At 37.6% G+C, this 72,089-nt stretch overlaps 1 protein-coding gene and 1 long non-coding RNA gene across 2 annotated transcripts; both read left to right on the plus strand.

Moving 5' to 3' along the window:
• Nucleotides 1–10,358: 10,358 nt before the first annotated feature.
• Nucleotides 10,359–43,550, plus strand: LOC117781959. The gene is made up of 3 exons (XR_004617216.1): nucleotides 10,359–10,411; nucleotides 28,958–28,995; nucleotides 43,215–43,550. It is a non-coding gene; the product is annotated as an uncharacterized LOC117781959 (long non-coding RNA).
• A 513-nt stretch (nucleotides 43,551–44,063) lies between these two features.
• Nucleotides 44,064–47,254, plus strand: LOC117779799. Its single transcript, XM_034616116.1, has 4 exons — nucleotides 44,064–45,479; nucleotides 45,527–45,528; nucleotides 45,584–46,175; nucleotides 46,224–47,254. Exons 1-4 carry the CDS (start codon nucleotides 44,064–44,066, stop codon nucleotides 46,968–46,970), a joined length of 2,757 nt encoding a protein of 918 aa, XP_034472007.1. The 3' UTR covers nucleotides 46,971–47,254.
• The last annotated feature ends 24,835 nt before the right edge of the window (nucleotides 47,255–72,089 follow it).

Raw genomic sequence — 72,089 nt, forward strand, 5'->3', positions numbered from 1 at the left:
TTTCCCTTTCAACATAGTGACTTCAAGAGCGCCGACTTTTGCGAGAGACAGCGCGTGACAGCAAGTGAGAGAGAGAGAGAGAGAGAGAGCGCGCGCAATTAGCACAGTTTTTAAAGTGTAATACTGTTAAGTGACTCTGCTTATACTGGTATATTTGCCCACAGCAATAATGGGAACAGTTACTCTTATACTCGTACTTTCAGACAGTTGCAATTTTAGTCCTGGTGTGTGTGTGCGTGTGTGTGTGTGTTGGGAAGCGGAACCAAAATATGTAAACAAAAAGCCATTGATAGTGCTTATCAAGCAGCAGCTGTAAAAAATATACAACGAAACGCACGAAACACACACACACACACACACACACACACACACAGAAAGAGACATTGAGTAGAGGTGAGAAGTTAGTGATAACTGGGTGTTATCTGCTGGTTCGTATAAGATGAAGACGACCGAAGACACTTGAGTAATGAATCGACATTTCAGAGAGTTAAGCATAATGTAAAGCGATTTGTATCATTTAAGGAGGATAACGAAAAATAAAATATTAAATCTTATTCGGTTACGTTAACTTAGTAAAATAGGGAAAACAAGTTTCAGATGTTAAATTTAATAATAAAGAAACTCCAACTTTGTTTAGATTACTTACTATAGTTGTTAAAATATTAAACAAATTTATTGGTACTTAAACATTATTTATGTGCAATTAATAATAATTTTTTATTTTTTTTTATTGGGAAATGTATTAAAAATATTGCAAGTATTTTGTGTTTATATGTATATGGCTTTTAGATTGTAAGTTGTATTTTAAATAAGTATTGCAATTTTAATATTTAATAAACGAATAAAATTTATGTGCTCATTTAGCTAGCAATTATTTAATGCTGCATTGTATTTTATAAGATTGCTTAATTTTAATTTTATAACTCGCATTTATTATGCATTTTTACGGTCACATATAAATCACATACCGCAAAGCACTAAAAAATAAATACAATAAGGAAAATCAGGAATGAAAATGAAAACAAACGCGAGGCGACAAACTCTTTTTGGCTATGGACCCAAACTCACTTAACATAAGCTTGCGCTCTCAGAGAGACGCTCTCATTTTGAACTCTCTTGCTGCTCGTGATGTGTGAGCGCGCTGAGCGTATAACAGTTTTGCCGTGCCGACAAACACGACGCGTCGCGACGGCAATGACGACAGCGTCGCTGGCAAGCCCGGCAGGCGATTGCCTGCTGAAACTCGTCGGAGCGTTGCGGCCAAGCAGTCTCATTGCGTACGCCGTTCTCGACAGACACAGCGGGTCACCTATTGACGCAGTCGGACGTCGGGAGTTGGCGTCGTGCGTTGGCGCTGTTCATGGTACAACAACTTCTCAAGATCCAAAGCGAAAGTCATCGAATCTGATGCAGTTGCATTTGCAGTGCAGAAAAGTTAAAAGCAACGCGAAACCGAAACCGAAACCAATAGCGAAAGACCGGGCACTAGGTCAAAAGGAAGCAAAGAAAACGAAATAAAAAACACCGTGCCGGAAAAGAGTGTAAAATAAGTGTTAGAAAAGTCACGAAATTACGACATAATGGTAGCCGGATGCACAACGTCGGGTGCGGCATTTAACACGTGAAATCCATCGCAGCAAATTGTGCTAACGAGGAGTAACGACAGCAACATCGCCCCCTCTCTCTCTCTCACTCTCTCTAGGTCTCTCCCACTGACGCGCCCACTTCAACAAGATGGAGCATGTGTAAATGCTAACAAGCGAGTCGACAAGAAATTTTGATTGATTTTGATTGACACGGCACTCAGCAAATGCCACCCAGAATCAGTCAAGTGAAAATACCGGAACAGTTCCCGGAAAACCACCCAGAAATATAAAAAAATAACGTTATTTAAGCAATAAACAAAAACAGATCGAAAACAAACTGATAAACTTTCAATTACAAATTTAAAAAAATAAAGAGAAATTTTCCAATTATTATGTATAATAAAATTGAGAACGCATAGTAGCAATAAAGCAAAAAAAGATAAATTGTAATAATAACAAATATATATATATAAATAAGGATATCGCATCTGGGCTAATCAAACTACATTTACAACAAAACGGAAAAACGAGAAAAACATCCAAAAATCGCTGAGCTTAGCAACATTTCTTGAATTTTTCCTTATTTGCTTTTTCAATGCCAGCCGTCACTCTGCATGTGTTGTGTGTGTGTGTGTGCGTGTATTTACGCGTGTGTGCTTTGTGCCATATAAAAAAGGATAAAATATAACCGCATTGATTTTTTTTTCATCACACGCTGTGGAAATACTCAAATGTGGCATCAACAAAGTGGATCAACAATGACAACAACAACAACAACATAGCGCGAAAACCACATCAAATAAAAGTTGAACACAACGAAACTTTTTAAACATTTGGACATTGAACATTAGACTTTCTCCCTCGCACAGTCACGTTCTATCTCATTCACGCTCTGGGTATGTTATTTCTAATTTCTATTAGTCCTTGTTTTTGTGACTGTTTGTACATAAAACTAAACAATATTGCCGACAGAGTAGCTTGGACGGCTCTGAACTTTTTATGTGCAACCTTTTTCCGCTACAAATGTTTGATGTTTTGACCCCCGACAATATTTGACTGTATTTTCGACATTTAGCTCAATTTAATTACAGCGAGTACTTATTATTGGGGCTTATTGAAAATGTATTTCAATTGATTTTTGGTTACATTTCTGAGCCATATTTAACTTATTAAACTAAAATGGATCTAGAACAATAAATAACCATAAATATGAATTAAAAATGTATCGAAAGATTAATATAGTTACTTACTATTCAGTTAAATCTTAAAAGTCTGAAGCAATACTGCAAATTAAAAAAAAATTTTAGAGTTTTTGCCAACGATTTTCACATTATTATACCCGTTACTTGAAAAATAAGTAAAAGAGTTCGTTGAAATATATGTAACAGGGAGAAGGAGGCATCTCCGACCCTAAGAAGTATATATATTCTTGATCAGCATAAGCAGCCGAGTCGATATAAGTACTTTTATATATATTGAAAAATGTAACGGGTATCCTATGGTTGGCATCTCTACCATACCCTTTCCGACTAGTATTTTATTTCTCATTGATTAAATAAACCTACTTTAAATGTAACAAGTAAAGATAGTCGAAGACTTTAATTGTAAATCGTTTATAAACTAATTTCAATTAGATATAATAAACTTATAATCAGATTATTACGTTGGAATCATTCTCCCAGGAATATAACACTTAAGCAAACACTTAAGCTCGAGTTAACTTTTTTATGATTTTTTAGTTTTTTTTTTTACATATTAAAAAAACAATTCAACATATCTGTTATTTGTGCTGAGGGAAATTGTCTAGCATTGGTCAGAGTATAATATTCGAGGTAGTTAAGGGGGGGAAGAATTTTAATTTGAAACTTTTTAAATTTGGATTGTGTATGTTTGAACAGAATTAACTTATTCACATTTAATTAGCTGGCTCATTTTTATAACCTATGCTTATATTGGCATTTGCTAAGCATTTTTCCCTAATTTATGTAAAGTTCGTCAGACAAATATTTTCTCCTAGCTTAGCTAGCTCAGAGTTTAACCGATAACCAGCTTCTGAAAATTAGTGTCAACCTCCTTGCAATTAAAAGCAAACAAACCCTATTTATACAAAATTTAATTAACAACAATCCAAACACTCGAACACACTCACACACTTGCCACACACACAACAAACACAACGAACAGGAAGAAGAAATGAAAAAGGTAAAAACTTGTCGAGTTTTAAATGTTTTTGTTGCGGCTGCTTTTCAATTTAAAAGTGGAGCACCCAAAGATCAACCACAACAAAAGCGGCAAAGGATGTGGCAAAGGTGGTAACTGAAGTGGAGTACTTTCAGTTTTCCGGTAAATGGTAAACAGTTAACGGTAACCGGCGCACCTGTAAATATATGGTAGGCCACAGAAAAACAGAGAACTTATACCTATAATAAGAAAAGCGACGACTGCAAAAGTTTCCCGGGGTAATGGCTTTTCAGCATTGCGCTGGCGTGTAAATGAGAAAATTCATTATTTAACATTAATTAAGGCTTATTATGCACATTATCAACACAACCACACACATCCATACACACAGAGAGCACATACAGACATATGCCAAACCGCATTAAATGTCAGTTAGAGACTTAAGTAGAGAGAGAGGGTAATGAGAGACAGTGAGGAGAAACGAGGAACACCCACAGAGGCAGTGGGTGGACAACTATCACCCACACTTTGAGAGCGGAAACTCACACCTAAATGTGGAAAGAGGAAAAAAAAGGAAAACGGAACAGATGAAAACATGTTCATAATTCAGGGGCCAATGGCAAACAGGAAGTGTACGAATAATAGCAACAACAGGACGAGAGAAAGACAGACAGATAGAGAGAGGAAGATGGAGAAGGCTGTTTAAATTATTCAGTAAATTGTTAAGTAAATAACATGAGAGGCACACGTTAAAAAGGCACAACAACAGCAACAATAACAATGCTCACAAAACACAACCGAAAATGGCGTCTCGTCCTTCTTGTCCTTTTTCTTCTTCAGATGTCTATGGGGTTACAGTAGAAATTTGGCTTTCATTTGAAAACGCAACGGTGATGATGGGCGGACACCGGTGATAATCATCATGATGATTATGATGATGATGATTCTGTTGATGTTGATGATCATGCTGACGATGGTGATGACACGCCATTCACGGCTCAGCAGCAATGCCAGTCAAATGTATCTCATACAATAAAATATACGCAGAATATGTAAACACTAAGTGCGAGTGTACGTGTGTGTCTTTGAGTGTGTGTGCAGAGACCCCCAAGGTGTGTGAAGACTGTGAGTGGTAACTAAGTAAAGCTGACGTGAGTGGTTCAAGAGCAACGGAAACTCCGTAATGTGTTTGTTGGAACATGTTGAAATACCGCATGAAAACTATGCCGGAAACGGAAACTCAAAGCTGAGAGATGAGAGCTCAAATTCAGATTTACTTTTGGCACACACTTTGCTGTACGGTTAGCCAGCTAAACAATAACAAACATTTTGTTTCGAAATTCAAAACTGCAGTTAGCAGTTGCTTAAAAATAAATATAATAATATGCTCGTTTTTTTATTTCTTTTAAGGTTTAACTTGGGGATCTCTTACTTTTAGTAAAACAATAATAAATGCTACTCAAAGCTCTTAGAAATTATGCTAAATGTTAAATTTTGAATTGGTTTTCCCAGTGAAGTAAAAATATATCGAAATATCGACAGCTTGATTTTCGCAAAATCGATTATTAAATACCTCAACTCGATGATTATTTTTACTATCTATCGAGTAGATTAAATCGATTTCCACGAAAAATAGACAGCTCACTGGTGCTTGTTCATCGTAATTAATTTGCAAAATTAAGTTTAGTCGTTCAATTTATGATAAGCGTCCGTAAATAATAAACTACAAAATTGTCAAAGTTTGAATAAGGCATAAAAACGATGCAAGGAAAATAAGATGTCTAGAAAGATACGTGTGTATTTTGTGATTACAATTACGTTTTGAAAAAACTCGATATTTGCAACTCGATCTACTATTTTCCGATATATCGACAGCTCGTTGCTTATTTTTGGCAATTTTCTATTTCGATATTAAACTCGATCTAAAGTTTGGATTTACATCACTAGTTTTGACATATTTAAGTCTGATCTAGAAAAATGCATTAAAAAAGTTCACGAAAACTCAAAAAGCATTTCAAATTATACAGAATAAAAATGCCTGTAAGCTAAATGTAAAAGAAGTTGATTAAATTTTTTGTACCATTAAAAGAGATTTCATGTTGAAAATCAGATTCTAATAGAAATTGTTTCACTTTTAAATAGGTTAAGTTGACTGCAAGTCTATAAATGCCAAATAATGGTCAGAAAATCAAAGTTGTTATAAATCAAGATAAAAGTCAGACTAAAGTGATTTATCAATGTGTTGTTTAAAGGATTCAATATCTGGTGAATCAGTGTTTAGTTTGCATCTAAAAGTAGATAATATGTGTGCTGTATACACATATATACAATATACACGTATGTATATGACCATGGCCAATCACGCTCTTCACTCGCAGCACTCTCAGAAATGACATGCAGAGTAAACAGCGATTGCCTGGACCACTTGCTGAGTCCGGGTCCGCACCCTTTGGATACGGTCTAATTTTATGGCCGAGACAGCTCCGTACACTTTCTAGTGCTACCAAGTGTTGTGGACCGTAATTTATGCGGCCTTTGAGTAGAAATGTTTGCATAAACTACATATTCTATGCAAAAATATGCTATGGACACCGGCAGCAGGAACCGCAGCACGTTGTGTGCCCCAAAGAGGGCGGGCGGGGCAGGGGCGTGGCTGGCACATGTGTGCGTGCTCGTGGCAGTGGCAGTGCCCAAAGCAGACACAACTTGCCCGAGCACATTAACCAAAATTGATTTTCGATTTTTTTTCCTGCTCCCAGCACAGCTTCAAGGGATGTAGGGGATAAAGGGGAGGAAGTGCGTCGGAGTGGGTGGCAAGTAGCTGCTACTGTTGCTGCTTCTAGTGGCGACTTGGCGCCGCACGTTTTCTGGGTTAATATTTTAAAATACCATGAAAACAGCAGCAACAACATTCGAAAATAAAGCAATTTATTTTCCGCATTTTCGACTTGCTTTTTGTCAGTTTTGTTGCTGCCCAAAAGTTTGATTAGTTTGCTTTGCATGTGTTGTGGAGGGGGGAGGGCGATAATGTTATTAATGTTTTTTTTAAGCTTTTAGGAAGCTTATCGAAGCCGGCGGCCATTGTGTCAACGATTATTCTATTTCCAGTCAAAGTTTTTGGTTTGTTTTTCCCCCTTGCGAACTTTGCGATTTGCAGTTGAGGCAGAGCATATGTGTGCGTGTGTGTGTGTGTGTAGATGTATCTGTGTGTGAGTGCATTTTATGTGTTACACTTGGCAAAATACGGACCCAGAGCCGGTAATGGAAGTAGCCTTAAATATGCTGCTTTTTGGCCGCTTTTGGCCTTTTGCATTTGAAATTTTTCGGGCAGGTTCTGACCGCTCTTAATAAGCGAAAAGTAGGACGAAAGTGCACGGCTTAACCTTGGCAAGTTGGCTTGGTTGGCAAATTGAAAAGTGCTAAAGTGAGCCGATAATTACACGCATTTTGGCCTTTTAAACGGTGTGGTCAGCATGTTGTTAAATATGTCTGTCGCTTCAGCTTTAAACATGCGTTAATTCAATCAATTAATACTTCGATAATTGATTTAAACGTGTAATTAATGGTGACAAAAGTAGGCAAAAAACAATTTCACAAAAATGTCATTAATATTTAATGTAAATAATTTCCGCTCGTGTATAACTAAGTTGTCTCTGTAATAAATTCATAACTTTAACATATATTTGTTAAAAGTTAAATTCTTTATTACTTTAATTTTAAGTCTTCATTTAATATATAAATTATTTCTTGTTATTTAATTCTTCACATTATTATTTATTTTTCACATTTTTAATAATTTGTGCTTGGCATTATCGTTTAGTCGAGGTCTCAACTATGGCTTTTCACGCTGGCTTATTATATTTTCTGTTTATTTTGAAATATTCTATAATTATTAATGCATTCGTTGTGTTAATCACATTATTAAGACGCTGATGTACTCAATACTTTGCTCATTTGTCATTAGATACAAATAAGTAACAGAAAAAAGAACATGCTCCCAATGGGCCCAATCACTGGGCAGAGAAAGCGACCACATCCTTCTGGCCAGCCTCAAGCTGGCCATGACGAAAATAAATGGCCGTGCAAAATGCCAAACAAATCAGTCGCAATTACGCGCCGCGCTGCCATCGCGAAAGAGAAAGAGAATGAGAGAGTGAATACGAGAGCAAAGGTGGCCAAGGGCAAAGATCGAGGGTCCATCGAACAAATGTACAACATTAAATAATTCCATTTGGATCCTTTTCTGGCGTAATGCGGCATCAGCTCAATCAGAAAGTTAAGCAAACAAATTGCAAAATTAAAACAAGCAGCAAAAAGCTGACTTCACTTTTTTTTTTTTAACATTTTTGCATTATTTTGCCTGTTGTTCTACAGCTGAAACAACAACAAAAACAATAACCGAAGTGAAAGCGAAAGTAAAAAGAATAGCTTAAGGAACTGGAATATAGAACACAACACACATATACATATACAAGGGCTTACGCCATTTTGAGGCCGACGAAAGCAATTTCCGTTCGTTAAACCTACATTTCGAAATTGAATTTCTTACACTTGAAAAGTTCGCGATGCTTCAATATTGCCAGGCGTTTTTCATTTGCCTCTGTCGAAAGAAGGCCCAGCGCAATTAAGCTGCTGCTGCTGATGTGGTGCTACTGGGAGGGGCGGTGGGGGTGGTGCAAACACCAGTTCCCCCAAAGCAACCACACAGACCTCCCAGGCAGAGTGAGTTGTAAGGGCAAACACGCGGCGCCTTTAAAACTTTCCAAAGCAGTCCGCAAAAAAAATCATTAAAAAATATGTACAAGCTGCAAAATATACATGAAAATATTATGTAAACAAATGCAGAGCGCCGGGGAGTTTCCACCCAACCCACCTCCCCTAGCCACTCATTACGACCTTCGACTACTCTGCGTTGAAAAATAGGGAAAGAGAGTAAAAGTTCGACGTTGTTTATCAACGTGGTCGCTGCGCTGCGGTTGCCTCTTCGCATTTTTCTTTCCTTTTTTCAGGCATTTTTTTTTTAAGGGGAAAGCGACGGAAGGGGGACTTGACGAAAAATTGCTGAGTATTAAATATCTATTGAGTAGAATATTGTGGCATAAATTGAGGGGGGCTGACTGCTCGGGGAAAATGTTGCTTGTTTTTCATTATGTTTGCGCGTTTCACATTTTTTGAATTGCTGCCCAAGCGACAAATTCTGGGGGCTTAATTGAGGTATTATTTGTGTCATCGATTGGATGGCTGGTCGTCGGGGCTGTCAAGTTTTGACTCGATGTCCGCATGAGCATTTTTTCCGTAGATTCTTTTACATCTGCAATCTGAATTTCCATTTCCCAACCCCAAACACACATACGCACTCACACAATCTTATCCAATTTATATAATCTGCTTAATTTGTATGAAACAAAAAGACAAAAGAAATGTGGGTTGCCAGTTACTTCGGTTTTTTATTAAGCAGGGGGGTCGGGCGGGAAGGGAAAGGACAGTAAGAGATAAGCTCAACAACAATGCAATGTGAGACAAAAATTAGAATAAAAGGATACCAAAGCTGTCCCTAAGCCGAGACCCTCAATAAAATCTATTTTTTTTTTTTTTATGTATAATGTATATGGATATTTTATTTACATGCTCTTGGCGAGGACACGAAAATTAAAAGACCTCAGGACACTGTGTTCTTAGGGCAATAAAATTGATATAATGTGAATGCAATTTGCCGGAACTCAATGAAAATTTGCCCAGATATTTTCTGTGTGTGCTCAAATTTAAAACATGGCAAAGTCTGTCGGTATGTCTGCCCGTCTGCCTGTCAACCACATGGCTTAGTCAAGGATTTGCCAGGATAGGCAAGTGGCGGAGATTAACTTGCGATGTTTCGCCTTCAAAAAGGACCTCTAATATTTCAAGAGGCAGACAAGTCTCCCACACGAGAACAGGAGCTGGCATATCCTGTCCGACTCGTCCTGCATCAGTTTAGCTGCCACGCGTCTGGCATACTGCGACGCCATTAAATAGAATATTTAATTTTATTGTTGGCGCTGCCGCCGTGTCCTTGCCGGCGCAAATACGTCACGGAAAGGGTCAGTTAAGTTTGAGTTTGAGTTTGAGAAGTTGAGAGCCGTCTCAGAGCAATGCGAATACTTAGAGGCTTAGCTTCAAATTTAAATTCCGAAAGCATCCACAGGACATATTTGCATATTGTTCATTTTACTTTCCAAAAAATGTTGGGAAAAACGCCTGTTTTCATCCCCATATCCTGTAGAAATTTTAAATGTCAGGGTAGAGAATTAATGATGTATTTAAATTTTGGATGAACATCAGAAGAAAAGATGATTTTATAGTTTGTCTCTTTCATACTATACATAACATTTTCATTATATAATTTGAGACTTTCATTGCGATCAAGTGATTAACTAAGAAGTTATACATAAAATGATTTACCTTGAGAATCGCGGCCATTTTACAGCGTATTTTCCAAGTCGAATACTCTCTTCTGCCATCTTCCATTTGTTTCTTTTTTTTAAGAAAACGAAGAAAAACCAAAATGTTATAAACAATTCTAATGAAACCCTTTTAACTGTTTTGCATATTTTCAGGGCATGTTACATAGGACGACGGCACACAGTCTGATTATTAAACCGATAAAGGTATGTACAAAAGTTAACAAATGTCTAAAACAACAAACAAGAAATACCCATTAATAAGTAAGAAAAATAATGTATTTATTTAAATAAATTATAAATAAGCTCAATTATCGATAACATTTTTAAAACCCATCGACACGGTTTTGATTTTGATTGCTGTTAAACCTGAAATCTGTTGGCCAACATAGAGGCACATGGCTATAACCATTTGCGGCCTAGCATGTGAGTACGAGTACAAAAAGGTAGAGAGAGCATTTGTTTTCATTATGTTTATTTGTGTTTTATGCAAATAATATTAAATATGCAAATCAAGGAGTAGAGCGGCAGCTTTAATATAACTTTTAATTTTTTTGCTCTTGTTTGCTTTACCTTTTACCTTTTGTGGAAGTTGTTGTTGTTGGTGTGGACTTATATTTTTGGGTTTGACATAAATGGTTGTCCGTTTGTTTTTAACTGAATGTCAGTGTTTTGCAAACCCGGTCCCCTTCCTTTGTATTTATCCATTCAATTTATTTATTTATGAATATTGTGCATGCGAGTCTGAATACTATAGTTCTGACAAGGAGAGGAGGGAGAGCAAATGCAATATGACCACTTGTCAAAATATTCGTAGCCATATTTCATTGAGAGATTTAAAAATAATATTTATGTACAAACGGAATTTCGATTTTGGTTTATTAACTGAAAGCGTTGACCATGTAAAAAGGTGCACTGACAAATGGCCAGCTGGGCAATAAAAACCAATTTGATTTATGTTCAGCCTTAACATTTCTGCCATGTTAACGCCGCCATTGTGGCCAATATAAAAATGCTATCCAGACTTTTTGTCAACGCGCTTGAAAAGTGTCGGGCCCAAAAAAGAAATGAAGGAAATGAAGAGTTGAAAGAGACAGTGAATCAGATCCCAGGTGCTTATATTTTTGGCCACATTTTGCTGTCGGGAACACTCTCGGGCAATAAAAAGCAACTTAAAATGATTTGCGGCCAAATTGTTTCACTCTGATTCACTTTAGACGTGTCTCTTCTCTGTCCGAGATTCAACCACATGTGCCAGCCATGTTAACACTAAGGTCGAAACGAGGGCAAAAACACCTACCACAGTGAGTGCTGTCCGTAAATGTACAATTAAATTGACAAAGTTTATGAAAAATTGTTGCAAAAAAGCTGCATCAGTTTGTCAATTATTAAATAACAATTAATTAAATAACAATTAATTAAAAAGCAATTCATTAGAAATACAATTCACAATTACTACAGCTTACAAATTTCAGTTTATCATACACATAATCAAATTAATTTGTCACCTCGCTTTATTTACATGAAAAGCATTTAAGAGCTGTTTGCCAAAGTTACATCTATATCAAAAGTATATATGTATATACGAAAATAAATAGAAACATTGTAATTTATTTTTAATGCATTAAAACTCAAAATCTTAACTTTGTCGGGTCAAAAAATTAATTATCGTTGTCAAACAGCAAATTCCAAAAAAACACGATAAAATGTCTGTCATTATTCAGCCGAAAACTAGATACTCTAAGGGAAATTGATGCATTTAATATGCATTTGATGGAAAAATTTGATGTGATTTGTTTAGAATTTATAGCATATATTCTAACTAGAAAACTGTGAGTTTTTCGACTTTACTTTAAAAATGAACAAATTTTTCATAAAGAGCATTAAACTTGTAGATAATTAAATAACGATAGTTCATCGCTAATTTTACTTTTTCTAGTAAATATACCTTTAATTACATATGCTTAGATTTAATTAAAAATTGTATCTAATAATAGTAGTTTTTTACGATTGCTCTTCAAAACTTTTGAAATAGATTGCAAAGAAACAAGCAGACGAGAAAATAGGGTGACATGTTTATCTTGTGTCAGCTAATCAATTTGAAAATTCTTAAATATGTATATATTTTGTGGTATATCTCACATCCTTACGCTTAACGACAAGTTGATTAGACTCTGTGACGAAAGGATATCAAGAGAGAAAAATCATAGCAAGCTCGTCGTATACGCGCACTTTTGTGTGTAAGCCGCCTGCTTAGAGTCTCGTGTATTTCATTACAGGCGACAGCACTTGAGCGTTGTTAAGCTAAAAGTAAATTGCTTATTAAAAAGCAGCTTCAGCGTTTACAAACACACACACACAAACATGGCTACATAGATAGATACTGACTGTTGACTGCGGTGTAGACAGGAGAAGGGATAGAGAGTTGGAAAAGTGTGGTGTGAGCCACTCATTTTCACTTCAAGTGGCAGCAAAAGCGAAAATTAAGTGAGTAGATGCCACAGACAACACATGAGCATGGGGCAGGTTGATGTAGAGGTAATGACAAAGCGCCAGACTGTGGCAGGAGTTGAAACTGAAGATAGAACTGTGCCTGGCAGTTCAGTTAGTACATGCTCAGGTCCTTGAAGCAATCGACTTAATGCTCAGCCTGTTGTGTATTTAGTTTGCATTTACATTACACATACACCCACTCACACTCACACACACACACACACATACACGCATACACACACAAGGACATCTACACACATGACTGCCTGACTGAGCTACTGGAGGGGCGCACATTTAATTTTCTACACAATGTGCCATGTCCTGATAGATTAACTGCGTATCTGCTGCATGTGCATATGTATGTGTGTGTGCGTGTACACACACGCCAAAATAAGTTGTGTCCTTGTCACACTTATATGTAGATATAACATGTGCTGGCTGATGGGATGACTCGGGACACAGTTCAAAAGTCAAGGTAGGCACTAGACAAGCAACTGTGGCTTTGAGAACTGAAACTGGGTATTCAGCACAGTTCAATGAATTTTTGTCAACGTGATTCGCATTAGAATGTCTATTCAAATGAGCACATAATTTGTTTGTTTGTCTGTGTGCAGTGAGAGACAGATATGCATAAATATCGCCTAACACTGAGGTCCCCTTTCGAGCTGTTGGCATTTTATGAGTTCAATTATGGCATATAGGGTGTGTGTGCAAGGGGGCGTGTCTGAGTGTCAATGTAAGTGAGAGTGTGAGTGTGCGTGTGTGTGTGCGTGTGTGTGTGCGCCTTTGATATAAATTTCAAACAAATTGCAAATAAATTGGAGTTGTCTTCGCCGTCGCCATTGTCAACCCCCGATGTTGGCATCGACCTCTCTAGTGTGCCCCACAAGATATTTTAAATATGCAAATTTCATGTAGCTCATAGTCAACAACCATACCAACACACACACACACACACACAAACGGCCTCAGCATTTATTGCTTTTCGCTTTGTGCCGCCAGTTTAAAGACAATTTTCATTGTTGGGGCTTCATTCTGTGGCAAGTCGTTGAGTTGCTTAAGAGCACAACTTTGACATATCCCTCGACATTTAATTTGCGTAAGTTCACTAAGCTCCTCTCCTGCCCACTCCATTTATCCCTTACTATCAGGCAAAAACCAATTTGTCTGTTTTTTCCTTAAATTAAATAAATATAAATCCATATGAGAGTCCATAAGCGTGTTCTATAGCACACAATTTGATCGATGGTCGAAGTCAAACTGAATTGATTTAATGTAAAATGCAATTCGTTACTTATTTTATTTACATTTTGATGGACAGCTGTTCTGGACGGAGGGGGACACTCGTGTTTTTATTGCATTCAGCTGATGCCATGCGGAAACAATAAATATAAATCGATTCGAGTGTTTATGAATGCGTATTTGTTTTGCAACCAAATGCATAAATGATCGTAGTGAATACATTTGATAAAATGAATATAAATTCATTCAAGAGGTTGCAATTCAATGCATACATTACAGTGCCACAATTAGTAAGCATTTTATAAAAAATGCAATAGAAGAAAAATAGATATATATTGCACTAAAATTACATTCAAATTTGTCCGTTTTTATTCAGCTGAAAATAAAGAAAATAAAGCAGTAAATGTATAAAGAAAATATTTGTATCTTTATTGCAATAAATTGATGATTTAAAAATATATCTTGCATTTTTATCTTTGTAAACCAACAAAATATGTATGCACAGCGTTCTGCATTTTATTTAAATAGCAAAAAAAAGGTAAACCTTTACCACAATGTTTTTACAACAAATCGAAATCGAAATCGAGTTTCAATTTCACTTAAAATACACAAAGCAAACCGCGAAAATGAAATAAAACGAATCAAATATTCGAGTGCTCTTTTCTAATATAGAAGTACAACATCGAAAAGAAAAAAAGAGTAAAGCAAAAATTAAAATGGATTCCTCTTTGCTCAACTAACAGTAGATAACAAAATATTTGCGGCACAGCTGTGAAATGTTCATTTGGTGTAAAGGTTTCTCTGCTGTCTAAACTATTGTAGAGAGGGGAGAAGAGCATAACTTTTGTATAATGATGGCTGATTTCAGGCCCTTTATATAAACACTCAACAAAGGCAAAAATAAATAAGAGCACAGCTTTAGCATTTACTCAATTGCAAGAATGGGAGCCATCATCATCCATCCAGCTTTCCATTCATCCTTCCCAGTCTCGTAGTCTGTTTTATTTTCGCGCATTTGCTGTTTATATAAAACAATAATAATAAATTTTGTGGCAATTTGGAAGACGACGACGCCGATGCCATTCAGCCTTTTGTTGCCTTTTGTCGAGGCTTTGACTTTGACTATTCTCGGGCCTGCAAGACGTATTCTCAACCCCAAGGTCTCAGTTTCAGACCCCCAAGGGGGGAAACACCCTCAATTTCGTTTAGCCAACGGCTTCAGTTGCGTATTGTAAACTTTCGACATTTTCTGTTTGTGTTTGTAGAAAAATCTTATCTTGTTTGCCAGGCTGCTGTAAACAAAATGCTGAATCTACGCATCAAAGTGTTGAGACGATTGAGATTGAGGCGAAAAGATGCTGAGGCAAACGTTAAAGCAACGGCAAAGGCAAAGGCAAAGAGAAAGGCAAAGGAAAAGGAAACTGGCGCTACTTTGTATGCCAACAGCACATACATATAAATATATGCTGGCATTTGTGTAAATGTGTGGCCAAGTGTCGATAAAACATTTGCTCCAATTGCTTAAGTATGCCATACCATATACCCTGGCGCAAAAAAGGATACTCGCTTCCCATGGTAATGTTTCTATCTGATGAGCTGTAAGCAAAGGGAATATACTTTAGTTGCTTTAAATCTTATCTTTGTTCTCTATTGTTAAACTCTGTGCAATCTAAAAACTTGTCATAAGAAAGTTGAATTATTAAAATTCATGTATAAGAAATATGTAAATGTTTCTGATCGGACGCCATGGACAATTGTATAGTTTTTATGAATTAAGAACTAATACTATATATAGGAGCTTATTAAATTATATCATAAATAAATTGGAAAAGAAATATAATTCTAGAATTAACAGCCCGGAGTCGATTAATATTTTTATCACTTTAATAAAATATTTATTTATGCTTTGAGTGCACAAACCTACAAAATAATATATATCAAAAAGTATAGTTACAATTATAATTATAGTTATAGCAAACTGAAACTCCAACAAATATATAAATAGACAAATTGACTAGTATACCCAAAGGCTTCATATAGGTATTAAAAAAAGTTAAATTTTTAAAAGAAAACAAATATATTTAGTATATAAAATGGATGACATGAATATTTCATTGATAATAACAGACCCGACTATTGACCTTCTCATCTATTATTACCTCTGCTCTTCATATGCTCAGCGAAGTTGGTATTAAGCAACATAAGAGCATATCAATTTCGACCTTAACATGATATCGTTTATTTACTTACTTGTATTTCATTGATTTCTTTGCTTGATGTTTTGTCAGTGGATACGTGTGTTTTTATTTTTTTTATCAAGCAGCTAAAAGATTCTGCGGAGAGACAGATACACATTCGTTATACACATACAGCAACACATACATACTTACACTTAAAGTTAATGACTTGCCGTTAGTTCGAGAAGGTTACCGCTTAGCCTAAAATCGAAGCCAGCTGCTTTTGGTGTTGTTAATTTAAGTAAAAAGCATTTTAGCTTATGTGTTTATTTGCCACGCCCAACACATACACACACACACACAGAGTAGTACTGTTATCCTGGGCCTCCATATTAGTGATAATTTAGTTGGTCTCTTGGTTGTGCTAGTAACACACATATCTTGCTAGAGAGCAATGGCTTTACATATGGAGTTTCTCAACACATATGTGATCAACCATCTATCTACGTATATACGTGTACATGTATGTGTATATGTATATGTCTGGGCACAATTTTGGCATTTTGCCAGTGCGTCACATTGGCGTCCTTTAATGTGAAAATGAGTTGATGCTGAGGCAAATGTGTTGCCAGATACATATACGTTTTTCCATTATGAAACGCTTGAATGGGCATTTATGCTCATGTAACTATGTATTAGTCTGTCTATATATCAGAACAAAACATGAATGTGTTGTATATGTGTGCACTAACGATTAAAAGGCTGCCAAATGTTAATTTTTGATACTTTGATGCCATTGACAAGCGTCAAGTGCTCAAATGGGTTTACGCATAGTTAAAAAATAAAGTTTTCAAAAGTGGCTTAAATGATTTGAGAGGCTTTTAATTTAAGTCCAATCGAATGTTCGCATTGAAATATTGATTGCTTTGATATTTTCGAAAAGCTTTCAATTCTCCATCCCGTGTTTTATATGACGATTTTATACCATTGAAATATGTAAAAGCAATATAAATAAATAAGTTCATGCCTATCAATTGGCCAGCATATTTCAGTTGTAAATTATCAAACACGAGAATTGTGATCGTTGGCAGGATTCAAAACCATAAATAAAATATGTCCAGGGTAAAAACATTTTCAGTTAGCAGCTTATACCAAAAAATTAATGCCAATGGCCCGGCAAATGACAATTCTGTCGGTGTCGGTGTGTGTGTAACAATTATGCAAATGTGTTTTAGCAATTGGTAGACATGTAAATACAGTATAGCAAATAATAAATTTTCCATGCATAACCAAAGCAAATTTTTAAAGCAAAAGAATTACAACTTGGAGGCTAAAAAAAAGCAGAAAATATACAGCATTTTGCGACATAAATTATGCCAAAGCATGCGCCGACACAATCAACAAAGGAAGACACCAGCAACAACCACAACAACAATAACGAATATTCTTGGTGACCTACAAATGACTCTCCCACACACACGCACACACAAACACATACGCACATTTCCATAGCATACTTTTCTGGGCGCGCCCATGCAAATTGCTGGCCATTAATTAGCGGCACGCGGCAAGTGGTCGATGCAGCCATGTTATTGTAACGGTAATGTTATTTAAAGTCAGCAATATCAACAATAATTTAAGAATTTTCACAGCATATTGTTAATGCGGACGAAAGCTTTAAATTGTTGTTAATAACAAATTAAAATTAATAAATATGTAAAACAACACAAACACTTGTATGTTTCTGGGTGTGACTGTGTGTGCTTACATATATTTACCAAGTGGTGTATTTATATTTCATATGCAAGGTCGCTGACACTATACGTAATATAATTGCACTCTACTCTCAATGTCAGGGAACGAATATTGCTTAAATATTACACATGAGAAGTTCAATGAAATTTTTGTTTTGAATTAACAGATCTATACATTTCATGTCTTCAATTAATTATTTGAGCTATGCTTAAAATTACATACTTACAGAATATTGAATAACAGAATTGAATTACTTTGAAATAAATACAGATACATTTATTATCAGCACATGTCAATTATATAAATATGTTTTTTGTTCATATATGACATTTAAATAACAATAGTGTCCAGTTATTATGATAAGCAGGTTGTTAAATTCCTTACATATTTTATGACAGCTAATCTCTTAAAAAATGACAGGTAATACACAACTGATAACTTAATTAAGAATCAAACAGAATTAAATTTGCAATTCAGAAGCTACATCAAATATAAATAATATGAAATAACTAAGCTTATTCTTAAATCAAATAGAATAAAATATTTAACTACTGGCAGTATCTTGAATCAATTTAACCCACATAATAATAATTAAATAATCGTTTAATATCAAACCACTTCTAAAAATCATTAAACTGCACTGTATTGAACTAAGGAAATTATTCAATAAATATTTTTTATGAATTAAGTACTTTGTTCGTTCTTAGCGTCAAATCAATTGTTCCTCATTCAAACAAAATATAAGCCCCCTCCGCAAAAAGTAACAATCATTAGCTTAATGTGTGCACACTTTGCAAAGCTCTGAAATGAATATGAAAGCGTAAATTATTTAATTTCCAAGCATTTTTTTGCTGTCGTTCTCTTACATTTTGCGCATTAAAATTGCCCCAGATGAGGCCTAGTCGGAGCTAAAGGAAAAACCACGTGCCCATGCCACGGGGCTGACATTTAATCAAGGTACAGCGTAAAGGTAAACAAACGGAAATAAGCGCAACTTCCTGTTGCTGTCGCTGCTGTTTTTGTTGCTGTTGCTCGCATACGTAACGGAAATACAATCAAAATTGTGTAATGTTTGCCCACCACCCGTGTACACGGTGGGGAAACCAAGAAAGCAGGGCAGGGAGCAGGATCAGGAGTTTGGGGCGTAACCAAAGCACGTGGCAGGTTGTTGAGTGTGTGTTTTAGTTTTCATTTGGATATTCTGACTTTTCGGCAACTCGCTCGGTGTTCCGTGGGGTTTATCGGGGAAGCTACCAGTTCGAGGTTTTTGAGAGCAGCAGCTTGTGACAGTTGGCTTGGCAACGTGCTGTTCATGAATTTTGCGCCTAATAAATGATTAGCATTATGCCATTGAATATTTAATGCGCCCCATTTACAAGCGTATTTATTGACAATGTTCTCACAAAATTCAATATGCACCCCTGCCAGTTGCCATTCACATACACACGTTGACTGCGGCTGTGGTGTGCTGGAAATTGGAAGGATTACACTTTCAGAAAATTCACGTTAATGGCTTTTGGTGTTCCTGATTCCGAGAATGTGAAGCCTGTCAATTATAATTGATGCTTTGACAAGTCAATTGTCAGTCAATTTATTCGCGGGGGGTTGAGTCTAAAATTAAACAATTTAATGTGAAACAAGCGAGACTTGCAATTAAATTGAAAGGAAAAATGTGTATGAAAGACTTGTAGGTGTTAAGCCAATTTATAGTATATAATTGGGAAACAAGCGAGAATTGCAATTAAATTTAAAGGAAAAATGTGTATGAAGGACTTGTAGGTGTTAAGCCAATTTATAATATAAAATTGGGATTGATTTTCGAAATTCATCACATCTCTTCTACATGCTCATCAGATACTAATCCATAATAATATTTACTATTTTCCCCTAAAATATTCAATTTGAAGTCTGCCGCATAAATAGTGTGTCGTATGTAGGGAAAGAAGGGGAATGCAATCACAACTATTCGCATTCATCAACACATTTTCGAAAATAGCCTCTGCTCATTCTTTGGCGGGATGTATGTTACGTGTCCATGTGGATGTTTCAACAATTCCAACGCATTTTTATATGCTGCAAAACAATTTCCAAAGTCATATTTTATGCCATCAAAGGCATTTGTCATTTATGCGCAAAATGTTTGGAAATTCTGCCGAGCAAACTCTAACCCCTTCCTCGGCCAACGACAAAGGCCCCCTCCACCCTGTCATTGGGCCAACTCAAGGCAAACAAACTATGTGCGGAACGTTTGGGGACATGACGATGTGAGAGTGCTCATAGCACATAGGCAAAGGGTAAAAACATAAAGTGCAGCTGACAATTTGGCAAAACTTGTGTTATTTGTCTCTCTATGCTGCAAATAAAATAAAAAGAAATTGTTACTCAGAAAGAGTTGACAGGACAGAAGCAATTTGATTTTAGCTTCAAACTTCCGACCGACACTGTCACAGTCTGGCCAATTGTAAAAAACATATACATAGTAATATGAGTGAGAGCGTTAACTTTGACGCAGACTGTGACAGCTCTCGAGATTGTTTTGAATAAAAAGACTATTTTACAATATAACATTTATATGTTGGTCTGTATACTGGACACAAATTGTAAAGAAAGTAAACAAAAGTATCTAAAATTATTAAAATTACGATATATGCTTTTGAGATATCCTGTAATAGGCAGCAGCTTGGGAAATGGTTTTCATACATCATAACATCCAGAATGCTCTTTTTCGTTATAAATAGAGACTTATCAATCAATCACTCAGTCAATCAAATTATCTGTGAAATTGTCAGTACTCCATTATTACGAAAGTAATCTAGTCTATATAATAGTTAATCAGTCCACCACAAAATCTGTTAGTCGTTTTGCTTCAAATTGAAAACTTAAATTAAATTTAAAATATTTTAAAGAATTCCCTAATTTAATATTTTTTTGTACAGGGAATAATCATGTTGCTCGTTTGTCAGCTCTTCAATACTTACTGTATCTCTCCCTCACCATCTGTCTTTATATTTATCGCTATCTTTTTCTCTTTTCTTTCGGTTTTTCATGTGTTTGTTTGGTTTTTGTTTGTTGCTATTGAGGCTCGTCAAAATGTCTGTCATTGTAAATGTTGTTGTTGACTGGGCATGATGCCGTTGTTGCTTGTTGTTGTTGTTGCTCCGGTTGTTGGTACACTGCCAAGCTTGGACACAAACACACACACACATACACACACACACACACGCGCACCCCGAGAGATACTCACATAAACACACACATGCGCTACGCATTTATTGTTCGGCAATAAATTTTGCTGGATAATAATTTCAGTCTGGCGTCATAGCGATGATAAACTGTAGATGATATATTATTTCGTTCTAAGTCGAGTAAATATCTTCGCTCACTTTCTCTCAAACTCGCTCTGTCTTTTCTCTCCCGCTGTGTCTCTAGATTTGTTCCTCTTTCTGTTTGTCTAGGCATCTGGAAGAGCGTCGCTTGAGTGCGTGGTCGGATTTGGCAACAAAAACCGCCGACTTAACAAACCTCCGCTATACATACAATATGCCACAACCCGCTCCTCCCTACTTTCCCCCCTCCTCCCTACTTTCCCCCTTCCACGTGCTTCAATGCATTAAGTCTAAATTCTTTTCACATGCAAAGTGTCGCCTCGTGTTTTCCTTGTACCCAAAATGCGGTTTTATAGATGCCATTTTTATGAGTTAGTGCGACGAGTGCTCATAAATTTGATCACAACTGAGTACGAAATCCGTACCAAAACAAGTATGAGTACAAGTCCCATACATGCTTGTTTAAAAGTAAAAAAATTGTTCAACAAATTTACAAGTATTTTTTGGATGCTTTTAAAATGGGCGCATGAAAGATTTTTGACAGTTCAAAATGATAGATGGAAGCCTAACTGAATGAGACAGAGTTGAAAATAATGGACTCTCTCTTTCAGTGTCTCCATGTGATGAATGTGCTTTGAACATTTTCTTATTAAGTTAAAAATTGCAAAATAATTTATACGTGTTTTACAAATTTTTAAAAAATAAAATGCTTTAAAAAGTTAACGGTATAAATTTCATTTTATTTTGAAAATTATAATAAAATATATAAGTCTATATGTGCATAGCAATTCGGAGTATTATTAATAGTTTCTCTTTGTCAAAAGGTTCGGATATAAATCCGATGTGATAGGGCCACCCAACTTTTGGACAACACGGTTATAAATTCAATTCTTAACATTTATATTAAGTTATTAGACCATTCTTATGAAGTGTGAAGCGTACGAATATTTGCGTAAACTAATCTTTACAGCTTATAATAAGCAAATATCAGCATATTTCTATAGAAAGCTACGACTCAATACGAACTCATATATATATATATATATAAATTATAAAGTGGGTGTAAGATCATTGAAAAATACAATTACTTGGTTGCCTTGACGCGCATCAAAGGTGCACAAACAAATTACCATCTATGCCACATCAAAAAGAGAAAAGAATGGGCGAACAAGAAAACGCAATACAATGCAAACAATTGAAAGACGCATGAGGATGACAACAAAATTTGCTGGCTGTCAATTTCAGGCATTCAAAAAAAAAAAAAAGTAAATAAATAGAAATATATATTTATAAATAAATTTCGTTGAATATGCATTACGCAGCATGGGAAGCAGAGACGGAGTGAAAGATGAGCCTGACAGGAGTTCAATATGCGGAGCTATCGATTTTCACAATGACAACAGAGCCGCACCCTTTTCGAAAGCATCTTGAAGGATGCCAAAAGTTGAGAAAAATAAAAAAGAACGCCTGAAGGACGTAAAAGTCCTGTGATTGTTATGTGTGACTGTAAATGTGACTTGTGTGATGTGATTGACTTTAAGATTCGCCGCAGAGTAAATTGTATGCCCGAAACGTAAAAAATTAAAATGCTGAACGCTATAAATAAGCATCATTTTGTTGGCCAGTTGCCAGTTCGAGGTTCACTTCAAGCTTGAAGCTCCCTTCCGTGGTCAATGGACCGTTTGAAGCAGACTTATCCCACTGGCGAGTGTTGTTGTCGCCGTTGAAGCCGTAACGTGAAATGAAAGCACGTAGCATTTTCATTTCGGTCAGCGTGCGGAATGCCAATTACAAGAAGTGGCGACCGCTAAGAACAACGAATGAGAAAAAGAGAGAGAGAGAGACAGAGGGAGACTTGGCTTAGAAGCATTCAGGACACTGAGAGTCAGCCAAAAACATTATGAAACTCATTGAAATGAGTCGCGCAATGTCGACGCCGTCGCCCCTCATAACTGATAGATGCCTTTTGGCGAAATTTTTAATAAACTTGTGTGGCTCTTTAAGACTCAGAAGCACACATACACACAGACACCCACACACACCCACATACACCCACACACAAAATGAAAAAGGCTGAAACGCCCACATTGCGATGCCCACATCTTTCTTCTTCCTTTTTACCTTCTTTTGCACCGAGGCTCTGAGACTCTGTCTGTGGCAACAACAACAGCAACAGCAACAGCAAGCAACGGCAACGGCAACGGCGGCACTTAAAAGTGTTTTATTATTGAGGTTTGCAATTGGAATTTTAATTTGTATTTTATAAGTTATGCGTGCTGAATCTTAAACATGCCACATTGAGATCTTGCTGTCCCTTCGACTGACTCCGAGCTTGGCCAGGCTCTTGATTTCTTCTAAAGCGCCTTTTCTTCTTCATCTTATTGTTGTTGTTGTTACTATTGTTGGTAATTTATTATGTTGCGACGTGTGTATGTGTGAGTGTGTGCGAGTGTGTGGTGTAATGTGAGAGAGTGTTTGCTGTTTCTTATTTTTGACTTGCTACTAATAGTATGCCCCAAAGTGTGGGCAACATACACACACACACACTCAACCAACCAACCCACACACACACACACATGTGCCCGCTACTTAATATGCGCACCTGAGCAAACACAACGCCACGTCCAAGCTTTAAGACCCTCCACGCACTCAAAGTGCACAGAGAAACCAAAAATGTGACTGGAAATGGCATTTACCGGACAAGTTATATCCTTACTTGTCATTTTTTGATAATTATAACATTATTATAAAATATACAATATATAAATAATTATCTTAGTATATTAATTTCTCAAGTTTTATAAGCTAAGATTTGTTTAGGTTTCACCTATTTGAGGATAGATTGACTTAAGAGATAGCTTGATAAAAAATCAATAAATCACTTTAACTGACTGTGGTAAATTACCAAGAAACGATAAAAGTAAAATACGTTCAATGTATTATAAGTATAACTGATATGTTTTTTCTGTTAACTGAAATTAAATTTCTTACGTATCTACGTATGTACATACATGCTGCTACATCCTTGAAGAATTTCATTCACAGATGATTTATAATATCAGATTGACTTTTAATCACGAATAATCTCTTTTTAACTGAATTCAATAAATTTGTTAACTCGTAAAGCAGGATATATTCGATGAATCCACTTCTATAACTTTATAATATAGCATTTCAGTCAGTAGACATTATTCAGTTTAGTGATTGATCAAACAATGTTATAGGACCTTTTCATGTGACTTCGAATAACTTGTAAACTTTTAAGCAAAGTCTTGTTACCCCTTAAAAGTGAGTGTAAAATACACTAAGTATATATCTGAATGTCAGTGCACTTAACATAGTTTAGATGTGCGTGTCGCTGTTTTTGAGCTCCCAACAGCTTCTCATTCTCCAGCTTAACCATTATGCACACGTCGCGCATAACCATAACGATTATGCTAATGCTCTGCTGGGTGGCTGATGGTAAGGGTAGGGGCGGATAGGTGGAGGGGTGGTAATGGGTGATGGGGTTAGCTACTGACGCATTCTTATGATTTGCCTTGGCTTATTTTGAGCGGTCGCGCGCTCATCGCATTATTTACATACCTTAAGTAGTTGTAATGGGCTTTTGGGTGGGATGTGTGCTGCGGTTATGGTTTGCCCCAATGCGACAAAGTGTTGGCAATGAAGGCAACTAGCTTGGCTGCTCGGCTCTTCTCAGCTCGTCCTTGGCGGCAAGACAGAAATACGAGCTGAGTTTTGTCTATAGGCGAGAGTGGCCATAGAGCCCGCAGACAAAATGTGAATGAGTTGAGGATGTGTGTGAGCTAGTTTTCATTATACTCGTACTCGTGTGTATATCCATCCCATCTGCCATCTCATGGGCTTGCATTTAATGTGCAGCTTATTTGGATCACAGAATGAACCATTTGCAGTTGCGTGCTGGGCTTACACTTAAGTACACACATATGTGAGAATGTGAGATGAATTCGTATATGCTTAAGCTAAGAGAAACTAAATGAAAACAGAAAACAAAGTACTTTTTTCTATTGAAATATGATGATACTTCAGTCAACTTTTACGCGACTTTAATAGATATAACAGAAATATATATAGAAAGTCCGCAGATCCTTATCTATTTTCAGAGAAATTCCATCTTTAATCCATCTTTAACATACACATTAACAATCACAAAAAACGTGACAACAAAGGCAAACTTTAACAGTTTATTCGAAAAGTATTGGCATGTCGATGACCTCATTAAAAGTTTAGTTTTGTATAGTTCGCTAACTTCCATCTGACATCGCGGTTATTTTTATGCTCCTTGTTCAAAATTTGTTAAGCATAAATTTATTTCTTACTCTATGCAAACTATGCTGTAAAATAATTCAAGCAGACAGCTGTTGCCATGTAAACTTTTTGCCAATATTAAATTGAAATTAATCTTCATCAAAAATTGACCGGCACTTTAATTAGTTTTGGGGAACAATCCACAAAATAAAAACTTGAGAATGGTTCCCTTAGCTTTTATCCATTGAGGAAAAGGTTCATTGTAAGGTCGAGGAAGTTTTTCTTTTGAAATCATTTAAATATTAAATCAATGAGAATAATTCTTATAAAGTTCTCCAAAACAAAGTTTAATGGGAAAAAAATTGAAATAATGATATGTGTTTATGAAAATGATATTTTTAAACTAATGAAGACCTATCTAATTTAATAAGGAAATTTTTCATTTTTGCCTCTATTGACATATTTAATGCTACAACAAAAAATAAACAACTATTCATCTACTAAAATATTTAATATAATATGAAAGAAATTTAAAAATATTCAGTCAAATTTTTGCCTAATTTTTGAGCTAAATAAAAATTTATTTTTTTATTGGGCTTTGCCGCAAAGAATTTCTAGCATTCGAGCCAAATAGCAATAGAAGGCAATACAAATCAAATGCAGACAGCAGCAGCAAAGCATAATAGCAACAACAACACAAAAAACAAAAGTAAATTAATAGAAAACAATAACAATTCCTTTTATTATTATTACTGCAGTGAGACTGGGAATGTGAGTGGGATAACAGACACGAGAACAAATTCAACTCGAGTACCTGACTGTGCCAAGTGCCTAAGTTTTTGTGTTTTATTTTATTGTAACTGTGAGTCTGGCAGAGAGTGTATGAGGGAGTGTACACACGTACATATACATGTGTATATATGTGTAAGTATGTATGTTTGTGCATGTAATTTACACAACAAAATGCAAGTTAAACACAAATATCTTGTTCAATGCGACGGCCTTGCCTAAAAGTATGCCACACTTCGCCGATTCCTTAAGGGACTTAAGCAGAAAAGGAGACTTGTCCTCGCCAAATGCTTCGACATACATGAGAGAATGTGTTTTTGCTTCTGCTGTTTTATTTTGATTTTTATAAGTTTGACTACAAAATACGATTCGCTCAAAGTGCGAGCTCAAGAAATCAGGCCAAGTAATATAAAGAAGGCAAGACGACAAAGCACACACCAAACTTTCTCCAGGTGTATATCTGTGTGTGTGTGTGTGTGTGTGTGTGTGTGTGTGTGTGTGTGTGGTACGTGCATTGCATGTCGATTGTTTGGTAAAAACACCTACCAGCAACAACAGCAGCAACTTTATCTAAAGTACAACTTTTTGCAATATCCCCTCTGCGTTCTTCACCCTTCCACGGTTCGTTTTCCAATTCCGACAACAGCAAAGCGGTTTCTTGTTATTTTTTTTTATTTTTTGCCTGATTTGTTGCCACAAATTCCCCATGGGGCCTCAACACAGTTTGGTGCCCCCTTTAAATTTGTGTTGTGTTTTGGCAAGTTTTTACCCGCTTTTAAGCACAAAATGAAACTGATTTTGTTTATAATACGATTTTCGTTATAGTTTCTTTCGCTCTCTCGGCACATTTGCAGCATGTGCTAATGCTTTTTAATGCGATTTAAGAATATCACAGAAAATACCTGTGAGAGCGAGAGGCTTACAAGTAGCTATAACAACCTTTTTTTAAGTTGCCGGCCAATGAAAATGTTTTCAAAGGTGAAACGAAGTCGGATAATGTTCTTTAAGCCCGGTCAATAGTGTGTGAGGATGTTTGGGTGTATGTGTGTGTGTGCGTGTGTATGTGTATCTTTATTTCATGTCATTAACGCAAATTGAATGTTATACGCATTTAAGCCCTTTGAGCCATTGCATGCGCAATTGACTTTTTGGGTGTGGTTCCTCGAAATGCCTTTCTTTCGAGTATGTGCACATTGCTCCTGACTTATGACCCTTAACACTTTCCCATTACGAGCACTCGTACTTTGGTTGAGCGAATTATATAAATAAACTGCTTGGCCGCAGCCATCACAAAAAATGGTTGAATTTAAAACGTAAATTAAGAGCTTAAACTGTTTGGATTGAAGATTTAAAGTTTGCCAGATTTTAATCGATTTATTTTTAGTTGCAGTAATATATAAATTGAAAATATAAGATGCAAAATATAAATTTGTTAAATTTGAAATATGTCTTCTCTTATCATCTTTTTTATACTGTTTCCTTCTTGCAATTGCAACTGTAACTGCCAGTATTAGTTTTACTATCGCAAATTTCGCAACTGCAAAACAATCTCATAAATTCCATAGCCTCCTATTCCTTCTCTTGGCCATTTTAATGACAGAGTGCTGAATGCTTTGGCATAAGCTCGTTTGTCTGACCTATTTCAAAAATAATAAAAATAATAATAATAAATATATAAATACGAATACTTGTGCAGCAATTGCAAAAATGTTCTTATAAAATGCCGCGCTTGCATAAGTATGTATATTTAAACTGAGACAAGACTTGATCTCTTTTCGTTCTGTTCGAGATGGAAAATAAATGCTATGCTATCTGGCAGGCCTTGAGGAAAATCTACATTTTGACCATCTTCTTTGCATATTACGCGCAACTCGCAGATGTCGAATAAGTGAGTCAGTGAGTGAGTGATTGAGTGATTGCGTGAATGATTGAACGAGTGAGTGATGAGTGCATGAGGATGTGGTGCAGCTGTCCTTGGTCGAAGAAACTGATTTCCAATAGAACACTGACTACATATTGCCAATGTCAGCTTCTAGCTTCACACTCTGTGTCCTTTAATATGCATCCAGTCTTCACACGCAGTCTTCGCACTCTCCTGCTGCCATTTGCATACTTTCAGAATAGACTGTCGTTTGTTGTTAACTTGTTATTCCACTTTTTTTTCGCTTTTGCTTATACAGTCGGAAAATAGAGCTATAAGCCGAGTATCTGTCTTGCGTCTTGTTGCTGTCATTTCAGGCTAATGTCTTCGCTCTGGTTTCCTTTTTCGTGTTCAATGTCTCTGGCTCTTGTCATTCCATTGCCACACACTGTCCTGCACACAGTTCTTTCTACTATACTCTGTTTACTTTCTATTGCTATTTCTGTTGTTGTTGTTGTTATTCTTCTTTCTGTTATGTATTTATCAAGACAGTTGTCGTCCTTCATGTGCATCAACATCGCTCAAGTCTGCTTAATGTGGCATTCTTTTATCAACTCTCTTATATCGATTGATGAGCTTGTTTAACTGCCATACCAAACTACTCACGATTAAAACCTGCTCGAGTTTCACATTTAATGTGCTATAAAATACAGCGAAAAGAAAATATATCTAGAGATAGTGAAATTCTATTTATACCCTGAATTTAGATCTTAACACACTAGACTATTTATAAATGTTTTGACAATTTTTTAAAAAATCCAAAAATTATTTTCACTTTCAGGCGTTCCACATAATTTATACGACAAGATCTTCAGAGAGGTATGTTAATATGTGAATAACTTACTCAACAGGGCAATAAACTTCGTTATTTTTGAAATTGCTTTTAATGGAAATGTTTCTCTAATAAGTTAATAGATCTAAAATGAAATCGACCATAAAAATGTCATAAAATATCTCTCATACATGTTGTAATTGTTAAACCTGAAATTCGTCACATTTACTGCCCAAATATACTGATTATTTAAGACTTAAACAAAATCTCCTTAAATTATGGAAATACCCTGGCATGCATCTAAGATAATTAAAGACAAAACATTCGAAGGTTAAGAGCAGATCATGTATAATTTATATTCCCTTGTAACATGTAGACAATATGTAACACTTTCATACTTTTGATTATACAATTAGAAACTTATTTACACGTCTATCTATAGATTAATTCCAGTATTTACCCAGTCGGTGTTGTATAAAAGGGCACTCCACTCTTCCCTTAGTTAGCGCGAAGATAAGCGGCTTATTCTGTTCGCTTGAAGTGCCAACTAGCTAAAACACGTAAAAACGAGACTCCGACTAGGAGTTAAACCTGTAGGGAAACTCTGTAGCGATTCATAAGGTTGGTTTATCCGGCAATTGAATTTCAGATGAAGTATTTTATCTGCAGAGCAACTGCAATTAAATGCATTTAATTGTTTATTAATGCGCACTTCCAGCAAACGGTGTGAAAAACTCAATTAATTTGTTGCTATTTTAAATACGACGCAGACAATTTAACATGCCCCACGACTGACTGACTGACTGAACTTAGTCTGTCTCCCCATATTGGCGGCATTTCTTATTATTATTATATTTTTTTTGGGTCGACGCGTGAGACATTGCCTAATGGTCCGCGTCGCATTCTGTAGGGTCTCTCCCTTTTGATTTATGCGGTCTGCACTTGTTTTAGAAGGGGCTGCTGCATTGATGCGCTCAGCCAATTTAATTGCGCTGGGTGGATTTTCGGATTTTCACACTAAGTTCGTGTTTCCTGCACCATCACGAGAATACAAAAATAGCATAACATGAACTTTCGGCATGTGGTGTGATGATTAATGAGACAGTTTTTATGATGATGCACAGTGAAAAAATTCAATTGAAAACACAACAAATGATAGTCAAAGTCTACGTTAGAGTATTATAAAAAATAATTCAATTTATTCAATTTTAAGTGCTTAACGATACATTTTAAAAACAAACCAATTTTTGATATCAAACTTTTTTGGCTATTGTCATATTTTTAAGTTTTTATACACTTCAGCTTGAAGCCTATTTGTAGTTTCGTCTTTTAAAGTTGATTTAAAACTTTCATATTAAAAGTAGTATTTAATTAATTTTAGTTCAGCTTAGTTTTACTGCTCTTTTCATTTGTTTTTTAAGCATAAGTACACAAACTTCAACTGTTGCTTTTTTCTTTAAAGCTCTTAGCTTCAATTCTCATTATAAAATTAATTTAACTAAATACTTTTATGTGCATTCGAACTTACTTTATAAACTTTTTTTAAATCAGCCGGAAAGCTTGAAAGTTTTTCCAATAAATCCAATATAAACTTTAATTATTTTCAGTATATGAATTATAAAATATATATTTTTTAAAATAGTCTGCTAGTTTGAAACCACTGTGCAGTGCAGTCAACCTTTTTATGATGAGGGAGGATAGATCTCCGTGAATAACATGGAATTGCGTTACGAAAAATGCATAACAGACATGAGATTGGGGTTGTCGAAAACTGTTGGGGATGGGGACTGTTGCAATCATTACCGAGCTGAGCGATAAGCGATGTTGCATGCGGTGACACAACTGACGATAGCAATATGATGTGTGCTCTGTATGTTTTATGCTCGTATACTCGAATACTCGTGTACTCGTATCTGCTTTGTGTGTGTACTTGTGTCTTGTGTGGCTGACAAGCACGCGAATTGATGTGCCACTTGGGTGAAATGCTGTTGACTTTGAGAGATTTATGTGTGCATTGCTGACAGCTGCCAAAAATGAGCTGCTAGGCGAGTCATGAACTTCTGTCTTCTGTCTTCTGTCTGTGTATCTTAACGACAGGGTCTGTCTCTCGTCGGTCTTTCGTCTAGAATTTTAGGTTCGGTGCGGTTCAGTCCGGTTCAGTCCAGTCCGGGCGGCATAATTAGCAATGGGTCCACAAACTTTTGACTCAACTGAAGGAGAGAACAGAAGCTTAGCTGACTTAACAGCTGCGTTCACTCCTATTATTGTGGTTGTTGTTAGCTCAACTGCATGCATAAACTAAAACTCAAATTTGCACACAAAATCCCAAAATGTTAGGTGGCCCACAAACGGGTCGGGTGTAGGGGAATATGAGCATACAGAAGACAACAGCAAGCTGGTTGCCAAGGGACAAAGTCAGGCAACAGCAGCAGCTGCAACAAAAGCTCAGCTATAAAACTGTAGAGCTCGACGCTCATTATTCAAATGTGTGTTGGGGTTTTATTATTCCAAACACAACGAGAAATCCCAACTCTTTCTTTCATTCCATATTAGCACGAGTATATTCAACAATGTTTCTTATGGTCCTATATATATGAATCTCAATTCGAACTTTAATGCAGTATACATTAGCTGAGAACAATGTTAAATTGCATCTATTGCATATATTTTATCTTTTTATAGAATATTTAAACAACAAAACATAAAATAAGCTACTTACAATAGGAAAATTAAAAGCATCAATATACACGCAAATTTTTGAATATAGTTTTTGCAATATTTTACTTTTATTTGTTTATTCTTCTTCACAACATTCTTCACTTATTTTTTTCTATGTGAGAAACGAACCAGATCGTTGGCAGCAAACTTCTAAGAACTGACATTTTGGCCATGGCGGACAATGCATTTCGTACTTTGATGAAGTTGTTTGGACTTTACCCTTATTATCAGCTTTAATGGCCGCCATCAATGTGCTAAAAACAATTTATATGCAAAATAAAAAATACAATGTAAACTTCATTGAAACTCTCAAATACAAATAAACTGATACCACTGATTTTTTTCGGGATATAAAATACTGAAAATTATTCAAGTTAATTCTATATCATGCTTATAATATACCTTAGAATTTTGCATTCTTCTGCTTAGATATTATATTATATATTTATAGTATTGTATAACATTTATAATTTGCACTGCAGTATTTTCTCTTTTGACATGACTGGATCAGTCATCATTTATCATAAATGGTATATCACTTAATCGGCTTAATTAAAATCATTAAAGTATTACAAAGATTATGTAGTAGCAATTCATTGTGTATACCCAATTTTTCGCAAAACTAATTTGATTACTGTATGACATTGTAATAACTTCGCCAACAAATTCATTTAACCGAAGCATACAAACTGTTTAATTTCAACCGATTCGCCTATAAACATTGCTTTGATCTCGACATGTAGACAGAAGTCATCATGTCAGAAGCAAATAAGTTGATCTTAATGGGAATTCAAAGTAACTCAAGGACTAGGAACGGCATTCCTTTGAGGCAATCATAAAAAAAGCGATTTCAAAAGTCAAACGTTTGATCTGCCCCAAGGAGATTGTCATGCATGTCGACCTGGACCTGGACGTGCAACACATAGAGACTAATTAGCTACAGAGAATGAATAAAAAGCCAGCCGACTGTCACGTCTGGGAAATGCAATGCACATGCGTTTAATTAGTCAGCTATGGTTGCTGCAACTTGGAAGGAATCTAGAACGGAGACGAGGGAACTTGACAGCTTTGTGAATGAGGGCGTTACATGAATTACATATTGCAGTTTTGGCGCTGAATCAATTTGAAGGCAAATAACGTACAGAAATCGTTCCAAACGATTTGATTGGAGTAAATTGCGACTCCTTCTCCTTCCATTTTCTTACATAGGACTCGCAATTCCGCTGTTTTCTCCTGATTCCTGTCTCCTTCCTGTGCTTGATTTTGTTTGCTTCAGATTTTATTTCCTTTTCTTTTTTTGTGGATCTCCACGTTTTTCGTTTCCCGTGCTGGCTTGTTTACATGACAGTCGAGTTCCATTCTGCGGTCTTCGCTCTAATTGCGACTTGGCAATATATCAGAGCACACACACGCACACACACACACACACACACACCTACAAAATGCTACCTAAGTACACACAGATACAGTAAGAGAAGTGTGTACTGAGATATGTTGGCATCTTTGTTAGCAGCTCTACTGTTTTGACATTTGCTTACGCGTTAAAGCTGACAGGTAAAATGGATTTGTTACGGCAATAGAACCAAAGCAAGGTTGGCTCGTTGAGGTAAGGAGAGAGCAGGGGAACTCAAATGGGTGACACGTGAGAAGATAACTCTCCTGCTGCGGATATATGTATGTATATAAATACTATAGCCAAGTAGAAAGGACTACTGAATGTCGACATAACTTTAATATCTTAGTATTTTTAAAGGAGCATTTTTTACCAATTGATAAATGTTTTCCACTTAGTTTAGTTAGTTAAAGTTAAAGTTTTTTAAAGGGAACTTATCATGGGATCAGGCAAAAATATATTTGTATTTAAAGATCAATTAATATTAAACGCATTCACTTCCTTTTATTGTTGCTAATTTTAACTGCGAAGAACAATTCATATACTTTTATATGAAAATATACAAAATTTTATTCAAATAATTTTCTACCCAAAAATAGAATCTCTTTTTAAATACAACTTTGAAAAAAAAATCTAACCATTCTTCTAATTTTTTTATTTTTGCAATCACTTTGGTTGCAGTAAGCTGGATAGCATTCTTTAGAATTGCTCTCGGCTTAGCTATGTTATCTGTCGGGTCAAAGCATTGCACATTGAGTCAAAGGTTAGTGCGTTTTTAAAAGAAATTGGGGATCGAAAATGACATTTGAAGTTAGCAACGAGGCTTAATGGCATTAGCATTAAGCAGACAACGAGAAAACAGTTTGAATCCAAATGAAGGAAAGGCATTGCAGCAGCAGACAAGACCCTTCACTAATTATAATTATCAATGGCAAAATAATTAAGCACAAATTTATCAGGCACGAAAGGAAAGAAACTGCTAAAGAGTAATCAAAAAGTTGAGCTGTGATGATTGAGAATGAGCAGGATGTGTCTCAAAGGAGAAGTTACTAATTGCGTTAAAAGCAAAGCCATATTAAAAGCACTTTTAATGCTAAGCAGGCGAAGGCTTGAACTGACCTTAAAGACACATTATAGAATTTAATAAATTCACAGCAAATGTAATTCTGGCTTGCTTTATTATATATACAATCCGTCAAGACCGTGGCGGGGTCTTGTGAGCTCATAGTAAGTTAGCTTTCCAATGAAATGCCGATGACCAATTCATTTAAAAGATCAGAAAGCGAACTTGCCAAATGTGCAGAAAAAAGTTAATAGATCGGACTCAAAGGAAACAAACGATTGTTCAACAACATGAAACAAACGAGACCATTTTTGTATTAAAATCCAAAGAATTTCGTGTAGCTGCTATAAGCAAGATACCATTCTGGCCAAACATTGTAATATTGGCATATTCAGAGAAATTGTGTAAAGTAATTCCTGCTGAGCTGAATAAAGGCACGATGAAACTTCAAAGGCCAAATCAATTTCACACAAGAAATAAATAATTTTAGCCAAAGATTTGCCATGTGCAGAAAATTTCATACAAAATTCAAAAAAATAATTTTTTTTTTTACTAATTCTTAAATATTCTACATTTTTTCTCCGATTTAATTTTTTTGTTGATGTATGTACGTTGGGCTTTTTTATTTTGGTATTTTTATAACAGATGTCAACAATTCTTTTATCAATATGATAAGTTCTCTTAAAAGTCATTTAAAATTATCAAAAAAGACAGAGTGAGTAAAATATTAGAATTTTGATTTTTGCAATTTTAAAATGGACACGAAAAGTTACTTAGGCCGAGCTTAAAACTTGAAAGTAAACCTCACGAAAGGTCAAATGTCACGTAGCAGAATACAGTGTTCAATCTTTGAAATGAAAAGTGAAATGAACCGCAAAATTTTATAAAAATAGGCAATATAGATTTTATTGTAATATACGCATAAAAAGAACAGTTACCGACACGGACACAGACAAAGGGCAATTTATTTTTAATACTGCCCTTAATGCAGATCAACGTCGAGATTAGTCGAACATGCTTGTGCATGATTGTGCATGCTCTTGCGCATGATGCAACAAACAAACGAATGCAACTGGCACTGTTAATTGCACTCATTCACACGGACAAGCGGGGCAACAACAAAGCCGGTCAGAAGTGGCCTCTAACAACAACAACAACAATTGCAAGAACAATTGCAGCAACAATGACAAGGATTACCCAAAGAGTCGTCGCCTTGACGTCGCGGAAACGGAAGCGTTAGTTGCAAGGATATGTTGCACTACAGCCAGCACAATAGCCGCCCATTCCATTCACAATTCATCCATTCACAACTTACAATTCTCTTATGCCCCAAAGTGTCCCCCACCCCCGCTTCCCCCTCTCTTTCCCGTGTGTGCACAGCAATTATGTGCAATTGAAGTTTCATTGTCAGCATTGCAGATTGCAGTTGCCAGACTCTCTTCCTGTCACTGTCTCAATATCTCTCTCGCTCTCTCTCTCTCTCTCTCTCTATCTGTCTCTGTCCGTGTCCGGGTCTCGTTCGTTGTCCGTTTCCGACGTAATTGTTATGCCAATTTTTAAGGCGCCGCCTGCTTGCCAAATTAAATGAAAATCAAATAAAGCCCCAAACACATACATATATATATTTATGTACACATACATATAGCCCAAATACATAAATGCGGTTAAATTTGCAGCGTTAAATGTTAACAGTCGATTTTGCAACTCAAACATCAGCCCATAAAAATATCAGCGCGTATTTGCGTGCTCGAGCTATGTTCCAGTTCCTGCTCCTGCTCCTGCTCCTACTCCTGTTCCTGGTCCCCAGCTACAGATCCTTCTCCCTTTTCTACCCCCCCTTGCTCCATTTCTTATCTACGGGCAACTGTCGTTTGGCTTAGACTTACGAGCTTGGGGCGCAAATTGACAATTTCTCTGAAATTGCACAAATACTTACGAGCCTGCGCTCCACTTTTTTATAGCAAATTACATGGCCGCATATGAGTGTCTATGTGTGAGTAAGTATCTGTGTGTGCGTATATATGTGTGGGTGTGTGTGTATGTTGGCATGTAATAAAATCGTTTGCCTGCCTGCTGCGTTACCAGAGGGTTTTATGATTGGTTTTGCAGCCAAAACCCAGAAAAAAGGGGCAACAAAACCAAAACAAGAAAAATGAAACGAAAAGGAGAAAAACGAAAAATAAATAAAATATAAACTGCGTTATGTTTATGCGTCAAAGGAAAAAAATCCCATAGGACGTCATCAGCTTGCGTATAATTAAACATTAGACGACGGTTATAAAATGGGAATCATTGAACATCATTGCTATGAGTCGATGATGATCACAAAGATGAAATTATGGAATATAATGTATGCTGCTGGGAAGTTTTTGAATTAAGCTTAAAGATTTCATTATGAAATTTACTTTGAGAAATTCTTAGGATTGTTGAAAGATAAATTCTTTTATATAAGATGAAATCATCTTGTTAAACAGTCATTGAAAATAATATATTTAGTTTCTTTTGAAGTATAAAATATTATTTTGTTAATCTAATCTTAAATATGGCATACTAAAATTTAATTAAATATTATTTGTAAGACTATTAATTTTTACCCAAAAAATAATACAATTTTAGATTTGAGATTTTATGTGTTATTTTCTTATCTTCCAAACCTGAAAGCAAATTTTTCTAGTCTCGTTTAGCATATTGCCACAATCATGCTGTTTGTTTAATAAAAGCGAACCGTGCTAACAAAACAAAATGAGAGCTGACCGTGTACCATCTACACGAAAAACTTATAAAGCAATTAAAAAGTTTTTAGCAATGTAATGTATGTAATTTTTATTTTTCCCTCGATTTTTGGATGTATGAAAAAACTTTTAGATCAAGACACAGACCATGGGCTAAACACAATTTTGGCAGCAGGTGCGCAACACAAATGCAAAACATCATTAGAGGTACATACTCTATATAAATATAGTCATGATAATCAGACCCATAATATGGCGGTGAGTGCCTTAAAGTATGCTTAATATTGTGCACCTTTAGTGCCTTTAAGTTGCTGGACGCTGAGACAAACTTGGAAAGCGAACTTTTCCCTTTAAGTGCCTTATTCTCCAGTAACTTGAGAAGCTACGTAAACAAATGGGAAAAAAGAAATATACACAAACACTATACACACATCAAAGTCCCATTTCTGAAAGAAACTCCAAAGTGCCTTTGAGAGAGAGTCGCTAACAAAATGGCGGCGGACTCGACGAGGCGTTTGGCGTTTATTTGCGTTTATAATGTGTGAGCTATTAAAATTTTAGAGGTCCTTTCTGTGTAAGTGTATCAGTGTGTGTGTATCTGCCAAAAGCAAAATATACTATATAAATTAATTTCTGAATTCTTTTGTGTTGAAGGAAAGTGACTAAGCTATCCCACATATGTTGCAACAGATTTTAAGAGAATTGTTTAAATCTTTCATAGATATTTTTGCTTCTGATCTTGTAAAAACGCTAGCTCTATATTACGATGTCATACCTTATCAATCTTTAAATGCGTAACACGATTTCAGAGATAAGTTTTATTAAGAGACCTCTCATGTTGAAACTATGGAATGAGTCTTAGCAAGCTTAATCTGATTAAATTCAAATATCCTTGAGTTCTTTAAATAACTCAATAAATGTTTCAAAATGAATAAGTTAGAGTATTCAACATTCGGCACATCCAAAAGGTTGGCAATGCTTTTATGCATGTTTTTCAGTTGCCCGTTTTTTTCGCACAGCATAAAATGAAAATTAGCTGATTTCTTTTGAGCAGATGTGCGTTACGTTGGCTCTCGTTTCGTCTCTCTTAAAGCTTTTAGCAGCTGCTGCCAAGCGTTGTAAACATCATTTTAAGTGAAACTCTCACACCGTGTTTGCACTTTGTAGAAATGTTTGCTGCTCAACGCATTCGCATTCATATTTGTGTGCAGCAGTGTGCACAAATTAACATAAAATGAATGCGAGACGTGGTGGCATTTTATTTGCGTTTTATATTCGCTCATTTTGTGTGCTATACCTTTTAATACTCTGTACATGATGTGACTCACAGCTTGCAATTATTCAAAACATTTCATATCACAAGCTGAATAAATATGAAGTTTTTAAGTATGTGAGCTTTTAAAGCACCTTAAAGTATTGTATGTAGACATTTAATCTTTAAAGCTTTCTGGGAGGGTGAGTGATATAGAAAGCATAAGAAGCTTAAAGAATATAAATCTTCACATATAGACACATTTAAAGCACATTAAGAGATTCAGGTAGTAAAGCGCATTAAAGCTGTATAAACTTAGTACAGACATAATTAGCTCTTGAACCTGTTTCAAGATGGAAGTGAAATTGAATGTAAATATAAATTAAAATTAAAATATTTGGTTGTATTAAATAGAGGATACTTAAAATTATGCCTGTCATATACAAACATTAAAAAAAAATAATAATTGGGCTTTTGCTGGGCTTTTATTTACTGAAATACTTTGTCCTTAAATTTGTTAATGCAATTATTTACAGAGCATTTTGCAGTCAGCCATGCCTTTGCCAGTTTATTATTTATGTTTTGTTTTCTTTTTAGCCAGATTTTGCTGCAGCTTATTTTTTATGCATATTTTATTTGCCATTGCATGCGTAATTTTATTTGCCAGCCCGTCCTTTTACCTTTTTTTTCCAGTGCTGCCTGCTCGCTAGTTGTGTGCTCTTAGTTGGTGGCAGGTAGTATAAGTTTTATGGCCATCGCTGCGCTTTTTCATTTCATTTTTTTTTTTTTTTTTTTTTTTGTAGGTAGTAAAAAGTGTATGTGCCACGTTACAAAATGGCACTCGTTGTGGTTATCCTGCCAGTTGTCGTGACGCCACTGCGGTTGTTTGTGTTGCACTCGCCAGTTGTTGCTGTTGTTGTCGTTGTTGTTTCTGCTCTTGTTGGTTTGTTTGTCACGCTACCTTGGCCAGGGCCAAAGCAGTAGGCAACATGCCAAATTAAGTGCTCAGGCTCATGCCAGAATAGCTCTCACTTGCCACAGCGCGAAGGAAAGGGGAGATCCTGCGCCAGGTTGCCGTTTAAGTTGTCATGTACATTTTAATTTTCACATTGTACATGTTATGACAGGTTTGCACTACCTACGCCACACTTTGAAGTTGCAATGTGAATGGAAAAATAATAACAATTTTCAAATGATTATTTAGTTAAGACTGAAACTGCTTCAATCGAATATATATGGAAAATACATTCCATTCAAAGTAAACTCCGAGGTAGCCACAATAGTGAAATTAAATTGACTGCTTTCAAGAGCTGATTTGGTTGTGACTCTCTTCCTGCTGCCGATGGTGCTGGTGGTGCTAGTGGTGCTGATAAGCCGTCAGGTTCGTCGTCGTCTTGTGGTCGCTTCTCAAGTTGTCGCTGTAAAGTGCGGATCTTGTGGTGGTTGAGTTGCCAAAGGCAACTGGAATACGAAGGCAACCAAATTGTTTGCCGCAGCTGTTGATAAGTTTTTAATTAAGTTTAAGAGTATTAGCAGGCACTTTAGCTGAAGCTCAAGCGGAGGCCATGCGACTTGGAAATCTATAAAAGCCACAAGGACTCAGCATTACTTACGAGCTCTACACCAAAATAGGAACAAGACCAAATTAAATGCTTAACTTGAAGCAACTGCTGCCTCGGCTGCAATTTTCAAACAAAAAAGAAAAAATAAAATAAAATTCAAAGGAAATTAAGTACAGCTGGAGCTTTCTCGGCACAAAGTCACGCCACGTGTCGCTGCTTTGCAAATGTTTTTAATACATATTCTTTAAATGTATTAAGTATACGCCACGTATGGCGTACAGCGTCGAATGTTAACGCCCAATAAAATGTAAGAGAATTCAAGAAATGAACCAAATAGGACACTTGATAACGTCAATGTCTATTTGGTGTAAATGTCTTTTATTGATTTGTAAAATGAAATTGAAATTATTTTCAATGACAGCAGTTTAGAAGACGTGACAATGCACAAACACAGTCTACGGAGACATGGGTCATGTGATAAAAAAAATATACGTTTATTTATTATTAGACTTGATTGAAAGCGGAGGATTGGAAAAAAGTTGAAAATCGCCACTTGCTCATGTGACACTTTTTAGCTTCCTTTGAATGATTGAAAAGTACAAATCGCATCGCTTTGCTGAAGGCTTCTGCTTCAGCATCCACAATTCATTCCATTAAATCAACTGAAATATATGTATAAAATATTTTAGACGAAAATACACACATGGACCTGTAAGCCTGGCCAGTTCAACTGCCAGTTGCTCTCGACTGTCAAATCATTTTGTGATAAGGATTTTCGTCGTACAGCACATAAGCATGCACGCACACACTTCCTTGTCCAATGTCCTGATTCCTGTCTGTGCACAGACGGACCTAGCCTGCACGGAGGACGCCTTTTCATAACTGACGACAAATGAAAATGTCAAAAATGTGTGCACCATGCTGCTCACACGGCAGCCAAATGAGAAATGTCTTTTATTTGTACTAGAATAAATTTAATTTGAATCTCTTTTAACAATTGAAAAGAAAACACAGAAGAACAATTTATTATGTTCCATTTTTAAATAGATTCGTTTGCAGCAAAAACTTTTAAATTCTTAAATAAATACCAAATACTAATTTGGTGTTTCTAAAGGTGCCTTTATAAAAGGTAATTAAAAATGTAATACAAAACAATTGAAAGAGCTTCAGATAATTTACATTCTGTTTATATAATATTTTAAGTGCTTCTCATCGGATCTTACAGTTTACATTCTTTAATTTGTTTGATCGATTTCTGGGTACTTCTTTAATCCTCGTAACGGACATAAGTATTTAAACAAAAACAATTTTAGAAAGTTACGCATTATTATCGTAGATAAGGGAAATCTAATATACTTAGATTGATACGTAATTAATAAGGCAGTTCATGAATTTTGAGAAAAGTTTAAAGCTTGAATAAATAAATCCATCCACATTTACCTGTTTAGAAATAGACAAGAATCTCAGCTACAATTACAAGTTAAGCGCTAAACATTTGGCTAAAAGGCCAAAGCAGCTGCGGCCTAGGCAAGACAAGGCATAGCCGAGATTAATGTTTGGTTATTAATAATGTCGAAAATTCGGTTCAGGTGGAAGACAAGGACAACAGGCAGGAAGCAGAGCGTTTGCTGTCATGGTAAAAGCAAATCAAGTCAATTTGTTAGCCAACAAAATGATGGCGTTGCCAAGTATCCAATACGAATTTGCATTGGCGACAGCCGGCACACTTCAAGCAAGGCAAATGTCAGACAGTTTGTCAGTCAGTCAGTCGGTTAGTCAGTCATTAAGTCAATGAGCGAATTTACTTCGTGGTGTGGAGCTAATGAAGCAAGTTACTTGTTCTCGTTTATTCGCCGGATCGAATTACTCAATTGCTGCTGCTGCTTCAACTGCCTTTTCATTATCCAAAGAGATGGTTGTTTTTCGACCAGATTCATTATGATCTCATTGTGTGGCGAACGTGCACTTAGAGCTCAATTTCTGTGTAATTTATATGTTATTTACCCAAAGTAACAACAACAGTGCAACAATATGTTGCATGATTTATAGCTGCCATCTTGATTCGATTGTCCTTTTGCCTCCCGTGTCGCTACTGTTTGTTGCCTGTCTACATTATTTACATTTTGGTTTACTTTGGCTGCCTGTCATTTCCTTTGTCTTTCGGCATTTTAATGTCCTTTGATTAATTTGGACAAATATAAATGTCAGTCTCTCTGTGTGTTCTCCTAAAAGGCCAAGGTAATTTCATGAGCAATCTTACAGCTGACCTGACCTGGCCACTTCCCAGACATATATCAAATTAAATAAAGGACATAATGAGCGAGTAATCAGCATGAGTTGAAATAATAAGCCAATTCCTTCTATATTCCCTTCCCCACGGACAAAGTTGTTCACAAAGTTTATCGACAAACAAATTTCAACAATGTTTCGAGTACATATTCCATAATTTTCAGCATTAAGGGAAAACAAACGAAATGCAATTAAAAGAAACAATGTGCATTGATCAACACGCGATTTACATTTTCATTTGCCGGTATACACATTTGCATATTGGTGATAGGATATCAAATAATTTGCTTGCTGATGCTTCCGATTTCACTTTATGTCGAAATCGATCCGACATATTCATTATGCATTAATATGCCACATGACACACGTAAAATAAAGCGAAATGAACGAAGTGAAAGTACATTAATAATCAAGTGAAGGCGTTGAAATATTGGCAAACTGCCTGAAAAAGTTATTAAAAAATAAATTACCTCATATAAAATAAGCACAGATACATAAACAAGCATGCAAATAACAGTTATTTCAGATAATTCAAAATGACAGAGAAGGCAGATTTTAGTTTCATCTTCGAATCAATAGTTTAATCAACATAAAGTGCTTAAAATTAAAAATTTTAAATTATTTTAATGTTTTTTTTTTTATAAGTTCCAAATATATATTTATATGTTGAAAAAATACATACTGTACACTGATAAAAAAAAATGTTTTAAAATCATGATTTTGGTCTCAAAACTAGGAAATTTGATTAAAAAAATGCGTCGAGAAAATACAAATTTTAAATTCAGAAAACACATCTTGGTTTGAAGAACATTTCAATAATTATATTATTAATCAATGTTCTTAAAATTAAAATTAAAAAAAAATTAAAAATGATTTTTGTATTTATTGTTTCTTTTTCTTTTGAATTGTTTCTTATTTTGACCTTTATACATTTTATTCTGTCTTGGTTATTTTTATAAAATGTTATTGTAATTTGATAACAGTGGGATTCGAACCGGCGCCTATTGTTTTACAACTGAAGCGGTTTCCCTAACCATAGCGCCACGGGGCCACACTTTGTTTTGTGAAATAATACATATTTATACTTTCCTAGCAATTTTAGATTTTTTTCTTATATTAAGAACTTTTATTTTTGTTATATTCATATTCTTAGTATTAGTACTATGGTCTTCAAATATTCTTATTCAGTGTTGATAATAAGGAAATAAAATTCATTGCAATTAATTCTCTTTTTGGTCTGGCTCCATTTACTTGCAGCAACCGACTACAATAGGAGCAATAACCACAAAAATCTGCACACGTGTCGTATACGGAATGCCAAAAATGCGTCAAGTGAAAGACGGCAGAGCAGCAGAAAAAGCAGTAGCTGAACAACAACAAATGAATTGCGTTAAAATTTCATTAAGAAGAAAAGCCTTTACTAAGAATGACAACAACGTGAAGAGCTAGAGAAAAAGAGAACAGAGAGAAACGCAAAGCGAAAGCGACAATAACAAAAGCGTTGCCTACTTGCAGGGGCTGCTGCCAGGCAAAAATCAAGCGACTGACATTTTTATGAAATTAATACAAAAGAAGAGCGCACAGATAGCGAGGCTAAAGAGGAGAAGAAGTGGAAGGAGTGGAAGGAGTGGAAGGAGTGGAAGGAGCAGCATCAGCAATGACAGCCACGACGTGGACACAATGATGAGCTCTCCCACTCTGATAATAATGACGGAAGAACAGCAGAAGCGGGCAGAGAAGGGCTTTTATTGCCTGACACTTGAGTAGGCGGCGAAGGGGCTAAAGAGGACAACTGAGGAGACGACACAACGTGGCAACGTGGCAACGTGGCAACGTGGCAACGTGGTTCGTCGCCAAGACGATACTAAAGCTGGGACTGAGATCAACGTCATAATACAGAGACTACTTCGCATAGATGTCGCTAATGATATTTGCGTGACGCGGAAGAGAAGCTCTAAAGACGTCACCTTCACTTAATAATTTGACATGCAAACGTGACCAAGTGTCCGACAACCTTTTCAACTAACAAAAGAAATCAGCTACAGAATATATATCTATATATATATATACAGAATCAGTGTGTAAGAGAAGATGAGTATTAACATAATGCCACAACCATTTAAATTACTTGCAACAACACTGCTCCTGGTGCACTGCATCGTTGCCTGTCCGCCGGAGGTGTGTGTCTGCAAATGGAAGGGCGGTAAGCAGACCGTCGAGTGCGGCGGCCAGCAGCTGTCGACGCTGCCGGAGGGCATGGATCCGGGCACACAGGTGCTTAACTTTAGCGGCAATGGATTGCAGGTGCTGCAAAGTGAGCGTTTCCTGCGCATGGATCTCTTAAATCTACAGAAGATCTACTTGTCTCGCAACCAATTGATACGCATACACGAGAAGGCCTTTCGGGGCCTGACCAATCTTGTGGAGCTGGATCTGAGCGAGAATACGCTGCAACATGTGCCCAGCGAGACATTCCAGGACTACAGCTCCTTGATGCGTCTCTCGCTGAGCGGGAATCCCATACGTGAACTCAAGACTTCAGCCTTTAGGCACTTATCGTTCCTGACCACACTGGAGCTATCCAACTGTCAGGTGGAACGCATCGAGAACGAGGCCTTTGTCGGCATGGACAATCTGGAGTGGCTGCGTCTCGATGGCAATCGCATTGCCTTCATCCAGGGAGCACACATCCTGCCCAAATCCTTGCATGGCATCAGTTTGCACAGCAATCGCTGGAACTGCGACTGCCGACTCTTGGATGTCCACAGCTGGCTGGTTAGCCACAATATACCCTTGGCCGAGGAGCCCAAGTGCATGGAGCCGGCCCGACTCAAGGGTCAGGGGATCAAGGGACTGCAGCGCACACAGCTCGCCTGTCTGCCCGAGGTCAGTCCACAGTCCAGTTACACGGAGGTGAGCGAGGGCCGTAACATGTCCATCACGTGCCTGGTGAGGGCCATTCCTGAGCCAAAGGTGCTTTGGTTATTCAATGGCCAGGTGATGAGCAACGATAGCTTGATGGACAACCTGCACATGTATTACTACATCGATGAGAGCGGAGGAAGTGGCGCCGAGGAGAAGCGCAGCGAGATCTTCATCTACAATGTGGGAGCCGAGGATAATGGCACCTTTTCGTGTGTGGGTCAGAATGTAGCCGGCACCACCTTCAGCAATTACACGTTGCGTGTGATTATCAAGGAGCCGCCGGTGGTGAATGAGGTGTCCTTCCCCAGAGACTACATGAACTACATTGTGGCGAGCAGTGCCGGCGGTGGCATCATCTTTGCCGTGCTCCTCTGCACCATTGTGGTCAAGTGCAAGCGCAGCACGGAGCCGGCCAAGCGCAAGAAATGCGACCAGGTGACGAGCATTGCCGGTGGCTCGGACTCCAGCAATGGGAATGGCCAGGACACGGCCATGATGAAATGCGCCTCGATACTCAATGATGGCGATAGCTTAAATGGCGGAGCTGGGCTGCTCCTTAGCGAGAATCTGACACCGACCAAGGGCAGCAATGGCAGTGTTGGTGGTGGCGTTGGAGGAGGTGGAGGTGGAGGTGGTGCAGGAAGTGGTGCAGGAGGTGGCATTGGTCCTGGTGCTGGTGCTGGCAGCGTTGGCATTGGCAGCGGCGGTGGTCTAATCCTTGGTGGCCAAATGAAACAGAATTTGCTGCTCTATGCCACGCCCAATCCGCATTCGCATCCACATCCGCTTCCACATCCACATCCACATTCGCAACTGCAACTCAATGTGAACATGATGAATGCTGCCGCGGCTGCCGGTTCCCCGCCCCTCCTCCTCAGCAATGGACTGGCAGCCGCCTACTGCTCCCCGCCCGCATCGTTGCGCAACTACCAGGAGAAGAATCCCGACCTGGTCAACGATGCGGAGAGTGTAAAGCATAAGCTGAAGACGGCCGTCTCGTTGGATGGCACTGCAGACTATGAGAATGCCAGCGAATGTGGCCAATACGAGGGTTGCTACCAGCTGGCAGCAACAACACCTCATGCCCACACAATGCTCGGCATGGGATCACGTTTTGCCGCCGCCATGACGACCCTGCCACGTGGCATGCAGCTGAAATCGGTGCTGGGTGCACAGGCGGCAGCTGCAGGTGCCACATCGCCACATCAGGTGGATGTGCATTTGAATCCCGTTTGCTTTTTGGGACAGGATGGATATGCTTATGATTACAGCAGTGCGCACTTGGTGCAGCAGGTGGCAGCAACGCCACAGCAACAGCAACAGCAACAACAACAACAACAGCAACATCAGCAGCAGCAACAGCAGCAGCAACAGCAGCAGCAACAGAACTTTTACCGTACACTGCCACACAATCGCACCCACAAGCAACAGCAGCAACAACAATTTGCGGCTGCGGCAGCTGCACAAAATGCCAGCTTACGTTACAGCCTCGAGGCGGAGTTCATACAACGTGCCCCGGTTGTTGGCTATGAGAAGTATCAGTTGCCCAATGTGCGTTTCACAGCCGAGGGTTATCCACAACAACAACAACAACAACAACAACAGCAGCAGCAACAGTTGCAACTGCAGCAGCAATTTCCGTCGCCACCCGAAGGCTACAAGAGCAGCGATCTGCCGATGCCCAGCTTCCAGCAGTGGCCAAGCTGCCTGCCCGGATATCATGCCCAGCCGCTGCGTTACGGCATCGCACAGTCGCCAACGCAGGCGATTGCTGCCGCAGCGTCAACAGCATCCACGTTGGACACCAACAACAGCAACAGCAACCCAAGCAACACAAGCAACACGAGCAAAACGAGCAACAACAACAACACAATCAATGGCAGCGAGACAATTCCCGAGCTGGACGAGAGTGAAACTTCGCCCAGCGGTTCGGATGCCGCCATAGCGGATGAATGTCCTGGCAGCAGCAGCAACAGCAACAACACCGAGTCAACCGATGCGTCCAAGCTGAAGCAACTCAACGGACCCCTTGCGGACAGTCCGGACGAGGGGTATGTGGGGGAGGCGCCGGAGACGAGCGATATTTGACAACGCGGCGCCGACGCCGGCCAGGACGCTGCCTTAGATGATTCGGTGGCTCTGTAAATAGACGAGCTGATGACACACACACATAACATACTCACACCTAGATATATACACACACTCGTACATAAGTACATATTCATTTTCTCTGTTCACATCTTTTGTTTCAGTTGCCCACAAAATGGAACGAAAACACAAAAAACAGTCAAACAAAAGGGCAAAATTCAACCCCAACCACGACCCCAACCAAAACCCTAAGCAAAGTCGAATAGAGCCAAAGCACATCCAAAGAACTGAAAAGATTAGTCTAACGAATCTTAAATATCCTTACATAATATTAATTTAATTTTTATTAAAATATTTTTATTTTAAAAACTAATTTTTTAAATTGCATCCATCTAATTTATCTTATCTTATCTTTTTTATTTATTTATTAACCATAAGCTAATTTAAGCTCGATTTTGAAGCAGTGGGAAAGCACGCCTTCTGTTATTTTGATTATTTTTATTTATTATCATTGGAATAATTATTAACATTTTTTTAATATTATTAAAAAATAAACTATAACTTAGAAATACAATTTTTGTTCAAATATACTCCTATGCTTTTAAATTTGTAATGATTTTTGACTTAACAATATATGTATCATTTATTTAATTTAAAGAAATCTTATTTAAATCAGTGTCAAATTAAAGTTTATTTTTTTATTCAAAATGAGCACCCAAAGCAAGTGCCTATTTTTTTCTGTCGACAGTAAGGTTTTCTTCCAAGTTGATTGACCCTCAGATGTAAAGGGTATATCAGAAATGGCAGAGGCGACCTAACCTAATAAAGCCGAAAAACAAAGACTCGCCACTAAACAAAGGGACCCAATGTGACTCCATCTTTGGCAGTGGCTATTGTTGCTGTTACAACAACTTCTTGGGTGCTGCCATCGTGCCGCTAACCCGGCCAAGAACCAGTCCCGTCCCGTCCCGTTCCGTCCTGTCCTGTCCTGTCCCTTCCCAGCCAGTCAACCCTATGCGTGCCTCGAGTGGCAAGCTGGCAGCATTTTATTTCCGTTGATGTAATTGAAAAAGTTTTTCATTTAATATAAACTTTTCAGCGTCTTGGTGGGACTCGCAAGCCGTAAAAGAAGGCCACAAAAAACGTTAGAAGAAAAACGGCAAAGCAAAAGAAATGTCAGGCCTATGCCCAGCATTGTTTAGATCCAAAGTCTGAGTATGTGTCCTGGGTTTGTTTGCTGCCTGCTTGCCTGCCGATTGAGTTGCTTTTGGAGGCGTTGTGAGCTGACAATTGACTCTCCGGTGCTTACATACCACATCCACACTGCCCCACACTCTCCTTCCCTCTCTGTACCCCACTCTCTTGCCACTACCTACTATAGTCGAAATTCGTCGTACTCAAAACTCAAGTGTCTTGTGTATGTTGTTGCCACGACAACACCTGCTCGTTGACACAAAGGATTTGGACCTGGGCCGAACTCTGGGAATGGGTTCAAGTGTTCTACACGCTTGTTGAATCTGAATCTTAACTAGAAGGCGGATACCGCATCAGCAGGAACTCTGTTCCGCCTGAAATCGCGAGTGGCATTAAGGGTTTCCTTTGTGTATTGTGCTCTAGTTTATGCAATTTTCATTCAGTCAACAGCACGATTTTCTTCCATTTAAATAATTTATTATATTTATTTTCAACTAAGCAAAAACATAAACAAACCTTTTACATTTTCTTTCATTGCCTTTTTTGCTTAGGAAGAAAAATCATCAGTCATCTAAAAGTATTTCCACTTGACAATGCGAAGGGTCTTAAATATATACACACATTCAAAGCATACGAGTGCACATGGCACAAGTGTTTCCGGGTAAAAAATTAGTAGCTATCATAAATAAGTACTTATATACATATATACATAAATTGTAAGAGCAAATCATTTAATTTTAGAAATTAAACAAATAAACAAAATGTTGCAAACATTGTATGTAAATGTACGTGTAGTGAAAAAAAGAAATGCAGAGCGATGTGTTAAGTGAAGGAATAGCTTTTAACAAATTTCAAAGTATTTAAACTGATTAAAATTATATTAAAATTTATTATTTTACAGAACAGCTATCAACAGGAACTTTAATATACTATATTTCAGAGATCTACTATATAATTATTTTAAAACTGTTTCTTTATATAATTTTTCTCTATTCATTTTTGCAACTTTTTTTGAGATTATATTTCTTTAAAAGTTTTCTTAAATAATAATTCTGGACAAACTTTCTATGTAAATATTACAAGATTAAAACGTATAACGATGAAGGTGAAAAGTTGAGCTAAAATGGAAAGGGAAAGTAAATTTTAAGTGCTGTAAGGATTAAGAACTTAAAGTAGCAATAAAAAAGAAAAAGAGGGAGAGCTGCATATGTGGGTGTGGAAAATGCAGATGCAATCATTAAAGCACACTACTGAATATTGTAAATTGAACTAAATAAATTATTAGTTGTATAAATGTACACAAACAGATAAAAATACATACACAAATCCAACTAAACTTTCGCGTATATCAAATTGTTTAGTTTTAAATTCACCAAGTGAGTCAGTTGGCAAAATGCACCGAAAAAATATAAATACCATAGAAAGATAAACATTTTAGCATAACAAATGGAAAATTGAATCCAATATACAAAACAAATATTCAAAACAAAGAATTTGCAAAATAAATTTTAAAATAAAAAAATAATTCGCATAACTTACCCAACTATTTTAGATGTATAAATACAATATGACAATTAAGCTAGCTCTAGTTAAATAATAATTAAACATTTCTGAATAATTATAAATATATATATGGAACGCATTAAAGGCAACAAAACATTTAAACAACAATGAGCATTATTAATTGAGAGAGAACACTCACAGAAAATCAACAAAAAACAGATACAAGAAACTTACATAATTTAGCTGTAAATTATTTTCTAAGGTAAATTTAGCAAAAAAAAAATGAAATTAATAATGATATTAAAAAAAAGCAAATTGTAAAAAGCGTAAGATGATAAAGACCGAATAAAAATGCATTAAACTGAAGAATTTAATAAAAATTAAATTATGCATTTTTCATACATATTAATTATTTCAGATATTGAATTGAAAACAATAGACGCTCATTAGCATTTCTCCATTTAAGAGCAGGTAAGAATATGCTGAAAAAATGTTAATGGTGGGTGACGGTAGAAAATGCAAATGCACTTTGAAGTAGGGTAGTATGAAGTAGACCATTAAATAAATTAAGAAGCAGCTAGATTGATCAATGTCCAATTAGGAGAAGGTGAAGTAAATAAAAGAAAATCAATGAAATTTCTATGTAACGTTACCTTCGAAACTAATTTAAAGAGGTTGATGACACTGAATAAAAATTAGTTGCAAAATTATCAGAGATAAAAATGCTAGCAGAATACGCTCAACTGGGTCAGTAAATGCAGGTCGACCTGGTTGACATTTATGAGCTCAGAGCACAGTGCAAATGCAGCGACAAAGTTAAACAGCATCCAATTAAGATCAGAGTTGTTTTTAAGCAGCCACACGAGTGTCAAAATTTATGGAAGCACCCACACAAGCCAATGGCTTAAAAACAAGAAAAATGTGACCAGAATCATGTGTGAGCTGCTGCTGCGTTGACAGCATACAGGAGGAACAACAACAACAACAACGAAATCGACAGAGGAGCAAACCCAAAAACCAAAGCCTTCCAGGAATTGTGGCAACGGCATCAAAATCAAAGACAAGCGCAAAGTTACCAAAAACCAAAGTCAGAAGAGGATGGCAAAAGCGCGCATAATTAATGTAGGCATAAAAACAAGTGACTTGTAAATATTGCCAAGGCAATGACTGTGGCTAAGAGCCAGCTCGCATTGTGTGTATATGTGTGTGTGTGTTTTTTTTTTTTTTTTTTTTTTTTTATTATGAAACAAAAGAAGGTAACAATAAGTAAGAGGGTAGAGTAAAGAAAACAACAACAGAATAAACAGAATAGAAGAGGTTGGATCCGAGCCGCGGGACCGCCGGGAAGCACTACTTCGCGGACCGGATTTCGTCTACTGACGCTTAGTCATCACTTCCATTGCGCAGTCTCTCCCTACGACGTAACTCCTTCGTTATCTGGGAGACCAGGTTGGAGGTGCTAGTCCACACAGCCTCGTCGGCGATCATGTGGGCCACGAGGTTATCCGGCGTGAGTTGTAGTGCGCCTAGCAGTGATTGGGCACGTTCCTCAGCGAAGAGTGGGCACACGAATATAGCGTGCTCGGCGTCTTCTACGATTCCATATCCGCAACGCTCGCAGAATGGGTCCTCGGCATGCTTAAAGCGGTGCAGGTAGAATTTGAAGCATCCGTGTCCCGTTAGCAGCTGCGCCAGGTAGAAGTTTATCTGCCCATGCCGTCGAAGCAGCCAGGATTTCAGGTCCCTGATTAGCCGGTGGGTCCATCTACCATTTGCCGAGTTATCCCAGCGAGTCTGCCATTGGGATATCGTGGAGTCTCTGAGTAGCCTGTTCGCAGTGGTGCCGCTCTGCCTTTCGGCTGCCAAGAGTGGGAGAGGAATCATCCCGGCCACTACTAAGGAGGCTTCTTCCGATACTGTCCGGAAGCAAGTGGCAACTCGTAGCGCACAACGTCGATATACAGATTTACATCCTCTGCTGTACGACTGCACATTCATTGCTGGTGCCCAGATCGCACATCCGTATAAAATGGTTGAGGTTACTACACCAGCAATGAGCTTCCTACTTCGTTCCTTTGGCCCTCTGGTATTTGCCATCATTCGGCTTATGGCAGATGCTGCGGTCGAGGCTTTGTGGCTAACGTGCTCGAGGTGATGCTTGTATGTAAGCCTGTGGTCCAGCAGTACGCCTAGGTATCTGATGGCAGGCTTCGTTTCGATCATAGCTGATCCCACTCTCACTACAGTCTTTTCCACAACCTTTCTACTGCTTATCAGAACAGCTTCTGACTTGTGTTCAGCCAGGTCGAGACCGTTTTGGGACAGCCAGGCTATAATTATATCAATGGCGTCGCTACTGTTGGACGTGACAAGGTCAGCGTCTTGCCAGTAGTCACCACTGCAATGTCGTCTGCGAATCCAACGATAGTGTTGCCATCTGGGAGACTTAGTCGAAGGACTCCGTCGTACATTACGTTCCAGAGTGTCGGCCCGAGAACAGATCCTGGGGACACCACCGCTAATTCTGGCCTGGTGGTGACCTTCCTCCGAGTCGTAAAGTAGTACTCTGTCCTGAAAGTAATTGGATATCAATCGGACTAGATACCCAGAGATGTTTCTGGCAGTGAGTGCTTCAAGAATACGGGTCCAGCTGGCCGAGTTGAAGGCGTTTTTACGTCCAGTGTACACACTAGGCAGTATTGCTTTGCTCCTCTGGCCCATCTCGTACCTTGGATGGCTCGATTTGCTATATCCGTTACCGCTCGGATGGCATCGGTCGTGCTGCGTTGCTTTCTGAAACCAAATTGTTTATCTGAGATGCCGTGCACCTGGCCAGTTCGTCATCTAGACGGTTGCATATGATCCTTTCAAGTAGTTTGCCCAAAGTGTCTAACATGCATAGGGGCGGTATGCAGATGGGTCATCAAGTTCCTTGCCGGGTTTTGGAATGAGGACGAGGCGCTGAGTTTTCCATCTGCGAGGCACCGTGCCCTCAAAATGCACTTGTTGTAGAGTTCAACGAATATATCTGGTCGCGCCGCGATGATGTGCTTGATTGCTATATTCGGAATTCCATCCGGGCCTGTAGCTTTGGCAGTCTTTATTCCTGCAGCTAGATTAAGGACTTCCTCCGCATTGGTGAGCACCATGTCTTCGTTGCCTGAATGTGCCGCATACTGCAGCGGGATTTCGGTTGGTGGCTGCTGCGGGAAGAGAACGCTGACAATTCTTCTGAGCTGTGTTGCACTTGTGGGCGCTGGTTGTCGAGTTAGCTTGCCCATGACAAGTTTGTACGCTAGTCCGAACGGTTGTGCGTCAGCGGCATCGCAGAGCTCTTGGAAGTGACGCGCTTTACTGCGCTTGACGGCATTCTTGAAACTTCTCCTCTTCTCTTTGTAGGATCGAGTGAGTAACTCAAATGCAGGCGAGGTTCTGTGTCGCTGGCACATGCGCCTTGCCGCATGGCAGTCTCTGCGTGCTTGGGCGATTTCGTCGTTCCACCAGGCAACGGGGCTATGTGGGTTGCTTCCTTTACGAGCTTTCGTCATGGATGCATCGCATGCGGCGGAGATGAACTCTGCTAGCATATCTGCAGAACTGTTGGCGCTGCCATCAGCTCTGAATCCTTGCACACCAGAAAGAAGTGTATCGAGATTCAGGGAGTCAGTTTTGTACCCAGACCGAATGCTTGAGGTACGTGTCTGACTGCTTCTTGCTTTGGTATAATCTGTTATTAGTGCAAAATGGTCGCTGTGCGTATACATGTCTGAGACATGCCATTTGCTATTTCGAGCAATTTCTGGACTGGCAAAAGTCAGATCGATGATAGACTCTCTGCCCGCTTTGCTGTAAGTGTTTTTCGTTCCGATGTTCATTAAGCAGATGTTCAGAGACGCGAAGGTGTCTAAAAGAATGGATCCTCTCGGTGATGTTCTGCTGCTACCCCAGTCCGTGGCCCAGGCATTGAAGTCGCCTGCTATTATAATGGGTGACTTACCCCGTGCGTCTCGAGCGATGTCATCGATTATGGCCGTGTATTCATCGAGGGATATGCTTGGTGCTATATAGCAACTGTATATGAACACGTCGTCATATCTAGCCCTGACGAAACCCTTTCTGGGATATCGTTGGGTAAGCTGCTTCGGCAGGGTCCCACAGCTCCATATTGCTGCGCCGCCGTCTGTGCTTTGAGTCCACACTCCAGAATCTTTTGGCACATAAGGCTCGCTGAGTATTGCTGCGTCGATTTTGAATTCCTTCGCTGATTGAGAGCAGATCCTGGGCTGCTCTGCAATGGTTAAGATTTAATTGTATTAACTTAACCATTTTTTATCTCTTTAAGTGCCTTCTTGAATTGTGGGCATGATCTGCTCAGCACAGAATGCCCAACTAGGCTAACACCAGATTCTTGTCTATCGCAGAGGAGACACTTGGGTGTATTTGTGCACATCTTTGCTGAGTGCCCGATGTTGCCACATTTGAAGCACGTTTCTTTCGAAACTGAGTACTGACTTTTGCAACGGGTGGACGTGTGGCCAAATCCCATGCAACGGAAGCATCTGATGGGCTCAATTTTAAGCCGCACATGGCACAGGCTCCATCCTATGCGTACTTTCTTTTGATTGAGCAGGTTGGTAGCGAGGCTTGGATGTATCGCTATTGTCGCTATCTGCTTGCCGCCGTATGTTGTCCTCATTGCCGGTGCCACCTCAATTGGGATGTCTCCTTCGAACGATGCAAAGAGAGCTGAGAGGACCTCATCTGCAGATGTTGTCTCATCAATGTTGAGCACTTCAACGGTTACAGTGTCTGGACTGCTTTGAGCATTTGACTATTACTGCGTCAGGACGATTTGGGATTTTCGGCCTGGATTTCTTCCTTGTTACCTCGGTCCAGCCGTTTTCGGTTTCCTCCAGGGGCTTCGTGGTCTGATGCTTCTCCAGTGGATTCTTCTGTTGGCTCTTCTTTGGTGTTGGTTTGCCGGCGTTCGTGTGCTTCTGTACTGGTTTCTTCGCAGATGCTACCTGAGTATCTCCTGATTGAACCCGCTTCGAGTTGAACCGGGAGATGCGGGGGGCATTGCCAACATGGTTGGGTGCCTTTGGCGAAGTCTGTGTTGCAGCGTTGCAGTTTGGTATCCCGACTACCGTTCTCTCGACCGCCACGTGTTGGACAACATCACTCGAGGAGGATTTCTGTCTCAGCGAGGCTATAAGCTCCAAAGCCTCAGCTAACTGGGATGAGATGTCCGTTATTTGGGTGAGAACGGATCCATGCAGCTCTCTTAATCTATACAGCATGCTCTTCGTAGCTAGATTAATGTGTCTAGTAGCTGGTTGCTTCTCGCCATAAGTGTATATGAGCTCTTCCAATATCGAGCCCATTTCTTCAACTTCTTTGCAATTGATTTTTGTCTTCTTTGGAGGCGTGTTTCTTGCCGTGTTGGATGGGCTATCGGGGTCCCTCAGTCTCTTGGGAGTCTCCGTGTCCACTGTTCCTGCAGCAGATGATACTGTTCGGGGCGTTAGCGGCGCCAGACTCCGAAGCATCTAAACAGCTTGCAACTATCGCGCTGACCATTGGTGGGGTACGAGCCAACGCAAAGTTCTTTTTAAAGGGATCGCGGTCTTCCATTTTCTACCAATCGCTCCTGTGTCGGAAATCAGTGCCAATAGATACCGTAACAGGAACAGAAAAGAAAAGAATTTCCCTCGTTGGCCTGGAATTTACCCCAAGCTTCACTGATGGGAGTTATACCGCCCCTTCTCGGTCCCCCAGAGCCCAGAATTTGGGGCCCGCCTTCGCGGCTGGGATGGGAATGGTTAGCTATGCGACCTTTAGCCCTTTAATTCAGCTTCTTTTCTGTCCTGTTCAGCAGTTTAGCCGCAGAAGAGATTCTCACTGTTTGAGAATCAGCGTCAATATACCAACAAGCAATATTTGCGGTATCTTTTATTGCTTTTAGATTTGGCGCGGAAGCTTTGGTCGAAGAAAAGATAATATGGGCGCTGGCAGAAGTAATGTCCAGGTTATCTAAATTTTTTTGCAAATGTCTACGCTATTTTTGAAGTTTGCGCGCAGCTTTTATCCAATTGGCCGATCTGGCAGCACTAGGATTGGCCAAATTGAAACTGGCGCGCAGTTTGATCGATCTCAGCGGTCTGGCAGCACTTGGACGAGCAGCAGCGATCCGGCAACTCTGGGCGCGGTATGCAACACTGCGCGATCAGCTGATTCGAGTGAACACCAGCAGCAGCAAATTATGGAATTGAGTGAAAGTTGTTTACCAAATTGCACTAACACTAGCAAGTGGATGGCGCCAAAAGGGACAACTTTCACCCCACCCCTGAGCGAGACGTGTGATGTGTGTGTGTGTGTGTGTGTGTGTGTGTGTGTGTGTGTGTGTGTGTGTGTGTGTGTGTGTGTGTGTGTGTGTGTGTGTGCGCGTGTGTGGCTAAGGCTACTTGCGAAGTGGCAACGTGGACGAGTCTTAGAGCGAGACCGAGACTGAGACTGAGACTTAGACCGAGACTAAGAGTGAGAGAGCCGGGACATTGTCTAAGTTTCACTTTGCTAATAAAGCGCCCAAGTGGGCGAGTTGTGCCACTTAAAAGCGCACACAAAAGCCAACAGCAGGGGCATGTGCCTCTGTATGTGTGTCTATGTGTGTGACTTGTTTATGATGTGTGCTTGTGTGTATGTGTGTATGTGTGTGTGTGAGTGTGCGAGTATGCTGAACGATGTCTTGCTGGTCGTCGTTGCTCCAGTGTTGTTTGCCTGCGTTTATATGGTCTGCTGATTGTGACATTGTAACTACAATTACAAGCGGAAGTGACGCACACATCAACGCACAATCACACACACACTCACACACACAAACTCACACCCACTTGCAGTCTGTTTATATGGCGTCTATCTTTGCTTTATGTATGGCTAATGCGCTACTAAAGCTGCGCACAAATTGAGCTTATCGTATGGTTATTTCAATTCTATTTTATGCCTAACGGCCCTGGGCCTAGTCCCTAGTCCCTAGTCCCTGGTCTAAGGCGTTGCCCAAAAACATTGTGTGAAAAATGGTAAGCCAAAGAATCTGTCTGTCCATGTGTAAACGTATACAGATACGAATATGTGCGTAAGTACGAGTATCTGAAATGCTTATGCGTGTGTATATCTGTGTGTGTGTGTGGGTGTGTCGAAGTTCTGGCCTAGGTCATGCATTAGTTAGCCTTATAAAGTTATTAACCAAAATTAATGCTTGTTATAAAATTTTCGTATGTATTTAGGAAGTCACTGTGCATTAAATGAAGACTACAAGCCATGGCATCGGTTCTCACACTCAATGGCCTTAATTATTGCCCAATTTCTGGATTGGCCAACGGATGTGCTAACTTAGAATTTTCTTGTAGTTTAAGTAACCCATGTCTTTTATTTTGAGTACTCCAAATTGTGTTTTATTAATTAAATTAAATTGATTTCAATAACATTATTATGTTATAATAATATTTATAGCTTACCAAGGAACAATATTATAAACTTAAGTTGTCCTTAGTAAAATGGTTGCCTGCTGCATAGAATATTCTAGATTTTATTTTAAATTTTAAATTGTACATACTAAAACAATGTTAATACACTTTCAGCACGCTGTGAACTATTGTTAATAAGCATTCAAAAACTTATCCAATTAACCCGAAACCTAATATAATGCTCACAACTAACGATCACGTTAAGGACCAATTTGTGGGCAGAGACCAAAAAAATATATAAATAGAGGAGTGGTAAGCAAAGTTAAGATATTTAATATTAAATATGCACACACGTTCATTTACGCATGGACGAACATTAATTTGCATAACTAATAAAATGGCCAAAAATGCGAGAGGAGGGGAATGGGGTCCGAAAAACTTTAGGGCACGAGCAACGCACAAGAAGAATGCGAAAATATGTCACAAACTAGAAAACTGTAAATGGCAAACAAAAGTTAGATTGGGGCATCTCGTGCCAGCTGTCGAAATCTTTTAAAATTAATTCAGACTCATAAAATATTGATAATAAAGTCAGGCAAGGGAGATATAGAGAAATAGCATGAGATTGCGACAAGGGATAATGTCATGGAGGTCCTTCCTGCCGTTCCCAAATGAATATACACGTGCTCTGTCAGCTTCAATTTGTTGGTTGGTTATCAATTCTTAATGTGACTGTTTGATAAATCAATTTGCCGGCAGAAGCAATAGCTTTCCAAGTTGTCGCAACAAACGACCAACTAGAGTATTTTTTGATTGAATTTATATTGTCGCCTTCGCACTATTTTCACAGCTGCAAATTGGATAGAATTTTAAATTAGTTTTCCTAGGTTTTTTCCAACGATCTATGGCTCACTATTAAAATAATTTACAGCTGTTTCTTCACCTCATGTTGCTATTGTCGTTGTTGCTGTTGCTGTTGCTGTCAAACACTTTCACGTTCGACTGACCAATGATTACACTTAAATATTTGGCAAGGTATTTAACAGCAACACACTGTCACATTTTCGAACACTTGGTAAAGCGACACCTGCTGCATAAAATCCACAAATAAACAAGCTGTCAGTTTCTTTGGGGCCAATTGCACACAAATGCCCAAACAGTTTTCTGGTCGAAAGCATATGCAGACAAAAAAATATGTACACATACACATACATACAGTCCACTTTACCTAAAGTATTAAGTGTAATTAACTTGACCAAGGCTTCTGCTCGGATCCATACACAAAGGCAAGTTTTGTTTCCTGCTTTTGTTGTATAATTCAAATGGATTTTGTGCTTATTTTAAAGATAACTATTGCTGCTTTATCTCAACAATAATAAGTCTAAGCTGCTGGCTTCCTTGTTTTTCCGGTGTACGTTTTCTATATGGATACAATTTCCACTTGACCTAGTTTCTGCTAGCAAACCAGGCAGGCCAAGTCTGCCAAGATGGCCAAGGAGGCGCATAAAGGATTTACTGGCTAAACAATTTGCCAAATGCCTTGCAGCACCACTGGACATAAGCTTCAAAAGGAGTTTTGTTGTTGGCTGAGGCAAGTGAAATCCAATCATGAAACTATAAACGTTGCTAAAATTAATTAAATTACTTAGTAATAAAATGCAGCAGTAATAAAATGCAAAATACTAAATTTTTATTTTGTCAAAAATGTATTTTTTGTCTATGACAATTGCAATTTGCATCACTTTAATTGACCCAAAGGTGATCAAACTTAAAGTCGGTTTGAAGTTGCCCCACACATGCAAATGCAGTTTAAGGCCTATGCAACACCACCTTGCACCACCAGCCTTTCAACGGCACTGACAATCCACAGTAGTTCAACACTTTGCTCTTGCAAAATCAATTTATATGTTAATTTGTGAGCAAGAGTACAAACATACACCAAGGACAAAGGTCGTGTTAAAACTGGCCGTTACACAACCACACTAACGTCACATACACTCTTACACACACATATAGGCAAACTGACGTTTCGGGTTGCCAAACAAAAATATGCGGAGAGCAAACAAAAAAATCCAAAAACTTTGTAGATGCCCAAACTGACGTTGGTTAAGGTTAAGGCAATGTGTGGGTGCGTTTGGTTTGAGAGTCTGGTTGTGCGTGTGTGTGTGTCTAATGTGTGTACCGCATATGAATCGCCATGTGGGTATCGGCACAACTTTTTAGCTGGCAGCCTTTAACTACCAAAACAACATGGCAGCAATGAAAGGCAGTTGAATGTTCAGAGTATCAGCCATATGTATATGCCATATCAGCTTATATATAAATGTATATATCTGCGTGTGTTAGTGTTAGTGTTTGCGTATTTGTAGAGCGTGTGCAGTCTTGCAACTACTACGAAAACTAGACTCTTAAGATCAACAAAGTAAAGTCAAAGCAGATCGGGGCCTATCCAACAGATACCCTATAAACAGCCTAGCAAAACAGATATAATTCAGCAACCCAGGCAGAGCGATAGAACTGATCGATCGAACCAATAAAAAATACTTTCTAGTCTCTAAATTTTTCCACGGTTTCACAGTTGAAACAACTCTTCTACTCAGCTCTTCACGTGGTATTAAATGTTGCAGCTAACATTTTTGCTCATTTATTAAAAATTAATAAAAAAGAGCAGCATTCAAGCATCATTTTCTAAAGCGCAAACGTTTAAAGCAGCACAAAAGGCAACTCATAAATCTCTCACAAAAACAAATAAAATAAAAATAAAAGCTGAGAAAAAAAAGAGAAAAAAGTGTAAGCAGTACAATTTTCGTATTGTTTTCTAACTTTTAACTTTCGAATTGAAGTGAGCCGACGCGGCGGTAGCAAAATGGCATTTGTGTCCACAATTTAAGCCTTGTCGAGTTAGTCTTAGCCGGGGTAAACAACTCAAACCGGGTTGCAAAAAGAGCCATAGCTGAAGCCAGTCAGCCAGCACATTCGCACAAAGTTAAAGATTTAGATGCGTTAAGCGTTATTTATGGCCAGCAAATAAATAAGGCTTATACCACACGCAATGCCTCATTGTGGCGTTGAAAGTTTTCGACATTTATTGTATTTTCGGTGTGTCGAAAGTCCGCCCCAAAAGCAAACGCCAAAGAAAGCACCGTGTACTATACTGGGTATGTCTAAGCTGCAAGAAAGTCGAATCGTTGATTAATTCAGGAATACTTCCAAGAAATAAATGATTAAAATAATTTAACTATCGTTAATCTGTCATAACTTTTTATAATTATCACGGCTTCTCTTTCATAATTTACTCTAAATATAATCATAAATAATTTATGAGTATGTAAATTGAAAAGCTTATTTAAATTACCAGCCAATAAAAGAAAATATATATTAATGTATTAATAGTGAAAGTATGACATTGGACATAATCCTATATATTTATACTCTTTCAAAGGGGTACAACTAATACTACATTGAATTAATTAAGTTATTTAAAAATTATAATATTCCTAAAATACAAAATTAGTTTCAATTATTAAAATATTTGCTAAGCGATATATATCTAGAAAGCATCTGCAAATGTATTAGTACTTCCAAAATTATATTTATTCTTGATAATTATTATTATTTTTCATGTAGTTGTCTTCGACAATGTTGACAAATAGCCAGGCAATGTCAATACCGGGTGACAAATAAATAATTCAAATGATTTAACATAAAATCAATAAAGGAATTAAAAAAAATTACAGACTAATAACAAGTGCCATGACAAGCGCATTATGTCGCTCATAATTAGCAATAGATACAATGCAAACAGTTGAGAAAAAAATTGACCATACCGCATTACGAATTCATAAACAAACCACATTGTTGTTTGCACTAATTAAATTTCAAAATTAAATTCGTGCCAAGCTAATTACAAAAATATTATTGAATAAAAATGCGAAAAAAGATAGAAAAATAATGTGATTGAAGATAAAATCCCAATTCAAATTGTATAATTAGCTGCAGTCGCAGAAAAGGGAAGTCAATAAAGGCGAAATTAAATTCTTAATTAAATTTTTGGAGAACGAGTTCGCAGAAATGAACTTCTGGATTATGCGGCAAATCCATTGGCAAAAACAGTACTAATACAAATACAAATACCATACCAAATCAAGGACGATCTGTTAAATTTACCATGTGCAAATTTTGATAAAATGCCAGAACCCCCAATTTGATGAGCGACGCATTCTGTTGACAGAAATTACCATAAATAAATTATGGAAGGCGACGACTGAAAAGGTGGGGTAAGTTTTTGTGCAATGTTGGGGGACATCCAAAATTTGTCAACGTGGAAAATTTTATTGAGTTACGTATGGAAAACTGCACAAACATTGTTGGAGGCGCACTATAAATTTTGCAATATTTTTGCGACTGCGCGGAAAAATTTATTGAGCGTATAAACTAACATTGTTTAAAAAAACTGATTAGTGGATTGGTTCGATGTGGCACAGACCCGAATGTTGGCCAGTTTTGGCTAGTTCTGACTGCTGTGCGTAAGTTGGGACACACACATAAATTATACAATCAAGCGAAAAGGCAAACGCAATATTGTTACGGGCTTTTGTTGGGCAACATAAAATGAAAATCCAATCGGTACAGTTCCCTTGTCAGCATGATTAATGATGACGTTTATAAAGGCGGCGAACGCGCGCTGTAAAAGTTTGGTCCTTTTCTTCAAGTGTCCGTGCTAATCCACATCATGACTGCAAATAATAGAACTTAATCTATTTTCAATATGCCAGTAGAAGTAGAGGCAGCAGCTCAACAGCAGCGCAACACAAATTAAGAACTCATCAATTTTTAATGCTCGCTCAGTTGAAGGCTGACTGGGCGCATGAGGTTGAAGGTTGAGTTTTCTTGGGTTTTCCCCGGTTCCTGCAATTGGTCCACTTCCATGCTGGGCTTCTCTTCAAAATACACCCCAGGGAATTGCTTAGTCTTGACTCCGTCCGGTCCGCAGTTGGTCTGCTGTTGGTTTTGTGGGCGTGGTAGAAGCGAGGGAGGTGGTTGCAAATGGGCTTAAGGTAATGTTTTCGCAAAACATAAAAGTTTCACACTATGATCCTCTCCTTATGTTGTTCCTGTCTTTGTTGTTGTTATTTCTTGTTGTGTTTTTTTTGGGGACGGGTGTTGAAGTTGTAGGGCCTTTGGTAAAGCTAACAACTTTAAAAATTAAATTGAAAATTTCAGTAAGCACGTTGAAATATTTACAGGCACTTTTTTCTTGGTATACTGCAATTGTAGAATAATAAAATTGTATTCAAACTTAGTACATTACTTCTGAATAATTTATCGCTGTTAATTTGTAAGTCATGCACATAATAAAGGGAATTCTACTAATTGATTTTGATCAGGTTCCGTTATGTTAAAAGTAATGATGTAAATCCAAACTTAATATTAAATTAAATAAATAGAAATATATAAATCGAAAAAAAAGAATCGAGTTGTCGATTAATCGGCAAATAATACATCAAATAACACATAGCGTGTTTTCCTTAAATACTTTTTTTGAGAAGCTAAAAATGCTTCGTCGAAAATCGAATTTTTGATTTTTCGATGCATGCATTTTAAAATTACTAATTAATAGTATCGAAGGATCAAAAAATGAAGGTTTATCTTTAGTTAATTTATTATTGATGTGAAATATACTGAATCGTATAAAGCAGTAGTTCGGAGAATTATATGCAACAAATTGTTCGGAAGATATATCGATTTAACATTTATGGAAATTCGCATATGATGCGAAGAATATGCTGATCCAAATAATTTTTAAGAAGATTACAAAACAAGCCACGGAAACACACTGTTAACGGTATCGGAGCCGATAACCGAAACTAGCAGTTTAATTTTTAGTACCGGAACTGAAACCGTAACCGAAATTAATTCTCTTTCAAGAACCGAAAATTGAAACGCTTGTACCGGTACGGTTGTGGCAAAGTTGCTAGGTCAAAGAGTTGACAAACTTTCAACTGTCATAACTTGAAGAAAACTGATTTTCAATCGGAATGCCATTTGGATAATGATTCAGTCTCTAAATTGATACTGCATTTAAATTCTTAGCATTTCGAAAATGTTATTATTTTCTGACCATGCTGGCCATGAATCCACGTTAATGGTAAGGGTCCCCCCTTTGAAATTATGAAAATTCAAAATTTTAAATCTCAAGTTTTTACTTTTAATCAACTCCTTTTATCGTAATTAGTATAAAACGACACATTAAACTTGATTCTGAGGCCTTTCATTTTCTTGTAAAAAATCTTGTCAAAATTAAGAAATACTTTGACTTGTAAAGTTGCTAGGTCAGAGGCTTGAGCAACTTTGAACAGTCATAACTTTGGCAAAACTGTACCGATTCTCGAGCGGAATGTCATTTTGATCTTGGTTTTGTCCCTATATTCATTCTGTATTCAAATTTTGTTTATTAAGAACATTTTATTATTTTTCGACTATCGAAGCCATGGCTCTATTTTGATGGTAAGGGTCCCCCCTTTGAATTTTAAAAAAATCAAAGTTTTAAATCTCAAGTTTTTACATTTAATCAACTCCTATCGTAATTAGTATAAAACGACACTTTAATCTTGATTCTGAGGACTTTCATTTTCTTGTAAGAATTCATGTCAAAAATAAGAAATATTTTGACTTGTAAAGTTGCTAGGTCAGAGGCTTGAGCAACTTCGAACTATCATAACTTTGGCAAAACTGTACCGATTTTCAAACGCAATGTCATTGTGATTATGGTTTGGCATCTTAATATATTCTGCATTTAAATTTTATTAAATTCGTTACATTTGGCAAAGTCTGATAAGAGTACCGTCAGTCGTGCGATGCCAACAGGACAGAACAGTTGCGGGACTCCCATTGGGAATATATGAGCCCTCTTTTGTGCTTTTAGTCAGTTGTTGTCCAATCCTAATTAGCGATGTGACCTGACACTCTAAAGCAAATCTATTCGGTGGCTTAGTGCAACGGCGCTTGAGTGTCTAAGCGGCTTTAAAGTTGTCAATGCGATGTGCAAAGGCCAATGGCAAATAATGGCTCAAAGTAGTCTCGCTGCTGCTGCGCTTTTGAGCATTTGTTCAGCTGTAATTGAAGCTCACATTTACCAAGACCCATGTCCAAAAATGCGAGTTGGCCGGAGTTGATGCGTTGCTGACAGCAAACACACGCAGCATGGACCTCCTCCCAAATGACAGACGAAGGCACAGTACCACAGCACTACTTTAACACACGCACACACACACGTTCACTTCGGCTGACACACACTCAACACTGCTGCTAAACTAATTAACTAAGCACAACTCTCTTTCTCTCTCTCTCTCCCACTTTTCCACTCTCCCGCCCACTTTACCATTTCTGAGGGTCAGGACTTTTTCCGCGATGCTGCAAAAATTCGTGTTGCAGCAGTATGTTACTGTTGTGCGTGTGTTTATCTGTGCGTATGTGTGGGTATTAGGCTTCTCTCAATTTAGAGTTTCCAACTCTGCACTCACTTGTTTGGCAATTAATTTGTCGGCGTCTGTTATTTCTTTCCCTGGCATGAGTGTTTGCAATCTAAACACGGTTATTCGCTAATTAGCAAAAAACCAGCACACAGATACACACACTGACACGCATACACACAACCATTGCAAGAGTGTTACATTTATCGTGTTTGTTTGCTTTCGAGGTGCTTGGCCTCGTTGCCATTTATTGACGCCCCAACCAAGACTTTCTACAATTTCATTTAATTTATTTTTATTCGTTTTTTCCGTTCTTTTTTTCACACTTTGCCATAAAATTAGGTCGTCTTGTAATTAGCTGTTATTGCCAGAATTAAAGCTCTTTAGTCTTGATTGTTTATTTTAAATGACGTCTCGAAAATACGCCATAATTTGCTTGCCTCAAGTTGATGAACTTTTAGACATATTTCAAAAAATATTTCCGTCACATACTTCAATTTAAGTTGCTGTTTACTTAAAATCTATAGAAAACAACTATAATTTACTGTTATTTCTTATACATTTTAACACTTAAGGTCCTGCCTAGATATCTTACTAATAAATAAAATGTTTTTCAGTTTTTCAATTTATCCTGATAGCAACTGTATATTATTTTATTAAAATGTGTGTATTGCTGTTCATGTTGATGCACATAAATTAACTTTAAAGCCGTATTTAGTCCAAGTCGGTAGACCCAATTGCCCTTGCCTTGAGCTTTGCTAACTGACATTATGCAACAGACGAAACCTCACTTAGCAGCCGAGACTGACAGACTATAAGATTCTCTGTAGCATTAAACTTTTATCCGTAAGATGTTGCCAAAATTCAGTTTTATTTCCTAAGCTTATATTTTTAATCTTAATAATGTCTCAAAATCTAAATCTATAAGCATACGGTTGCGTATACGTAATATGCAATCAAGTTCGCCTTAACTTGCCATTTGATTTGTTATACTCAATTTATACCTATCCCAGGGTATTATAAATATGTGAAGCACTTGGAAATTTATATAAAACGAAACCAATAAGAATATTTTGCAGCATATTTTTGTGGTTCTTGTTGTTTATTAAAATGCCAGAAATAATTTCTATTAGAATTTCTTTGCCGCTTTTATAGTTGTTCCTCTAGTTGTTTTTGTTGTTGTTGCTTTTTCCGTGTTGTTGTACTTTTGTTTTTGAGGTGTGTCCTGACTTAAGTTGAGTTTTAGTTGAGTTTCCGTTTCGCACACACATGGATTATATGTAAATATTTGCTTTGGTATTTCAGCATGAAGTTTTATGCTTTCAGCGGGCTTTGAGGCTAGCAAAGTCAGCACACACATGCACCCATACACACATACTGTAGCATACTAAAAGCACATAGTTCCTAAGTTTGTGTTCAGTTATGCCTGTTATAGTTGTTTTATACGTGTTTCTCTGTGGGTGTGTGTTTATGTGTGTGCCTGGTCTTCAATGTAAATACCTAAAATGCTTCAACTTTTGCACAATAATTTTATGTCGTGCTTTCAATTTTTCCACATAATTTATGCATGGACAATTTATGCTGCCATTTGTGCAACATTTCAAATCGCTGGAATCGCTGATCCCCTGCGAGCCCTTTTCAATTTGCAAAAATCACTTTCGGCTGTATGCACATAAATCTAAAGTATTGACCCATCGAAATCAATTTAATTATGTGCTGGCAACGATTTTCCTAGATACAGGAAAATAGAGAGATCGTCTTATGACTGCTTAAGCAACTTAATGTTTATTTTATGGCATCGGAATCTATTGAACTGCACTTTGAATATATGCCAAGTGGAGACGTGTGAGATGGGAAAAACTTGCCACTTACTGAAATTCATACAGATCTTCTACAGGCCCCATGTCATGAATAACGATGTAATAAAATACGTGATATGAAACTCAAGTGCTTCACATGATGAACTATGAGCTCTGTTCTTGCTAGACAGACAAGTTGGGTCGACTGCTGAACCATGTTGAACTCTATATTGCTCTGAACTTACATAATTCCATAACATTTCTACTAAATTAGCAGACAGCAGAAACTCCGGCTTTGAGTTGTTATCGTGTCCAGAGAGCGTTTATTTGCATGATTATGCTGTCCCCTTGTGGTTTGTCAGACAAGCTGGAAAACTGCATACGCAATTGCAATTGCAGTCTCAAAATGTGATGAGATAATGCTAGGCTTTCAGCCACTAACCACTGGGCCGCCAGCCACTAGAGCCGGACAGACCGTTTAGGTCGGCGGAAAAAGCAGAACTACTCTAAATTGTAGTTTTCAGGCATAGGCAGCAAACAAAAATCACATTAGTTCCCCACATCCTCTAACGTTTATATTTTCGAGTCAAATTCGTTAAAATCCTGTTAAAGTAAAATGATTGCTAATTTAATTAAAATAAGAACAAATCATTTCAACAAGTACGCGTAATTGTACTATAAATAACATAAATAATTACACTATTTTCTCAGACCTATAGGTATATTTAAACTATTCTCTAATGAGCTCAAGTTAAATTTAAAATATAATGAGCTCAAGTTAAATTTAAAATATATAAGTGACCTTTTCCTGTAACTCTTCAACATCTTTCATTAGTTTGAATCTTGAATTCTTGAATTCATGCTCTGCTGAATCTTAACCCTAAGGGTATGTTCAAGAAAAAAATAGCTGAAATAGTTTTTTGAGTCAGCTCTCATTTCAAATGCCTGTAAAACGTCTAAAACAATTAACGACCTGTGCCTGACAACTTGACATAATGCCCCGCTTATGTTGACACAAACACACACACAGGGACACTCACACAAACACACAAATACAAATCAATAAAGTGTAAATTGTTACATTAAATAGTCATTAGTGTCTCTGGCCATTTGACCGGATATTAATCAAGCAATAACCGCAGCTACGTTTTATATTTGACCAGTGAGTCAGTTGTTGTCTTCCCCTAATATACACACTCACACACACACAGGGGCAGGCAGACGGTCAGTTAATATTGGGGTAAAGGGTTGCCTGTTTGAGCAAGGTTTATACATATCATTGAGCACACCAACTGATTTTGGCTTGTAGATATGTCAAACATCTGACGGAAACTGTTTATTATTGCTTCAAACGGAAAAGGATACGGATGTGTGAAACTGACAGACCCCACGTGAACGGATGCCCAGAAGACGTCCTGCTGCAATTTATTATAAATTTCAATAGAGCTTCTATTGAAATGTTCATCACCGAATTTATTTGATATAAAACCATTTTGGAAAATATCCCATTTAAGATCTGTTAAGTTATCTAAACATTGTCAGCAACGTTTTAAAATCAAATCATATATTTAAATATAATTTTTTTAAGATTTTTGTGCCTGAGTCCACTTTAATTAATTTTTAACGAATACAAAAATTAAATGAATTCGGTAAATATTTCAAAAGATTAAGCCACATTTATAAAACTATTTGCATAATAAATTTAAAATAAAAGCAGGCATATTAAAATAAATATTTTTCAAAAATGTCTAGTTAAATTTCTCAGAAGAAATCTATTTTTTATTAAATACTTATTTATTATTACAGGTAAGTGAAAATGTTGATACAACTTTTCCCATATTCTCAACTTAGTGACAAGTGGGCAGAGTACTCGTATTCGTTTACACTCACTTACACACGCATTCACACTGATGTATAGCAATGCTGATAAAGTGTCTATAAAGAAGTACACACATACACATATATACAGACAGCCACTCTTATTCATATGCGTACAAAGAAATCTAAAACATTTACTTCCACTTCCGGTGGCTAACGTCCGTGTGTCAAGAAGCGCTCAAGCATTTATTTATGAATTTTTATTATTTTATTTATTTTTACTGTCTCGCTTTGCTTTATCTTTACTTCCCACTTATGCCTTGTTATTGTGTAAGGCATTGTAAAAATCTGACAAGTATTGCTGCAAGTTGTGGCTTTAGATCAAAGACGTTCATTCCCATTCAGACAAAAGAAAAAAAATTTGCTTGGCTAGCTAGCTCGTCAACGTCCAAGTGTAAACAAATGTCATACCACATGCAATTAAATTCTCGGAAATCGTCGATGCCAAATCCGATTTTAATTAAAATCGTTCGTGTTGTGTCTATGTGGCTTGTCATTGACAGGAAGGAAACAAGCTGGGACAGCCAGGTAGGTAAACAAACAAACAAACACAGACCGGCAATACAAGAGTATAGGAAATATCGACAGGAAAACAGACTTTGACTAGGATTTGCCATCGATTGTCCGGCTACCGACAACTTATTGAACCTTTCCTCAAAATTGTTTGTTAACAGAGTATTTAAAGGCATTAATTCTCAAGAGAAGTCCTCTATGGAATTTATAATGAATTAAGCATACTTTGGGCTATTAAAGAATTAATGTTTCTGCGTTTGCATTGCATTAAAAGCAGAAGTCATTGATATTCATACATGTGAATAAACAGCTGGCAGCTGAATAGCGTTAAGTAAACATATACAACCATATCAACAACCCCACCTACCTTGTTGCACAGACACATAAACACTCCCACACACACACACACTCACAAACACAGCATAGTATACGCGTTGATTGCTCAAAACCAAAGTCAGCCAAGCGTGAGACCAACAACTAGCAACAAGCTAAGGATGAAGCTGGAAGGGAGGAAGGAGAGAGGCAGATGCAAGAGGATGCGAGAGTGGCAACATTTTGTGGCATGCGACGCATGGTCATAGTTTTCATCTCTGTGTTTATGTGTATGTGTGTCTGTGTGTGTGTGAGTACACTCATCTACACCCATAAATATGAATGGAAGAGAGGGCTGGAGGGGAAACAGAGGGTCACCTCTCTACGGGTCCAGCATGTTATTTACAGCCAGTTTTGAGATCTTGTGGCATAATTTAAGCACCTTGTTTAGCCACTGTTTATGGTTTTGTCATGTCACTGGACCAGCTTGTCTACTATAAATGTTGAATGTGTGTATGTGTGATAGCACTTTTGAGGTCACGAGGTCAATGATACACATTCATACATCAACATACACACAGGGCTAGTATACGAGAGACAGAGAAGCAGCGAGTGAACATGGGCATACATCAAGGGGCGACACTTTAAATAATTTATAAATGCACCAAATGAAAAAACTTGGTCATAAAATTGCGACACGGCATTCAAAGGGATTTTCGCCATACACTTTTGTTCTACTTGGCTTCCGCCTACCTCCCCTTTCTACCTCATTCAGCAGCTGTCTTTACGCAAATCAACAAAACAAATCAACGCAAAAGGAGAAAAAAATACATACTTCACGACACGAGGAAAATCCTTTTTTGCTTACGAAACGATTTGGCTGTCAGCATAAAATTCTTCGCCTATGTAAAGTACAACGTATGGAATTGTTAAATAAAAACCGCAGCATTTTAATAGGATTCTGCTGTGTAAATAAGATGTTGCGTTGACTGCTTCGCATTATTCAAATAAGAGAGACTTGCACCTCAACTCTTGCCTACTGAAAGATAAGTGTAGACGGAAAAGGCGTTAATGAAGATCGTCAAAAAATTGCATAATTTGAAAGCCATGCAATTGCTAACATAATTAGCTTAGCCTGAAAGACAACAAGTTTATCTGGCTTTAAACTGAGCATTTTTAAAGTGAACTAAATAAAGGACTCTAAAGACTCAATAAAAAATGATTTGGTTATATACATATGTATTTAAAAAATGATTTTTTAAATTAGAAGATTCCTTTTAATATTACTGTAAATTGATTATATATTGAATATTAAATATTTCAATAAAATTTGGAGAAAAAGTCTTTAATAAATAAAATTAAATATTCTAAAAATATATCCAAGGTCAGTTTATTATTTATTAAGCAAGTAATAATTGCAATTTAATTGCGACTTACGTCACAACTTTAAGTTTAAACAATTACCTGCTTATTGCCACTTGTGTATTAACACTTTTTGCTGTTTGAGTAATGGAAATTTAAGCAGCATTTCCATTCGCAGAAGGAGCAACAAACAAGCAGGAGTATATCGCATATTGTACTTCTCATACGCAGCGTAAGCCATTAAATATGCATTTACTGATATCACCAAAGCCGTTGCGAAAACAGCTTACGTGGCATTTGTTCAACTGTATGTGAATGCGTGTGTGTGTGTGTGTGTGTGCGTGAGTATGCGGTGTTGTCAGCGGCACAGCAAAAAAATACATACAAATGTGAAACAAAACCAAACGAAACGAAGCGAAGAAAAAACAATAGAATTTAAATGATTTTAATGCGTACATTGGATTTTATTGAAGCCAACGAGAGGCAGTTTGGAGTTTTGTTATGAGCTACATGGCCATCATATGAATACAAAGCCAGCTCAGATCAGCTCACAATATGCCTGCTTCCAGCTGCCATTGCTGAATGCCTGCTTGGGATGCCTGCCTGATGTGCCTGGCTTTTCATTCGCACTGACAATAATAATAATTGTCAATTGCAGCAGCTGTCGCACAGCGCGTCGCGTCGCGTCGCCTTCTGTCGCCTCGCGTCTGGCCTTTTTCATATTCAATTTCAAATGAAATTTTCATGTCGGTAAATCTGAATACGCTTCTCTCCCCAAATAACGTAACGGAGTAGATTTTATGTTAGCTTTGTTAAAGTCATTCTTAGTTCGGCATGCGAAATCTTTTGCATACTTTCGGCAAATACGAGCCATCGTGGAAGCAGATGGATAGCTGCAGTTTTCTCTTTTTTCTGATTTTATTTAACAAAATCTTTTTCGAGTTCTGGTATTTTTTTCAAGTCATAGGTTATCTAGAGTGTGTGTGTGTATGTGTTAAGCTTGCAGCGTGGAGCTATGTGCGGTTTTTGTGGCTTTCAGTTTTCGCTGAGCTCAGCTATTTTGGAATTAACTTGAGCTGCTTTGAAAGAGAGAGAGAGAGATCAGCTTTCCCAGGCATTTTTCGTATTTTAGTCTGAGCTTTTTGGAATTTGCTTCACGTTTAGAAGGCTACTTGACTAAGAAATTGCTGAAGGCTGATTGCTGTGGTTAATTGTTTCCCCAGTTCATAGTTTAGTTCGTAAATTGGGTCAAGGCATGTCAAATAAAATAAGTTAAATACACATTATTAAATACGCTTACGTTAAATACATACGTTAAATACGCTTTAATTAGTTGAAAGTCCTTCATTTGACAGATGTTAAATGCATGTCAAAACAAACTGTTTATCAATTTAATTAAGTTAAATATATTAAAATATTTGTTGTCAACAAAATGTAAGTGAGTTAAATCAAGTATATATTTGTAAGGTCAGAGATGCCTTTCACTGCAATTTCAGTAAGCAAAGGGTATAAAAAGACATTCCTCTAAAAATCACATAGGGGCTTTGTCTGACATTATTGAAATGCAAATGATTTGTGCAGCTGCAGCTTCTACTCCACATGCAACATAGGCAACAAAACAGA

The sequence above is a fragment of the Drosophila innubila genome, assembly GCF_004354385.1.
Source record: "Drosophila innubila isolate TH190305 chromosome 2L unlocalized genomic scaffold, UK_Dinn_1.0 4_B_2L, whole genome shotgun sequence".
NCBI lineage: Eukaryota > Metazoa > Arthropoda > Insecta > Diptera > Drosophilidae > Drosophila > Drosophila innubila.

What these genes read in the sequence shown, in the direction of transcription:
- LOC117779799 (XM_034616116.1), top strand. Translation starts at nt 44,064, where the DNA reads ATGCCACAACCATTTAAATTACTTGCAACAACACTGCTCCTGGTGCAC. An exon ending in GTGCGCACTTGGTGCAGCAG is followed by an intron (nt 46,176 to 46,223) that starts GTGGCAGCAACG and finishes CAACAACAACAG; the next exon opens with CAACATCAGCAGCAGCAACA.